Source organism: Telmatherina bonti (genome assembly GCF_933228915.1).
Source record: "Telmatherina bonti genome assembly, chromosome: 12".
NCBI lineage: Eukaryota > Metazoa > Chordata > Actinopteri > Atheriniformes > Telmatherinidae > Telmatherina > Telmatherina bonti.
This window is the reverse complement of record NC_136610.1, coordinates 24,848,754-24,920,842: the sequence shown is the minus strand read 5'-3', so window position 1 is coordinate 24,920,842 and position 72,089 is coordinate 24,848,754. Positions and strand designations below refer to the sequence as shown.

General features: G+C 37.8%; 4 protein-coding genes across 4 annotated transcripts; 3 read left to right on the top strand and 1 right to left on the bottom strand.

The window, feature by feature from the left end:
- Window positions 1-869: 869 nt before the first annotated feature.
- On the bottom strand, window positions 870-5,348 carry LOC306763326 (signal-transducing adaptor protein 1-like; the record flags this gene model as incomplete). Its single annotated transcript, XM_079250112.1, has 10 exons — window positions 870-1,027; window positions 1,118-1,306; window positions 1,381-1,483; window positions 2,792-2,861; window positions 3,167-3,298; window positions 3,386-3,567; window positions 4,296-4,352; window positions 4,551-4,667; window positions 4,842-4,913; window positions 5,247-5,348. The coding sequence occupies 10 exons, from the start codon at window positions 5,346-5,348 to the stop codon at window positions 870-872; spliced, it is 1,182 nt and encodes a 393-aa protein (XP_079106238.1).
- An 8,729-nt stretch (window positions 5,349-14,077) lies between these two features.
- LOC306763325 (uncharacterized protein) lies at window positions 14,078-18,858 on the top strand (the record flags this gene model as incomplete). The annotated part of the gene is made up of 8 exons (XM_079250111.1): window positions 14,078-14,441; window positions 16,378-16,439; window positions 16,968-17,078; window positions 17,182-17,355; window positions 17,538-17,573; window positions 17,890-17,994; window positions 18,095-18,212; window positions 18,395-18,858. 8 exons carry the CDS (start codon window positions 14,078-14,080, stop codon window positions 18,856-18,858), a joined length of 1,434 nt encoding a protein of 477 aa, XP_079106237.1.
- A 1,011-nt stretch (window positions 18,859-19,869) lies between these two features.
- LOC306763108 (E3 ubiquitin-protein ligase RNF38-like) lies at window positions 19,870-33,312 on the top strand. The gene is made up of 12 exons (XM_079249809.1): window positions 19,870-21,209; window positions 23,368-23,420; window positions 23,591-23,772; window positions 26,147-26,573; window positions 27,472-27,612; window positions 27,769-27,957; window positions 30,198-30,359; window positions 30,458-30,558; window positions 30,937-31,018; window positions 31,111-31,232; window positions 31,604-31,703; window positions 32,367-33,312. Exons 1-12 carry the CDS (start codon window positions 20,915-20,917, stop codon window positions 32,427-32,429), a joined length of 1,917 nt encoding a protein of 638 aa, XP_079105935.1. The 5' UTR covers window positions 19,870-20,914; the 3' UTR covers window positions 32,430-33,312.
- A 14,806-nt stretch (window positions 33,313-48,118) lies between these two features.
- On the top strand, window positions 48,119-66,723 carry chrnb5b (cholinergic receptor, nicotinic, beta 5b; the record flags this gene model as incomplete). The annotated part of the gene is made up of 6 exons (XM_079250110.1): window positions 48,119-48,170; window positions 60,421-60,566; window positions 60,702-60,746; window positions 61,155-61,264; window positions 64,453-65,443; window positions 66,568-66,723. 6 exons carry the CDS (start codon window positions 48,119-48,121, stop codon window positions 66,721-66,723), a joined length of 1,500 nt encoding a protein of 499 aa, XP_079106236.1.
- Window positions 66,724-72,089: the final 5,366 nt, after the last annotated feature.

Sequence of the window (72,089 nt, the reverse complement as noted above, 5' to 3'; positions counted from 1 at the left end):
GCGTTTCAGAGTCAGTAAAAAAGTAATCTTATCTGTGATACCATTTAGATAACAAAACGCCCTCCTCCAAGGAGAATGATCTGATGCAGTGATACACAAACAATGCTATGTACTATAGGAAAGAATGCAGATATGAAGAGTTAGCATGGCACTGAAAAGCTTCTGTCCAACTTGTTCAAATAATGTTTAGTAAAGACTCAAGACACATCAGTAAATATTTAGTTGAACTACAATAAGACACTTGGAGGATGAGTTTTCATGAAATGTGGGACAAATATTTAGGGTCCACAGAGGATAAAGTCAGATTACACTAGTTAAACCTTAATGTGTCCTCTCATTTTTGTTCAGATCCATGGACTTGGTTTTCTGATTCCTATTAGCTTATGCCAGTGAACACAACAGGATTACAGATAAAGCAACATTTACAGTCACTGTCGAATTTTATAAAATCACTTAATCCCCAACTTGTCATCATTTTACACTTCAGTGTCAGACTGAGTTGGATTCAGTGATAAATGATTCACAACCCAAACCTATATATATATATATATATACATATACATATATATATATATGTATATATATATATATATATATATATATATATATATATATATATATACACATATACATACATACATATACATATATATATATATATATATATATATATATATATATATATATATATATATATATATATATATATATATATACATACTTATATATACATAACTTTTCTTGTTTCAGCACATTTCAGTTTTGTGTAGAGCAGCATTTGAGGCGGCAGAAGCCAGTGTACACGGGAAAGGTGAAATGTCTTAGCTGCATGTACAAGTTTAACATTAGATTTGATGAGGTTGTGAGGTTCAGGCAACAGAACTGTTTGTATTCCACTGTGCTGTGCTGATTTGGGATTTTATACGGGTTTGATTCTCGTAGGTGGCGACTGCGTCCTCTCCAGTTTCACTGTAGATGTTTTCTCTCCGCAGTTTTAAAACTTCTTGAAGCTCATCGTCCATCTCAGCTATCAAAACATAGAGTGTTATTCATGAACTTGACACATTCATACAAACCTAGTGAAGCATTCACCACTAATTCACTAATAAATTTTCACCTTGTTTTTTGTTGTAATCATCAGGACTGTCATCATCAGGAATCACATATTCACTTTCTGCAGGGTTGGGTGGAGGTGGAAGAAGCTGCTCTTTGGTTCTGGACCGCAGCATAGGTGCCACTTGGGCCTTGGGTACTGCTTTAGATGTAGATGAGTTGATACTGATGCACTCCGGACGAGGTGACATTTCTGTTGGACACAAACAGTTGTTAAAAGCTGTGTGTTTGCTCTCAATCCTCTGTGAAAGACGTGCTCAGCCTCACCAATACGGGTGTCGTAGGGCTGGGATATAATGTAGGGATGGAGACGGTACTCTGTCTTCTCAAGAAAGTATTTAAGAACATTATTCAAGGAGGAGACTGTTACCTGTGAAGTACAAACATGTTTGTGACAGTTTCTGGATAAAATTGGCATTATTATTATTATTATTATTATTATTATTATTATTATTAATAATAATAATAATAATAATAATAATAATAATAACTAATTAATTAAATAATTTTTATTTAACGTTTCATTAACCCATAACAGCCCATTGTGACATATAAACATACAGTTTCTGAGACATTTGGCATCTCTCTATGGTTGAATTACAGTTTATTAACAGCAATCAGCTTATCTACAAATAGGATAGTATGAATTGAGGCAGTAGCTGATGCTTGTCTGGTGTTTTCTACTGGTGTTGAACTGACTGCCCTCAACTGACAAGATTTATTTACATTTGATTCAGCTAGACATAAAATAAATCCTGTTGAGCCATACACGCATCAAAAAGAGATTTAGATTACATCAGCTTAAGAGAATAAATTGAAATAGTCTTTTGAAATAGTTATAAAATTTATTTTTCAACATACATTATCTTTATTTTATGTAAAACCATATGATAAATGCTTTTTGATTTATGTGCTATCAATACAAACACGGTCAAATGTTTCAACTTCTCCCTCCCAATAGCAAAACTTCAAACAGATTTGGTCATGAGAACTTTTTTTCTCCTTTTTCCTCACATGTTAATGATCTATCTGATACCCCGTCTTATAAAAGTGCCTACAAAGTATTTCAAATGAGCCCAACCTCCCGCAGTTACAACACTAACATGTCATTTGCACTGCTGATGTATTATGTAATATTACATCAGTCACATAGACCAACATGAAACTTTCACTCAACTTTTGCTTATGCTTGTCTATTTTAACTAAAAGTAAGGAGGAAAGGAGGAAAATATGATGATTGCTGTACTTTGTGAAATTCATTCATTCATTCATTCATTTTCTGAACCGCTTATCCCAATTCAGGGTCGCGGGGAAGCTGGAGCCTATCCCAGCCGGCTTTGGGCAACAGGCAGGGCACACCCTGGACAGCTCGCCAGTCCATCGCAGGGCACTTTGTGAAATGTTATTTTATTTTTTTTTATGTGGTTATACATTCTATTTCTTGCCTGTTTCACATATCTACGGCTGCAGGTTCAGTACTTCTATCTAAGTAAAAACTCTGAACACTTGTTTTGTCACTGATCCTGTTTGTCCTCCATGTGTCATTCTCTCACAATCTAGCACATGCAGCACCGTCTAGATGATTTTGGAAGATTATTGATCCTCAAGTGGGTTAAAATTTAAATAGCACAGTTGAAAAGTGTTCAGTAAGTTAAACATTGTGCCTTGATATACTTACAGGAGTTTCCAGCTCAATGACAAAGACTGAGTTCACGGCAGTCACCCTGTAGTTCTTCATGACAACTCCACTGAAACACAATGAAAGTAATGATTATTGTACAACACTGAATGTATGTATGTAATAGTTGATTCCAATTGTTTTTGTGTTGAGAATTGCCTTTCTGAATGTATATTTTCGTGTTTGCAGCACATCATTTGGATTTTTGTAGCATTGTTAAATTTAACTACTGGCTGAAACTGTTTTGTTGGTGAACATTGGACAGTTGTGCCAAAAGTGCTCATAAGCTAACAAATGTCATAAAACTGGAAACAAATATTGAAACTACAAATTCCTGAGTTTCTACATGTATGTTACAGAGTTGTATGGACTGACCTGCATGTCTGCTGTCTGAGAGTTACGGCATAGTTGTTGGTCAAGGTGGAGGGGCGAAGGATGATGCCTCCATTCTCCGGGTTTTCCTCCAGCATCCGCTCTGCCTCCTGTCGAGTCACATCAAAGAAACATCTGCAGGATTAAAAAAAATAAAGAAAGGTGAGAAGTTTACCGTGCTGTGTTTAAATCTAAAGATGATCACAGACACAGTAAACTCACTCAGGCATCACAGAGGCCGTTGGAGAGGAGCTGGCAGCTGAACTTGTGGACTGTAGGAATGGTGGTCGAGGTGGGAGGGCTGGGCGGGTTGTTTGAGGGTTTCTTATCTTCTCTTGACGCAGAACCTCCTTCAGCTTATACAACTGGCCTGGCATCAGATGCAGCTTACTGGGAATCTCCTTCTGCAGGGACATTAGATTAATAACCATCTCCATGATCAAATTTAGATAACATGTAATTTGTTGGAGGACATGAAATATCAGGCTGCAAATTCTATCTCAAGAAATTTTGATGAATGTTCCAAAATCAATAAAAAACATAGAAATATTCCTTTGTTTGTTCCTTTGAAGTGTTATTACACCGATACAAGTGGAAATTGAATTTAATGTCTTCACTAAACGACTTCCTTACAATTACAAAAAAGGTAAACAAATGCAGAATTTGATGTCAGAAAACAAAAATTTGGTGAAGAGTGTAAGGAGTGTAAAACACAAAAATCAAAGTCCATGTCTATTTAAATAGGATTACTTTTTTTTCAGTCATAAACATTTGGTTTTCAGGAAGATTGTTCTTTGAAGCACCATGAGCCAAAGTACCATTTAATTATTAACCAGGAGATATTTGTTTCCTTCTCTTGCTCGACATAGAGTCAATAATTTATTCCACAGAAAAGCAAAATAGACAGAGAAATGTGCTGTAAGAACCTCATGACTGCGTTGGATCATATTATCTGCATGCTGCTACTTGGAGCATCTTTGACCTCAGCGTGTTAGAAGTATCATATCCAATCAAATTTATTTGTACAGCAAATTTAAAAAGATTAAAGTTGACAAAGTGCTGAATAGCTGCAAGTCCAGACTTTCATGTTGACCCTTTAATGTGTGTATGTAAGCTTATTTTGTTTGCTTACTTTGACCACAGTAAGGATGTAGCCCCTCCACTCCTCTCCTGTGTCAGCATTGTCCATCTGCATAACCACGCAAACAAACACATAGACAAAGAAAGTGTAAAAAGGGATTGATGAAGGGATTTCAATAAATACAAAGGCTTAGGTAAATTTTGAAGTCTTTGTTGGTGTAAACTCAGTGTTTAGTTTATATTTGTAATTAAGTATTATCTGAATTCTTAATAAAAAGGGCAAAATGACATCGAAACTGCAGCAGACCTTTAATTGCACCTCCTCTGTGTCCAGGGTGAGGGTGAAGATGGTTGGTGCCTTCCTTTGATAAGGAGACTCTAACTCCATGGATTTCAGGTGCTCCAGGTCAAACCTTTCTGTGTACTTGCAAACAATTACAGACACACACAATTACTTGCAATATCAGCTGAGGCGTAGCTCCTTATTGCCTTTCAGTTTGATTGGTTTTGCTTTCAATTTTTTGCTACTGTACCCCCCAAAAATGCAAATGTTTTCATAATTTGTGATTAAAGTTCTTAAAGGCAGTGGTTTGCTTACTGTGTCCTGGGTGTCATCTTTGTACAGAAACAGTGCTGCTCCTCTGAGCTCTCCATAATACCTCTTGAAATCCTACAAGTCAGAAATGCTTTGTTGACTCGTTGCTCTGATAAAGCTTTTATTTGCACTGATATCTGTATATTTAACTTTATTGCTCATGCTCTGCTACTCTGAACATTTCATTTATTGTTTCCTACACAATAGTTTATGAGTGACTTTGCCTAAAGATTTTACAGGAAAACATGTAATATATTTATGACAAGTTGCAAATTATTATTAACTGTACAACATTATGAAGGATTGTTTACCCACCAGTGTTAAAAGATGACTACATTTCCATCTCAGTCTCAATCTACAAGTCTCCATTTATACTTTCTTTCTTTTTCCAATTAATTTTTAACTTACCGTTTCTTTGGTATTTTTTTTCATCAGGTGTCCGGAGAAGTAGAGAGGTAAAGCCGTGATTGTCTGCCTCCTCTTGTAAACAACCCTAGGAGGTACCGACATTGTCCTGTACTGTGTAAAATCTTTACCCTTCTTCTGGTTTGCCTTGATTCTGCTTTGGCTGTTTTCTCCAGTCCAGTAGTGCAGAAATAAAAAGTTAAACTGAGTCCTGGGAAAATTTTGTTCCTTTCTGCTTCCTTGTGAGAGGAGATAGATCGATATGTTTGTCTTGATATAGTGATTGGACTGTAAACCTTTGGTGATTAGCTTATCTTCCACCCCCTTCTCTTGCAGAGCAGTAATGGCAAAGAATGAGGAACCACTACACTGATTTATGAAGAAGGAAGTAGTTGGTATAAAAAAAAAAGATCCCAAATAAAATCAGATTTTGTACTTTGAACTCAACATGAACTAATTTGCACCGCCTTCTCTGGAACAATAAAGCATGGTTAACGTGTGTGTCTTCACACATTCACACAGATGAGTTTGAGAGCATGTAAATAATATTGTAAATTTCATTTGTAGAGATTGCCCTGACTGCCTCATGCCTTACTGTATGTCAACCTTTAGTATAAACTGCAGTTTAAATTTACATGATGAAACATGCTTTTTCTCAACATGTCGCACCACTCATAGAAAGTTCAAACTCACTCCTATTGTGCAGGATGGATTAATTATTTGCATTACACACATGGAGTGGGTAAAACAATAACTATATGTCACAGTAGTTCAGATTCCCACAGGAGAATCAGGTCAGTATTTTAAATCACAGTTTAGACTGTTTAATTTTAAGTCTTGCACTCTGCTCCTGCCGACAGCCAAGGGTCTGGTACCGTCCTGATGGGTGACAGTCAGAAAATGTGCATATAAGAGTTTCTCCATGCAATATTTCTCCATGATAAGTCAGTACAGAAAAAAAATGTGTTAAAAGTCAGCAGTTTACAATATATGTCTTCAGAACAATTCTTGATTTATGAATAATTAACAAAAAAGCCTTCTTAAGTGTTCTCTGCAGGCTGCAGACTAACTATTATGATACAAGTGCTGCAAATCACTGATAATAAGAGAGTTCTGCACACTATCCAGTTTTTTTTAATCTCGCCCATACCTTCTGATTATATGCAAACACTTGCTGAAATTTGTAAATTATATAAATATGAACATCACACAGTCTTAAAATTGTAAATATAAAGTTGAATCTGTTCATGCCCTTCTGGTTTCTTTTGCAGCTCCCACCATCTCCATTAATACCCCATCCTTGAGGAGAGGCCAGGGAGACACAAAGGAGAGAAAACAGTCTCTGCCCTCTGTCATGGGTCTCCTAATGCTGTCCCTCCTTAACCACTAACTGAGAAGAAAATTACCTCAGGGACAGGCAACGACATGTTAAACTGATGAAGCTCCATTAGCTCTCTGAGATAGCAGCGTGTGTTTGTTCTTTGCTCCAAATTATGTAAATAAATCAAGACATGTGAGGCATGCCATTTTAATTTATTTCAAACTGTTCATCTTGATGTCAGAGATGATACAGATTTTTTTCTTCAGCTCTACTAACATGGTGCCTCTAAATGAGATGACAAATGAGAAAAAAAATACGTGAGCTGAAAGCTTATCAGTGATATGTCACCATTTATTAATGACAACATTAACAGGTGTGATTTACAATTTGCTAGCAGCGAAGACACAGGTCAGGCACAACGCCGACTGACCCCAGGTGCCGCAACAGGAACACTGATGGCTGCGGACCTCCTTGTTGGAAACGTCTGCTCCTGGAAAACAAAACAGCTTCTCTGAATGTTAACTTTCCCACCTCAACTTTTTTTAATAAGAAGGATGATGAAACAGCCCCCATACATGGATGCATTACTGGAGGTGTAAACGGGCCTGTAATGAGAGACTGAGGTAAGGGGGTGGGGAGGGATGAGCCTGTCTGCTGAGAGGATGGAAGCCTGGGGAGGCGAGGTGGGCCTCCTGCTGCTGCTGAGGCTGTCTCAGTCAGTCAGACTAATGCTAACATAGGAATGCCAGTGTTAAGCATCAGTCTGATAAGTGGCTTGAAGAATCCACTGCAATCTCAGGGTCTGCTTTTAACACACACAGCCTAAGAAACATGTTTCACAATGACGGAAATCTGCTCCAGATGCACAAAGATGCGGTTGGGAGGAAAGTAATTTATCTAAAACAATTATCATCAGAAAATCCTAAAGTGTTTGCTGAATATGATTGAGATGTTTTCTGTCGGAGGAGAGACGACCACAACGCCTGAACAAAGAGAAAGCTGGTATCAAAACCAGCAGTAAGGATGGAAGAATGAATGAAGATCTGGGAATGGATTAATAAAACCGGGAAGAACAAACGCAGCAGAGAAAAATGATTAACCTTACAAAGCTAATCAGCAAACAGAAGCCACACAGAACAAAATTACGTCGTTTTTTTCCCCCCCTTGAGAACAAGGTCTCTCTGTGATCCTTTTCCAAGCTCAGTTCCTTGGCTTAATTGGAAAATATCACAAGGTTAAGGAAATATAGAGATTTTTTTTATGCACTAGTTGTTTTGATTTTTAAAAATAACTTATTAGAAAATGAGTTAATAAGTAATTTGGCGGGGAGAGAGGGACATTATGCAGTTAAGGGTTGCATACTCAGCAAGTTGAGCAACACAACCAGTTTCTATTATGGCTACTGAGATAGCCTCTGGTTGTTTTAACCAGAAAGGAATTTTCTAAAAACAAACAAACAAACAAAAAAAACAACAACTATTGAACCTGACTTTTTTTTTCCATTGATAATGCCAAACAAGCTTCTTAAGTGAAAAGTCCACTTCTATTTTAACTAACAATAATAATAATAATGCATTTTATTTAAAAGCACCTTTCAAGTTGCTCAAGGACACTATACAGTACAAACATGCATTTTATACGACAAAAAACAATAAAAACAACATAGAACTGTGGGACAGGGTGATTACAGGGAGTATGCTTTCGTGAACAGGTGTGTTTTGAGGATGGATTTGATCAGCTGTAAACAGTCAGTGTTACGGATGTCTGGTGGGAGGGCATTCCAGAGGTGGGGAGCTGAGCGACTGAATGCTCCCCTCCCCATGGTGCTGAGACGGCAGGAGGGAACAGTGAGGTGGATGGAGGAGGATGACCTGAGGGAGTGGGAGGGGGTGACAATATGAATGAGGTCTGACAAATAAAGGGGGGCGAGGTTGTGGATGGCCTTGAAAGTGTGCAGAAGAATTTTGGATTCTATTCTTGATTTCAGCGGTAGTCAGTGCATCTGCTGTAGAATAGGGGTGATGGGGTGAAAAGAGGGAGTTTTGGTGATAATGCATGCGGCTGAATTTTGAACTGATGATTAAATATGATGAAGTTTCTGTTTAAAAAAGAAATATTAGAAAAGTGTAGTTTTCTTGTGACTGTGTTTAAGGATAAACTTAGTCTGCAGAAAATCCACCAGTTTCTCATCTAATGCACTAATGCAACACAGTAATTTATGACACAACTCAATAACTTATGACACTTGCCTTCCCCATGTTTGCTGCTGTATTTTCTGAGTCCCAGAATCCCACGCATGGAAAACCTTGTCTGAGAAGAACTGCATGTTCCCATGGACAATGCTGATGCTGATGGCATAGAGGTCATGATGCTTTAGTAAGAAGACAAATGTACTAGAAGGCTGGTATGAAGATTTAAAAAAAAAAAACAAAAAAAAAAACTTACCAACTTCACAAGACTTAGACTTGACTTTGTTCCTGATTATCCTGGAGCGACAGTAGGGACTCATCACTACATTTCTGTTGTGAGGAACAAAGACATTTTGTTGACCTGATGTCATGTGTACCTGTTGATGGAGCTGATGCTGGGCACTCCATTTTGGCTGCACACTTGCTCCATCACCAGCACGTCTCTGATTTCCCAGGCAAACATGGTAGGCTTGTTGTGTTTCAGCTGTAGGATCCTTTGCACAACTGTGGGAGTGGCCACTTTGGGCTTAGAACCCCCAATCGATCCTGGCTTGATGCTTCCTGTCTCATTGTACCTAAATAAACAAATCTGAGATCTGTCAGGAGGGTTAACTTTTTAACATGGTGTTTTACAACACAGGGAAGAGCTGGGGCTGCAATTGCTGTTTACCCTTTATGGGGCAAGTGACTATTTTTGATCACTTCATTTTCTTTCATATTCAGCATGAAACTATTTTTTTGTTAATGTGACAACAGAATGGAGGTCTTGGTACATATCAGAAGGACAATTTTAGGATAAAATTTCTCATTTCAAGGTATTTCATTGAGTGCCCTGTAAAGTGTTAAAGTCATACGTCTATGTATTAAATTATTTGCAGTTGCTGACAGATGCTCTACTTTGTGATTATGAATATCAAGCTCATTTGTTGTCAATGTGTCCATCTCATTTACCTGATCCATTTTAAGGTTGTGAGCTACTTTTAGAAATCTTCAGGTAATTGTTGGTCACTGAAAATGTATGATATGATATCATGCCCATTCACAAATAGGAAGACCAATAAAATTCGTTTTTTTTTTAGTTTTTTTTTTAAGTCCAGCAAATTGTGACAAATCATTAAACAAATCTGGAATGCCCCACTTGAATTTCTTTAATCTTGTTTTGCCAAAAGAACATTCAATTTGTCTTTATCATGAAAACTATGTAAGCTCGAAAATATTCTCATGTTTGGATGGATGGCGGCACATAAGCTCACATAAAATGAGCGCTTCACGGACACAGACAAGTATTAATCATTAAATGAATAACCCAGATCGATTGAGTAAAAGTCCGCTTACCTGGTGAGTATTTTGCTGACACAGCCATGACTGACACGCAGGCGGCGGGAGATCTCAGAAGGACGCACGCCGTGCCGCGAGAGTTCCACGATCCGCTGTCTCACCGCGTGCGGTAACGGGCGCCCGTTAATGAAGACCCCACCGAGCTGATTCACGCCGCCGTGGAAAGAACACCGGAGCGGATCAAAGACTTTCCAATCAAAAGGCATGGTCACCAATACCAACATCAATGATCCAGTGTAAGAGGCGCGCGCCAGAAACCTCGCAAATGATCTTATCAAGGAATAACGTTATTGCGAGGGAAACTTTACTCCCATGGATGCAAAGGGTTGTGTTCTGCTCAAACTGCTCAAACATACAAACTTGGTTTTAAAAAGAAAGAAAGAAACAAGCGACCTGGATTTATTTCCCTCAAAAGTTAAATGTTTTCATGCAAAGGCGTCCATTTATTTCTCACCCCGTTAGCTTCATTAACTGACCACACCAAAACTCCACATTGTGGGGAAAGTAGTGAGAAGAATATGAGGAAGAAGTAAAAGAAGAAGGGGAAATGAAGTTGGGTTCCTGGTGGCTCCTGCCTCTGAACTTTCAGCACCCGAGCAGTGGACAGCGACACGAGCCCCTGAACTCACGCGCACAGCTGGAGACCAGTTGGATGCGTTCACGTCCGAAGGTGCAGTCGGAATTTTATAAACTCTGAAACCACGAGACCGAGGCTGTGTCTCAATCAGCGCACTAACACTACTTCGCGCACTATGTTTCAGTGTGTAGTGCGTTTACACTGACTTTTGTGCAAAAAACTCAGTGCACTGAAAGTACCCGGATGCTGCCCTAAACCCGCCCATAAATGCAGTGTGGAACGATGGACACTTCACGCACTAAATCGACGCCATTTTGCTGACGTAGCCGAAGAGGATGGACTTTCCATCAGTTTACCAGGTAAATAATGGCGGAGTTTAACGCCGGTCCAGGCGGGGATTCATTTGTATAAATGTAAGTATTAAATTATTCCGTTATGATTGTGATGTATACTGCAACCTGCTAATCTATCCCTGACGACAGTTATGGATCTGACCATTTGTCAGACTCGGTAGTTAGCACCGTAGGTTAGCACACTGTTAGCAGTTTTTATCCGCTGTAGTGGACGTATACAGGATATATGTGTTATAAATGATGAATGTTATAGGTTCTGTATGTTCATTCATCCTTGTTGAACATCCAGAGGAAGCATTGTGGTGTTTATAACGTAAACTATTAATACCGATATAGCGCCAGTTTTTAGAGCGCGGTCCGTTACTATGGTTACCACTGATGCCATAAATCTGCATCGTATCGTCAGATCTGAACTGCTGAGACTGAACGAGAAAATATAGATATAAAATAAACATAGTAGTGAATTTAGTTGGTATGATTATTAGAGTGCAAAGTGTGAGGTGTGTAACTTTCTTCTGCATGGCTCCACCTCGTCTGTCCCTGATTGAAAATCGATCGAGTGTGTGTGTGTGTGTTTACGTTGTAGTTGGTGTCATGTAATATTTACTGAATGTTTCGTGTGTTTTGTGTATGGTAATAAATTAATCATTACAAAATATTTAATTATATTAGAAAAATGTAAAGAGAAGTTCATTGTACATCTTCATTATATAGAGACACACAATTTGTTTCCCATTCGCCAAATTATTTATTGTTTAGATATAAATGCAATCATGATCTGGGGAGTAACACATCATTGTCATCCTCTGCCTCTCATCAGCCTCACAGACGGTTCCTGGAGATGCTGCTGGTTCTCCTTCTGGTGGTTTCCCAGCTGCCCTCCTGACATCTTCATCATCATCTGGCTCCAGAAGGTCACCGCTGCTCATGCAGATGTTGTGGAGGACGGTGGATGTTCTTCACCTCCTTCCAGAACCCTTTAGGAAGACGGACCTCCACCTGGTCTCTAGGATCCTGAAAGACCTCTCCACACACACCTGGCTTCTGACAGGTAGCATATGAAGCGAGCTTGCAGGTGGATTCAGACAGGCTGCCTGAGGAGCATCATGAGGAAGATGGACTGCTACAAGCAGGGGGAGATTCAATAAAGGATTCAATAAAATGTTTCTGTAACAACTTTGCTGCATCCCTGTGTCCGAGCATCTTCTTTACAGCATTACATTCCCTACATTATCATTTATAATCCTAATCCTAATGTGCACAGCATCAGAGTAAACACCAGTTAAAACAGATGTGCTTAATGTAAAGGACATTTTTTCCACTGACAATATCTTTGCATATTTAAAAGCTGTTTTATTAGTGTTTTGATTTGCACTTTATTATATTAATAAGCCTGTGGGAGACATGCAAAGACACATGACAGTCTGATGTTGCTTTGTATTGTTAACAACTGAGATAGATCACTCTAGTGTAGGCCATAATATATGATGACATGATACATAAAGTTATGTTTGCTGGATTTGTTCATGTCTTTATTACAACTTCCTATAAAGAATTTAGTGGGACGAACCGTCCCTGAAACGATAAGCCAACAATGATGCGAGACTGGCAACAGGTACGCACTCTGGGCACGTATGCAGGCGGGTCATACACGTTAGAAATAAATAAATATACGTACCAACTCATGTTCAGCCAATCGGAGGAGGATCCTTTGTCATCTTTAATGCGATGTAGTTTCATGAGAGAAGCAAATTCATTCTCCTAATTTAGCGCTTTGTTTTACTTTTGGCGGCAGAATAATTGTGGTCAAATGCGAGTTCGTCACTACCGGTTAGCGCACTACGTCCAGTGTTCCATTTGGGACAGTACTTACCCATCGTAGTGCACACTATGCACTATACACTATGCACTAACGAATTGAGACACAGCTTCCTCACTCCTGCTGTTGATCACATTTATATTTCAACACTGTCGGAACTCTATTAAACACGTTCTTTTGTAATTGGTTTAAACAGCAGCCATGAATACTTCTCCAGGCTTTTTGAAGGATATAAAAACTATGTATGTTGCTTTTTGTAAAGTTCTTTGTCAAAATGTTCCCACTTTAAAAGTGTTGACAGCTTGACTCTGGTGATGATCATCTGTTGCCATTGATTTTTAGTCTGTTTTCTTGTCATTTGGCATACCTTAGCCTTTATTCCCTGTTTCTCTTGCTTTCAAAAATGCCTGACTGTCACCCTGTTATGGAGACCAATTCTGACGAGGCTCCAGTAAACGGTTCAGGTTATGGACTGAAGTGTCAGATGCATTTACTAGTTCCTGTCAGTTGTTAGATGATCTGTTTTTCTACTTCTTATTGACATCACAAAACTGAGACTTTCAGAAAGATTATATACATACATACATATACATTATATATATATATATATATATATATATATATATATATATATATATATATATATATATATATATATATATATATATATATAATTTTCCTATTCCATTCCTAGCTGCGAGTGAAGAAGGAAAAAAAAAACAAAAAAAAAAAAACAACGCAAAACAGAGCCTTAACTCTTAGATCCGTTCTTGTCAGCCAACATTTTCCGGAAACACTCAATCAACATGCAATCAAGCATAAAGTGTCCGTTGAGCCGATGGGACGTTTTTATCGTCATAATGATAAAGCTACTGAAATGTAGCGACTAAAACAGTAAGAAATAGAAAGGTAAATATGTTTATACGATGAATGATTGTGTTTCACGTCTAATTGAGCTATATTGCTAACAATTTCTTCCACAACAAAGCTAGCAAACGCTGGAAGAACACCGTGTAACAAGAATCAAAATAACAGGAAATTTATCCAAACACGCACTATATTATCATGTTTTCTCAAAAGAAAAGCGGTAAAAAATACAGACTAATATCTCACCAGTACCTGTAAGTAATAATAATAATAAATTAAGAACTTGTATGAAAGAATCTGAAGTTACGTTTAAAGAATTGCCTACAGACAACACTGGGCAGCGCTGTTGTGTGAAATCATATGAACTACGATGGAAAATGAAGTTGATCGTGGTCAGGAAGAAGCCAAGGGGGATATTTTCTTTATCGAAGACTCCACAAGCTCGGAAAGTGGGGATGGAAATCACTGTGGTTACCTGAAGCGTCCAAAAGCCGGGAAGCAAGCTGAACAGCTCAGCAATGAGAGCTCGCCTCCGCTCGTCCTGGCCTTCTCCGGCGCAGGAAAGGCTTTTCACGTCCCCTGCGGGACTTCCAGCGCTGAAGAACAAGATGAGTTCAGTGACCAGTCCATTGAAGAATGGATGATTATGGGAGGAGAGGAGCAGGTGGGGGACTCAAACATCCAGCTCAACCTGAGCTACTGGAGCAGCTCTGAAGATGACTATAGACAGACAGGTTTGAATTCACGCTTACATCTGTGTTAATGCAACAGTGTGTGTCAGCTTATTCTATATAAAAAAAAAAAAAAAAAAATCAGGTCACAACACAATTTCAGAGTAGAAAAGTACAAGAGCAAAAGTTCTTAAAAGTTCGTGACTGTGTTACTAATAAGACACTAAACAGAACAGAGATTGTAAGAGTTTTTCTGGTGGTTAGATTTGCATTGATGAAGGGAAAACTGAGTGTGTGCCGATAAAATTTCTGATAAAATTTGTGTTTTAGAATTAAAAATACAAATCTTACAAAACAGACTTTGAAAAATTATTTCAGTCTGTTTATATGATGTGATTAAACTCAACAAATATAAACTTCAAACAAAGTAAGAGCATTTGAGTTGATTTGTTATTTCTCCTATTTGATAATATCAAATTGTGCTTTATTATACATCAGTGTAACGCCTCATTAGTCACTTTTACATTGAAGTACACCTTATAAGAATCGTGCTTCTGAGAAATGAGAAACACAGCGAAATGTTCTAAAAAGTACACAAAAATCCCTTAGCAGTGTTCTTCTGGTATTCTCCTCTATGCAGTTACCAAAATTTAAGACCAGTGTGGTCTTCAAAGATATTGGGGACTAGGCTGAGTAAGGATTGAGGTTGGGTTATAAAAGATAGAAAAAAATATGTACCAACATTTTTCAGAATACCATTGAAAAAAGTACAAGAAAACAGCTGAAGGAAACTGGTCTGGATTGGACAATTAAAATGGTTTTTGTTCTACATACAATCTGATTATTAAGAAAAACATGTCAGTCTAGAATGAGGACAAAAATTCTTCTTTAATCAACACCAACCCCTAACATACAGCTAAAGCAGGGCTACAGAGATTTAAGGGATAACATTTAAATGTGTTGGACTCACTGATTTCAAGCCCAGACTTGTATCTGATGTAGAATCTTGATCATGACAAAGATTGATAAACACCAGTTCATCCAGTTTAAAGGTGCTGGAGCAGCTCTGCTTTGAGCGAAAATCCTTGGGATTGTGTGTGACAAAGACATTCCTAAAGAGACTTGAAGCTGTCATTTTTGCAAAAGCGAACTCTGCAAAATTTGTGGGCTGAATACTTACACCTATTTTTCTAATTCTCACTTTTCTCTAATCTGATATCAGTAGCAAAATTAAGAACAAAAAAAAAAGGGGGGGGCGGGGGGTACATTTAGAAAGTAGTGTCTATGAATGAACAAGCATTTGCCACATTTTGTCCTAGGCTGAGTGTAAACAAGTGATCATGTTTAGAAAATGATCTAATAGTTTGAATCACACTTGTTTGTCATTTTGTAATTTTTTCAGTTGACTGGTAAACATGTTAAACACAAAGGGGTTGTCAAAGCACATGTGATATCTCTGTTGCTGCTGAAGAGAGTCTTGAATTTCACATCAGCTGTAAAGATTGTTCTATTTTTATATAAAAAAATTTTTTTAGCTGTCATTGTCTGTGGACAGAATAAAGTATGGATCCTATAAGAGAGATAAAAAAAGAAATAAAGTTTTGTGTCAATTAAGTTTCTGTAAATCCATTTCATGCATTATTGTGAGGAGACATGAAATTATTGTGAAATCTATAAATTAAGATGAGAGTTTAGTATGTATATTTCTTTTAGCTTGAATTATTTTTTTTAGGAAATGTTTTTAATATTTATCAAGACAGCAAATGATCACTTTGTCTAATTGTGCCAACTTAGGCTAATAATATTTAGGCTTACTTTACAATTAGGTGATTCTAAGTAACTTCAGCAATACCAGACAGTCTGTTTTTAAAAGAAAAAAAGGGACCCAACTTCTACAAGACTGAATAGTAAAAAGACAACTAGGCCTGGGAAAATTTGATTCAAGTGAAGTATATGTTTAAAACTAACAGTGTGTTTTTGATGTTTTTCTCCATCACAGATATAACAAATGAAAATAACAAAGCAATAGAAGATTCCTGGACTGTGTCAGACAAAGACAAGGTAAGTATTGATGAAACTAAAAGCTTAAAACAATCAGTTCTCTGTACTCGAGAACAGTGTTTTTCCAGTGGAGGTATATGGGCCCCTTGGGATACTTGGAGACACTAAACAGCCAAAAGGTCAAAAGTAAAATAAAGATGGGAAAACACTGCCAGTGCTGAGGTGAATATTATTAGGGTTCATGTCTGTCAACTGCAAGCCATCCATGTCATGTTTCTTATGTGGGTATAGAAGTAGCTTGCAGCAGCATGAATAAAGTGGATCTCTCGGTTATTGGGCATGTTGAAGCATGGAAACATTAAAAAGTTCTTTCTCGTGGATCAGGTTTCCCCTCCACCGATCTCTGCAGGACAGAGTTACTTCAAGACCAAGGTTGTGGATCCACAGTGTAGGGGGTACCTGGTTAAAAAATGATTGGGTACATTGATGAAAAAAGATTGAGAAAACTTCTCTGGAACTGCAGTGAATGTATGTTGTTTTGTTTTTTTTAAAATGTCTGTTATGTGTTTGTCCTCTGATCTTGTGTAGTATGGTGCTGATCAGTCTCTGGACAGTTGCCGTTTTGTGTCAAGTTGCTCTTCAATCTGTCAGAACTGCAACAGGATGGGGCATGTTGCAAGGAACTGCTACCTCTACAGAGTAAAAGCAGACACTCATCAATTTTTTTTTCCCAGTATGTAATTGCAGAAATTTCTGTAAAAAATGCATCCACGTTCCTCAACAAATCTTGTCTTTGTATCAGCAGAAAAGTCCCACATGTGTTCTTTGTGGGCTCCAGGGCCACATCCAGAGGGACTGTACAGGTCGTCCCTGCCACAACTGTGGACTTCCTTCACATGGTCTTGATCTGTGCAAAGTGCCTCCAGTATGGAACCAATACTGCCAGCGTTGTGGGATGACAGGTCACATATCAGATGTGAGGTTACTCTTCACCTCCCAATAACTATGTTTCCTGTTGGAATATCTGCACAAAGTATTTGTTAGTTTAGTGCCGACAGGTTTTGCAAGCCTCAGGCATGTGTGTGGAAATACATAAAGTTTTTTTTATCTGCATGTTGCTCAAAGGAAAATGTTCTTTGTTTTCTGCGTTTTCCACAGGCTTGTCCTGATATATGGAGACAATACCACCTGACAGTGAGTTACAGTTTTATTCAGTTGCACTTCTTTGCAATGCAGTTACAATTCATTCATAAAATCATGAGCACCTTCCAGATCAGTAAACAGAATGCTAGAACTACAGCAAAGATTGATTGGAGATCTAGGGAATGATACTGAGTGCAGAAGTAGCAGGAAAGAAATTTCCTTTGGCTGGCAGTTACTGAACAGACAGTAAGATTTATTTACGGGGTGGAATTTCAAGATAGGGCGTAAGTTAATGTGGAATTTAAGAAATCAACAAGTTTCAGGTCTAAAATTTTTTTTAACAAAAGCTTTTAACATTTCTTTCCAGATCCGGTTGGAGGTGCCTGTCAAGCCAAAGAACGTCTGTCGTCATAAACACAAGAGTCGCAGGGCTCATTGTTACAACTGCTCTAAAAGGGGGCATTATGGCCATGTAAGTATTACATACAAGGTTTGTGTCTTTTCCAGAACCTTTCGATATTTTTTCTGACCTTGATCTTAACATCATGTGTCTTCATATCTACTGGTGTCAGGAATGCATGGAAAGGAGGATGGTGAGTGGGACTTTTCCTTCATTGCCATATGTTTGCCACTATGACACGATGGAGGACATTCTACAGCGTCGGACGAGGGTACAGAAAGGAGTAACGGGTAACTAATTATATAGTTTCGTGAATACGACCGCACATTAAATGACGTTTTCCAGAAATAATCCGGGATTTAATTTTCAGCATTTTAAAATTCTGCTCAATAGGATTATTGTAAGATCAAGGGAGTCTTTTGTATCAGAGTTGTCTCTTTCAGAGGTTTCAAATGTTCTCTGCCTCTTTTAGACCAAGAACACTTGTGTGAAAGAACAGGAGGGAGTGGTGAGGAGAAAACTTCAATCCAGAGAAGAAGCAGGACAAAGCAGGAGGCAAACAGCCAAGCTGGCAGAAGGAAGACATGGCCTGAGAAGCGCAGAGAGAAGCGTCAAGTGAAGCAACTGAGGAGGGAGGCCCAGGCCATGCGTGAAGGAGGATTTCTGGGTAGGTCCTGCTGCAGCTCTGATGATGATGTTTGTCCAGCAGACCCCTTCAGACACCCCTTCAATGGTCACAAGCAGCCCATAAGTCCTTCAAAGAAGAAACGGACAGATGAGACATGTGGAAGAAAGAGCAGGGAGAACAGAGAGGCAGAGAGGTGGAAGAAAAGAGGGGGCGTAAAGCGTGGGGATTTGTATCCTCATGGTGACATAGACATCAGAAGCAAAAACCTTCTCTCTCCAAAACAAAGAGTACGTTACAGAAGAAGATAGTTATTTTATGATTATTTATAATGTTTCAACTTTTCCAAAAGTATCACTAAACAGCAAAAATGTAACATCATATTTTTTTATTTTTAACGTGTGAAAAAAAACTGAAGGATTCTCATTTTCATAGAATCTTGTGAATGTTTTTTACTTCAGTTTCTGAAATGACTTATTCTTTGACTACTTTTGTATTTATTTGTATATATTTATGGCTGTGTATATTTTTTAAAAATATATATTTTTCAAGAATGTATATACATATATATATATATATATATATATATATATATATATATATATATATATATATATATATATATATGTATATGTATATGTATTTTATTATTTTTTTTCTTTTTTTCCCCAGCAGTTTCCTGACCTGAATTGTATTATGTAAAGTGTGAGTGGTTATTCTCCCACACATGATGTACAGTAGCGGCTAATGATCTGTAATAAAATATTTGATATTTTACAACAAATGCAGACCTTCTTTCAATGAGCTTTAATTCCTGTTTAGAATTAATGTTCTAGATACAGGTTGGTCGCGTTTAATACGTGAAAACATACGAAGTTAGGATTGGGATAATGCAGTGTCTATCGGTGTATGTAGCACACATTCGCCTGAAAAGCCATATAAAGCCAGCAGGGTTTTTCAAAGCGTTGTCTCATAGTATTTCTGTTGTGAAGCTGCTGAATAATTAATGAGTGGAGCAGCTGCCTGAGGTTTGCCAGACTAAAGTAATTGATTTTGCATGCAGGAGGTGTAACATAAAGTCGTTTTCAGCTGTAATCCTTCGGTGAATTTCCCGTTAATACTCTTTAATAGTTATTGTATGAGTTTCTATACTTAATAATTCGGAATATTTATGTATGAATAAGTGAAATTCTATTGTAACCAGCTTAATTGCTTTCGTGTATCGATTGATCTTGACTTGACAGCGTCGCCAGACTCCCATTGATTGATCTCCACTCCACTCCCCGTTGACCAGAGAAAACACCCGATGGTGAATGCGAGAGGGGATTTAAATTAGACAAATACTGTCCGCTTTACTTGACGGACGAGGTAGCTATCTGCTTTCTCCTGGGGGTTGAGGATTGCCCGCTGGTATTTCTGACCCCAAACTAGCTTAACGCTGGCCCAGCGCGACGTTAGCTAGGTTGTAATGTCGGCACAGTTGGACTTGTTTCCCCCTGTAGACCTCTCTTCCTGTTAGCCTTCGGCTAGCTGGAAAATCGAAATTATGCTAATGAACGAGCAGGTATAGTTAGCCAGCGGAGAGGGGAGTAACTTTGCTGCCAACAGTAGCTAGGCTGAGCAGTGTAGTTTTATAATACTTAACAACCTATGCTAGTAACTTTATTTTACAGTCATTATCCAGACCGCTGGGTTCCTTTAGTTCGCTAGCGCTCGACAGCTAGCCATTTTGCGATTGTAAACGAATTGAAGTATTTAACTTGGTTGGGTTTTGGTGGCAACGCGTAAGCCACATTAAGTTGATGGTTAAGGCAGGGAGTGGTAATAGATACCAGGACCCAACTGCGTCTGACTAGTGCCTATAAAGTACTTTTAGCCGTGAGAGCTCGGTACTGTTCACTGTGAAAAGACAAAAGGGAAGCAAAGACTTGTTCAGCCTTTCTGCAAACGAGGACTCCAGTGATTATTAAGAAGGAAGAAATTTGCATTTTGGTTATTGTTCTTTTTGGTGACTGTATGCTCATATAATTGCATATTTTTTAAAGAACACTTATTTAAGTTTATTAATGTAATAATTAAAAGGCACTTTGACCCCATTGATAAAGCCAACGTGGATGGAGTCAATGCAGATGGTGTTTGTGGTGCATATTCGGGCTGTGCTTCCTTGAACCCGCTGCTTCCACGTTTGATCTCATCGAAAAATCTGCTTTAAATGCCTTAAAAACATACGTAGAAACCGATCATCGACAGCGGTAAATAGCTGGGTAGAGGGTCGCCGAGACGTAGTTGCGGACTGAGGCTCCTGGACGTCTATTCTTCATTCTACCTTTATATCACATCCTTCCACCACCGCCCTCTTCTCCAACCATGGACCCCCCGAGGACACGGTCGCGGTCTCGCTCTGGCTTCTACCATTTTGCCATGAACGGCAGCGCCGGTAGCAACGGCAGCGGCAACGCCATCGGTAACGGGGGCTTGTTGAACACCAGCGGGGGGGCGGTGAGCTACCCGCCGCAAAGCAACCCCGGCTGGGCGCCGCACCACGGAGGACGCAGCTACCCGGACAACCAGCAGCAGCAACAGCAACACACCCAGGGGAGCTACCTGTCCGCAGGGGTGCAGCGCCACTCCACTCACGGAGCTCACAGACACCCCGGGGCTGGTAAGCAGGCTTAAAGTACCGTAAACGGGGCCTGCTGCCCGGCTAGGTGCATCATTACCCACAGGATGCATCAAACCACTTGCAGCTTATCAGGCTTTGAGGCATTTAACTAAAAGACTTCTGCTTTCATTGCCAGCTGTTGCGCTGAATGCCAGCTGTTTGCTAAAGGTGTTGCACTGGAAGCTTTGATGTACGAGTTTAACTTGTCATTTATGTCCCTTTGGCATGACTAAATTTTTGGGCTAAAGGTCTATTGGTCAATAATGGGGATAAAGCATCCTAAATTATTAGTAAGGTGGCTTAGACCACTGTTGCCAAACATCCAAAATAAGAGTCAAGTTTGTGTGAATGGCTTTAAAAGTTTATTCCCATCTGTATAAGCGGTCTCCTCCTTCCTCTTAGATGCTTTTTGTGTACATATGTGTTCTGTGCATAAGCAAAATTAGTTGATGTATGTTTGGGCATTATCTTATTTGTATGCACTCACTCAACTCGCTCTGTTACACCTCAGTGTCTTAACATCAGTGTGTGCCATTGGTCAGTTTTTTCCTCTATCTGCCTTTTTGTCAAAATCATGTCTTTCCTAGATTTATTGAGTTTCAAGCTTTTCAAACAAAGTAGAGTAAAAATAATCCATTTTAATGTAATCAACAGCTATGTGTACACACACACACACACACACACACACACACACACACACATATATGTATATATGTGTATATATATATATATATATATATATATATACACACACACACACACACACACACACAAACCTTTTTAAAAAGACCTTTTTTAAAGTAAAACTACACCAGTTATGTCTAACCCTTCTATGAACAGATTGCTTCTTAATGCCAGCTTTCATTCAAGTTCACAACCCTGCCTAAGTCGATTGTCTGTTGGAAAAGAAATGGTGTCAATCTCCCCCAGCAGCAATGCTTGGAGGAAACCAGGTCATGTCTGCTCGCCAACAGGACCCATACTTACTATTTCACCATCCTCTCTTCACTTGCCCCAGGATGAATCAGCATTAACAGATTTAGTTCTCACTAAAACACATGAGTGTCTAAAACCAAATCCTATATAACTCTGGTGGTGGGGAACAAAAAAAGAAACAAGGAATTAAGAAGAAAACCAGCATGTTGGCGGCCTTACAGTTGAATTGTTAGTCAACTTCTTGCACTCTGTTGCCTGCTGTCACCATCGTCTGATTTCACATGGTTTTAGATTGGCATTGTAAGACAATGAGGCAGAAAGACCATTCTGGATGAGAGAAGAATTCGAGCAGGGATAACAAGAAGAGTTATTTGGCCTGTTTATTGTGATTTAAGTTTTAAGGACTAGGTGTTTGCATGAAACTCTTGTCAGTTCAGGGACATCCCTAAGCTAATGAAATGTCTGTGTGCACATGTTGCATTCAGGCTGCACATGTGGACTCTCAGATAAACAGATGAGGAAGTCCTGTGTTTTTGTTTTTTTTAAGATTGTATTAATGGCATCAATGCTTTACTCAGAGATGTAATTTTTCTCATTTTGATACTTGATTTTAATGATGTAGTAATAACCCCCAACCCCAGCAAATTGTCACATGTGATAAGCTGATATAACCAAATGAAAGTATTTCTACTTGATAAGTTTGACACTCATTTTTCCACACTGCTGTTAATTTTCTATTGTCAGTTTGACTTTTGGCAAATGTTATGGTAACCCTGAACTGATAACTGCGGAGAATTCAAAGGGAACATTGTTTTGTCCTTTGTTGTACGAGTTTCTTAGTTGTCTATTGATTGTAATGTCATGGAGACATTTTATTGTCTGCTTGTTTAAAGCAAAAAAATTAAAAAGTTTTCTTGCAAGACAACCTCTTGTTGTGGATCAGGGTCTGTTCATAGTCTGAATTGTCAGAAACACATTTTTAGTTATCATTGTCAAGACTTTTAGAATGATTTAAACAGATCAGCTTGTCAGGATCAAAGTAATGTGTGGTTTTGGGCATCCACCTATTTTTTCATTTAGTGGAAGATAAAAGGAAAGCTTACCAGCTGTTTGTGTCTGGTGTGTTTTGTTGGCTAATCAAGCATATGTCCATGTCTTGTGATGTTGATGTTTTTCTCAGCCCTGTTTTAATCAGATTTAAATTTTTTTCTCTGATTTGCAGGAGGAGTCCTACATTTTCATCCAGATAATGTGTGCAGCGAGGATTGGGACAAAGTAAGAAAGCTGACCATTCTGTTGTCTCTGCTCTGTTCCTGGTTTGAATAGAATTTGTTTTTCATTGTTTATTCTATCTTATGCAATCTCCCCTTTTGTCTGCCTTCTTTTTTTCCCTCTCTTTTTTTCCTGACCAATTGTTGCCGTGGTTGCCTCTCCTCCATGTGCAGATGGAGGACAGCCCAAGCCCAAAAAGGCAGCGTCTTTCCCAGCAGTCCATGTTAGACCTAAGCTCCGCCCCTCCCTCTACTCCTTCTTCTCCCATTCGCCCATGGGAGTTGCCTCCTAGTCGCAGACCACACCCCCACTACATGCCAGAAAGATGCCACACACCTGTCCGAAACCGTCGAAGGTATGTCACTGAAAAAATAAAGGACTCGTCTTTTTTATTGTTATTATTAATGACCTGGTAATTGTTTTGCTCATAAATGACCTACACTGAATATGATTGTCAAGATTACACATTATTTTCAGTTCTTTATTGCAACGAAAAAAGGTGAGGGTGTGCTTATAATAGCATTTGGAACCCATACCTGCTGCTTTCATTTGGTTGCTCTTTCAGTATATTTGGTTTTGTGACTGCTGGATTCAGTGATGTTACAACCGGATTCCAAAAAAGTTGGGACACTTTAGAAATTGTGAATAAAAACTGAATGCAATGATGTGGAGGTGCCAACTTCTAATATTTTATTCAGAATACAACATAAATCACAGGTCAATAGTTTAAACTGAGAAATTGTATGATATTAAAGAAAAATATGCTCATTCAAAATTTCATGGTGTCAACAAATCCCAAAAAAGTTGGGACAAGGCCATTTTCACCACTGTGTGACACCCCCCCTTCTTCTTACAACACTCTGGGCATTGAGGAGACCAGCTTCTCAAGTGTAGACATAGGAATGTTCTCCCATTCTTGTCTAATACAGGCCTCTAAGTGTTCAATCGTCTTGGGTCTTCTTTGTCTGACCTTCCTCTTAATGATGCGCCAAATGTTTTCTATAGGTGAACTATAGAAAGATCTGGACTGTTGGCTGGCCAGGTCAGTACCCGAATCCTTCTCCCACGCAGCCATGATGTTGTGATTGATGCAGAATGTGGTCTGGCATTATCTTGTTGAAAAATGCAGGGTCTTCCATGAAAGAGACGACGTTTGGATGGGAGCATATGTTGCTCTAGAACCTGAATATATTTTTCTGCATTGATGGTGCCTTTCCAGATGTGCAAGCTGCCCATGCCACACGCATTCATGCAACCCCATACCATCAGAGATGCAGGCTTCTGAACAGAGCGTTGATAGCAACTTGGGTTGTCACTGTCCTCTTTGGTCCTGATGACCTGGCGCCCCAGATTTCCAAAAAGAACCTCAAAACGTGATTCGTCTGACCACAGAACAGTCTTCCATTTTGCCACACTCCATTTTAAATGACTCCTGGCCCAGTGTAAACGTCTTCGCTTGTGGATCTTTGTTAGAAATGGCTTCTTCTTTGCAGAATAGAGTTTCAGCTGGCAACGGCGGATGGCACGGTGGATTGTGTTCACTGACAATGGTTTCTGGAAGTACTCCTGAGCCCATGCTGTGATTTCCTTCACAGTAGCACTCCTGTTTTTGATGCAGTCTCGTTTAAGGGCCCGGAGATCACGGGCATTCAGTATGGTTCTCCAGCCTTGACCTTTACGCACAGAGATTTTTCCAGATTCTCTGAATCTTCTGATGATATTATTCACAGTTGATGACAACTGCAAACTCTTTGCAATTTTTCGCTGGGTAACACCTCTCTGATACTGTTCCACTATCTTTTTACGCAACATTGTGGGAGTTGGTGATCCTCTACCCATCTTGGCTTCTGAGGGACACTGCCAATCTGAGAAGCACTTTTTATACCCAATCATATTGCCAATTGACCTGATTAGTGCTGATTGGTCTTCCAGGTGTTTGCTGTATGCTCAAATGACTTTTTCCAGCCTCTAATACAGGGGTGTCCAAAGTCGGTCCTCGAGGGCTGCTGTCCTGCAGGTTTCCCATGTATTCCTGTTCCAACACATCTAGCTTCCACTAAATGGATCAAACAGCCAATGACGTGCACAACTGATTAAGCTCTACTACTAATTAATTTGAATCAGGTGTGTCTGAGCAGAGATACATAGAAAACCTGCAGGATTCTGGCCCTCGAGGACCGGAGCTGGACACCTCTGCTCTAATAGGTTCTTGTCCCAACTTTTTTGGGATTTGTTGACACCATGAAATTTTGAATGAGCATATTTTTCCTTAATATCATACAATTTCTCAGTTTAAACTATTGACCTGTGATTTATGTTGTATTCTGAATAAAATATTAGAAGTTGGCACCTCCACATCATTGCATTCAGTTTTTATTCACAATTTCTAAAGTGTCCCAACTTTTTTGGAATCCGGTTTGTACTTTAAACACATTTTTTTTAAAAACATTTTATTTTTACATTTTATAGTTAAATTCCTTTGTCAAAAAATTTTCATACATTTTGCGTAATTTGTAAAAAATTTCCCTTTTAGTTATATTAGAAACCATTTTGTTATGATATAATTTAACTGAAAGGTTGAAATAAAATTAAATATGAAAGTAGTTCATTTTTTTAAAAAACACATTCAAGGATTACCATTTTTGCCAGATTCTGAAGATGGATGTTCCAGTGATGGAGATATCAATGTAACCCCACCTGTTCATTTTCTCTCTTTTCTCCCCCCTCAGTCCTCCAATGAGACGTCAGCGTGGTCGTAGAGACCGTCTGACCCGCCATCATCATCACAACAATAATAACCACCACCATTACAACAACAACAACAACAACAACAACAATCACCACCACCACCACCCCAACGCTCACAATCATCACCATCACCCACATGCCCATCATGGCCCATCACTGGGCCATCAGGATGAAAATTACCGTCACCCACCTCCTCCTCAGGGTTACGTACCCTACAGCCAACAGCCTTCACGGGGACCGGGGTCTGGACCTGAAGAGCGCCCAGGTTATCATCCCCCTAACCTCTCCCCAAGGCCTCTTCACCAGTCGCCAAACCTTTCTCCCAGGCTGCTGCACCATGGGACCCATCCACAGCACTCACACCCATCCCAGCAACAAAGCAGTGTGGTGCTGGACCTCCATGAGCAGGTGGGCTTAATGTAGGAACTGTTGATTTGTTTCAGAAAGGTGTTTGAGAAAACATGGATAGGACATGGCCTCTGGTCCAGCTGAGCCTGAAAGATTGACCACTCGCATGGGAAATGATGGTGAGACCTGTAGGCGTGACTGGGTGGAACAACCCCCGATCTGACCCTGAGTGGTTTTTTTTGTTGGTTTTTTTTTTTTTTTTGGGCTTCAGTGTTTGTCATGCATTGTTCATAATGAAGAGGCTGTTCGAGCATAAGAGTGTCCACATGTACATGTGACTCTAGGAAAAGCTAGACTGCAGTTCAGTGATTGAAACATCTTTGGTTAATTCGTGGTTGTAGAATATTTTCAGTCTTTTCAATGATCTGAAAACATTTAAAGTACAAATCCCAAATGAACAATGTATAGCTGCTGCTAATGGTGGTCTTGTATTATGTATTTTGTATGACAAATGGAGCACAAAGTAGTATTATTAAATCTGGTTGACACTATCAAGGTAAGTAGATAAAATGTGATAATATACTTGGCATCAATAATGCAGGTTTGTTCTAGGTTAAAAATTAATGAAATTTCAGATTCTATTCAGTGAAAATTGATAGGGAAATGAGTATTTCAGATGATTGCCAGACTTCATATCTATACATTCATGTAAGTTGCTATTTTAATTGAAAAGCTGCAGTTGCATGCACTGCCATGAAAATGTATCTGGTTTTGGAAAACACTGCTGGACTTGTCTTCAACATGAGTATAAACCAATGATTTCAGATCATCATGTGTTCCTGAATCGGTTTAATTTACAGCATAATATGAATACGTTCTTGAAATCCCAGCGGTCAGCTTTAGGTGAGTTTGTTCTTATAAAAATTTGAACGTTACTCCTTTTGGTTTCTATATTCAGGGTTCAGCTCCAGTGTCCTATCCTGTTTCTCCTCCGGGAGCACCACCAGGCCTTCCCCCTCGCTCTGCCCCACAGCAGATCCCAGCATGCTCAGTGGTCTTCAGTGGACAGCATTATCCTGTCTGCAGTGTCCCTCCTCCGGTGAGTGTTTCTGTTTATTGAGGAGATTCTTACCAGATGTAGTTTGGTGAAAATATTTCCCCAAACAGCTGCTTTTCTTTAATGTTTTTGAAATCCTTAATTCAGCATTTTTTTTTTTTTAAATCAATCTTGCTCTCATTGTGTCTTTCTACAAAGGTCCTCCAGACTTGCTCTGTTCAGCACCTACCCATGCCTTATCCATTCCCATCATTGCTGTCAAGTGACCCAGCCTTCTTGATTCCCCCTCCTCATCTCACCCATCCCCCTACACACCTTTCCCATCATCCACCTCACCTGCCACAGCCTGGACAGTTTGGACCCTATCCAGCACAGCAGGCACGATCAGTGAGTTGAAATTCACAAGCTATGAATGTTTCAGTGTTTTTGCCGATCAGATATTGAATACACTTGACTTGGGGGGTTTTAGCATGAGCGAAATATACATGATCTATCGGAGTTGTAACAATATTGTTGTTGTTAACGTAAATATTATTCAATATTAATTCAGAAATAAGTCTCATTAAAGTAAAACATCTGTTTTGCAACAGGGTTCTTGGTACAGCAAAGTTGACACAGTTGCAACAAACTGCAAATAGACGTTTTTCAAAACCATCTGAATTATACCGATTTAAAATAAAAAGTGAAAAAAGCAACGGCCTAACAATTAATGAAACCACAAGATAAATATGACAAGACAAACTGTCAAGATAAAAAGATAAATAAAAACTTAATTTTGAAATTTTAAAACTGCAGATTTATCTATATCAGTTAATCTTAGTTAAAAAAAAGAAAGAAAATTCTCTCCTTTTTATGCTCTACTGTAATATTTTAGGATTGTGTTCAGCATTTGTCTGTTTTAGAAGAAAAAAAACAATAAGTGTGTTTCTTGTTTTGGAAACTGGTTTCAACATTTGTTCTTTTCTTCTTTGGAGTTCAGCATTTTAGAAAAGAATGTTTACTAAGTAATAAAAACGGGCATAACAGCAGTGGAAATGCATTTCAAGTCAGTTAGCTTGACCTTTTAAAGAAAAGAAAACCGAGCAAAGTACGTATAAAATTTACTGTTTTGGGTTAGGCTGTTCATCAATATCAATAATGTAATCATTTTAGATTTTAAAAAGGCTGGAAGACATCTTGATTGCTTTCAATCTTGATAGATGGATAAAGGATTTCTCATCTCTTAAAGAAATGGAACGCGTCCACAGGCTCCCATGATCTCAGGCTGAAAGTTTGAACAGATTTCAATTATGTGTCATTCTGCTGAGTGTCTTATTGGTTTCTTTTCTTTGAGTTTGATGCTTTATTTATTTATTTTCTATATTTTTCAATACAGTTCACTGTTAACATGTGCACTTTAATGCAAAGTGTGTTCTACTGGGGATAGAAAAACTTTTTACTGCACAGTGCTTCCTGTTCTATCAGCTGCTGACGTCCTATTTTTGGTCCCACAGTATTATCAGCTCTGACTTTGTTTTTTCTGTGTGAGAAAATAGACATGTGGTGTGAGAGTGTGAAGACTGTGTCAGCAGCATGAGTGTTGGGCTTAATTTCTGAGTTTTCAGATCTGTTGCATATGTTTTCCCCACCAGTCTGTTCATACAGCTTGGAAACAGAAGCAACCTTCGCCTGTCACATTTTGATGCTATATCTGGCTCTGCACATTTACAAGACAGCAAAATTCTTTAAATATTCAGGATTGTCAATTTTGATGTGGTTTAAAATGATTTTTAAATAGGTCTTTTTTTTGGTATACTTTTGCCATAAGATTTTCAATGATTGTATTAACTTAAAGTGCACTGTGGGGAATGAGAACTTGCCCCCTGCTCGTGCAGCACATCTCTGCAAATATGCTGTCAGATGCTGGTCGTTGGACCGGGAAAGGCTGGTAGGAACATTTTAATGGATCATCTAACAGAAATATACAGATTGTTGTTGCAGCAGAACATTGCTGAACTGTACTATATCTATTTTGCCCATGTCTGCCTTCTTTGTGTCTTTGAAGAACTGCTGCTGTGTCCTGAAAACAGCCAATCTCAGAATTTTGATTTCACACATCAGGTTTTTCAAGTACTTCATTAATAGGGAATTTTTTCAGCCTCTATTTTACCAGACATGTATGGAAGATAAAGTTATCTCTCTTCTGAGTGTGGCCTGGCAACAAAAGCTAAGAGGATGTTGTATAGGACAACACATTATACAATACCTAACGGTAGCAAAATATGCATGATCACAATATTACAATAAATAACATTCATCTGGTCAAAGCATATCATAGAGCAAAGTGCCTGTTTGATCTCACATCTCCCTTCAACATTACAGTGAAATGAAAAATACTGCACTGAGGGAAATTCTAAATTGAATTGCAATTTGAAACATGTCTGTGACTAATGTTTTAAAATAACAGAGGCTTTTTGTTCTTATTTTTTAGTCTTTTTTCTGGTTCTTTTTATTGCAGCTCACCTTTTATCAATTCCGCTGCAGTGAATTGCTTCTGCAGAAGACACGTAAAACTGAAAGAGCCTCACAGTTTTACTTTTATATTTACTTCAGATTATTTTTCACACTTTTCTCCCTCTCCTCCCCAGCCTCTACAAAGGATAGAAAATGATGTGGAGCTACTTGGAGAGCACCTGTCTTTGGGTGCTGGGCTCCACTATTCCCCTGCCTCACATCCAGCCCTCACCCCTCACTCCACGCAGCTTCACTTTCTTTCCCATGATCCTCTCCCACAGGAGTTCTTTGGAGTGGTGAGGACTGACAATAATTGGGTCAAAATACGCACCAACCAGTGGAGTCTTTGGTATAGTCGATCTAACATTCTATATGTCTTCCATTGTCCTTGTAGTCTTATCCAAACTTCATTCCTCGGCGTCTCCCGGGGCGACGGTATCGTTCGCAACAGCTCCCACCTTCACCTTACCACCCTAGCCTCCTGCCTTACTTCTTGTAAGTAGACTGGAATACGGACTCACTGAAACATGACCTCCGCATGGCTTTGTCCTGCTGTCTAAGGGAATAAAATTGTGCATCACAGAATTGATTTGGATTTGGAGTAATTATCAGATAAATTGGATAAAGGTAAAGATGGTGTACATTGGCTGAGGCTTCAACAGAGGGGACAAAGTGAAGAATGTAATTTAAAATGCTTTCCAAATGAAAATAGTTATAAGGAGTTTAAATTGCATTGCAAAATATTTTTCTGGATTGTCGTTCCTTTGCACATGAAAGCTGTCAAGGTATTATTTGTCTGACGTTTTTAGGTAGTTAGCTGCTACATATTAAATCCTAATTTGAATGGAAGTTCTGGTTAATGTTTCTCCATAGATCAATGCTGCCAGTCCAGCCCACAGGTCCTGCAATCAGCCTAGAGCTGGATGTAGATGATGGAGAAGTGGAGAATTATGAGGTTCAGTTTGGTTTTAGCTTTATTTGGTTTAAGCATATGGCGAAAGCAGAGTCTCTTCATTGTTTTGCTGTTGCTGACATCTCTTCCCATAGGCCCTCCTGAACCTTGCTGAGCGCTTGGGAGAAGCCAAACTCCGAGGACTGACCAAGGGAGACATTGAACAGCTTCCTTCCTATCGATTCAATCCAAATAACCATCAGTCTGAACAAACACTGTGAGTTTCACCTAATGAAGAGTATTTCATCTTGTATTGTTTTTTAGTTGTTAGTTTAAGGATTTTGATCAAGGATTTTTTGTGATGCAAGCTGCAGTTTATTAGGTTTGATTCACATATTTTGTACACTGTCTAAATCCCGATGGCGATTAAAATTTTCCTTCAGATAGTGCATGACAGATGGCATCGTTAGATTTCATTGTCTGCAGTTTTCTGCTGCTCCCTTCAAATCAGTGTTCCTCAATGCTGTTGTCAGTTAAAGGGCCCAGTCAGATCTGTATGAGCGCCCCTTTAGACGAGTTGAAGGGGTATTAAAACAACTGGTTTCTTGGGTTGCTAAACTGCACTTGCTATTATGTTTCTGGTTGCAGGTGTGTTGTATGTATGAGTGATTTTGAGTCCCGTCAACTGCTGCGAGTCCTGCCCTGCAGCCATGAGTTCCATGGAAAGTGTGTCGACAAGTGGCTGAGGGTGAGCCAACACAACATGCAGATCATTAAGTGATTGTGTGCTTAGATTCAAGCCTAAAACCTTCTAATCTTGTAACTATTTGATCGATTTGATTTGATCTAGTATTCTTTATTCACCACCAAATTTCATTTCTTAAAATTACATTTTTCAGTTTCTCTTACTTTTTTCTTTTTAAACTCATTTTCTCTTGTTTCTAAGCAAATCATTTGATCATGTACCTAAAATAAAATGTGCAAATATGCAGCTAAAATTCTAAGAATGCCAGTGGAATAAATGTTCCTAAACTTATCACAGCCACTAAAACATGACCCACTCTGCTGCCTGGAGAGGACCACTTTAAGATGTTGCACAGAGAAACTCGACCCGTGATCACTTCACTGAAAATGTTAAAAGTGCAACTTGAACGTTAAGTTCCTGTGTTAATCATAGCACAGTCTTATGATTTAGATTCAGGTGGCAATGCTCAGAGCTGTAGCCTTATGACCCCCGATCTGGGTTATAACTGCTGGAAATCATTACAAGCACTCTGCTGCTGTCTTCTTTTAAAGACTGAAGTTGTGAGGTGTTAACTCACAGATGTTTAGATGTAAGATTTGGTGTCATCACAGAAAATATGGTGACACAAAATCCACCAAAATTGTGATATCTTCTGTCTGTCTTCAGGCCAACAGGACATGTCCTATTTGTCGCGCTGATGCCTCAGAGGTCCAGAGAGACTCGGAGTGACCACAAGAGGGAGCCAAACACTCTTTAGTCTGTTAAACGCATCCAGCACTGCCTGCTTCTTATAAATTTATGCACATGTACGTGCTCACACACACACACACACACACACACACACACACACACACACACACACACACACACACACATACATCCTCACACACAGTTCTTACATGTTTGTGCAGCATTTTTCCCTCTTTTGTTGCTGTTTAGTTTGTTGGTTAAAGATTGCATTGTACATTTGATGTAATTGTCATCAGATGTCTTCCCTCTTTCCTGTACATGCACACAGGTCCTCACAATTTCAGTGAATGACCCACCTTTATACAGTGGGGTTTTGTGTGTTTGTGTGTGTAGATATACTTGTGCATAGACCACAACTGTACAAGCATTTCTCAGTCAGCCCAGTAATGCAGGGCTGTGGTACACAGCTGTATGTTTTCAGTATGTATGTGTGTGTGTCTGTGAGAAAGGGAGTGTGAGAGATTTTTAGATGTCCTGGAGCATGCCTGAGTTTTTGTTGTGTATCAGACAAAACTAACAACATGAGAGTTTTTGTTCTCATGAGTGACTTTACTTCTGTTTGTATGTTTATGCACTGATGGTATGCATACTGTGTGTGTGTATGTTGTAGACCTAATCTTTTTCTCTATTTTGACACTAAGGGTCCATGCTGCCACTGCCACTTGGTTGCTCATTTATTTAACTTGTTTGAATAGATTATTATTATTATTTAGCCAGTTTATTAGATTATTTTCCTGCCCAGCAGTTACCTCATCATTCCAGTCACTCATTACAAGCGCTTCACAGCACTACTTTGAAACTAAGCACATGTACTTTCTTCCTTTCCTTACTTTTCTGAGCAAAAATAAGTTTGTGATTTTGCAGTGGCACATGTTACATATATATCTATATACATACTGTATAAATCTATGAATATCTGTATACCAAATAAAAAGCTTGATATAAACTTTTTAAATTGAGTGTTTTGTGTATATATATATGTGTGTGTGTGTGTGTGGGGGGGGGGGGGGGGGTTGTGTTGTTGGTCAGGTTTTGGCTGTGCTGCACTCCTCTATGCCATATTGGAGTTTGTGGTATTATGAATGTGACATAGAGGAGTGCATGCTGTTGAGCCGTCCTTCCAGGTCTTGTTCAGAAAATGTAATGGCTTTAAGTGACCACTGGGGAGTACTAAAACCATTCACGATCAGCCCATCTGTGGTCTGAATTATCTTTTCATGCTCATATTATGTTATTGTATGATTTAAAAGTAGATTTTGTATAAAATAAGGACATGTCTGAAAAGTTTTTTTTATTTTAATGAAGTCAGACAGCTCTTGCTACTTATCGACAGTTGTGTTTTGTGTATTTTTTTTTCTCATAAGTCTGGGTTATGTGTAATAAATGCCTTTATTTAATCTTCTTGTGACTGGTCTGAACATGGAAAGACAAAACACTTGAAGTTCCCTTAACATCCTGATTTTGTACAGCTTCACTCAAAACTGTCAACATAACAGCCTTTAAAATAAACATTTTAATTGGGCAATTTAAAGCAATATCGTGGAGCAAATTTGTGAGTAAACAATAAAGCCAGAAGGTTTCAGAGCAGTAGATATGTACCTGAAACTTGGATCAAATCAAAGTGGACAAGGAAATTAAATGTGAATGTACAGTCAAACCTCTCGGTATGCAGTTGGTGTACATGTTTACCTTCCACAACAGTATACATCTGTTCACCTACCTTTGACATACATGTCTTGTCATGTGCCTTCACTTGATGAGCAGAACTGTGTTACTGTACACACTCGCAAAACATTTACAGTTGAAATTCAAAGGCCAGGTGTCACCTCTAGGCTTTGCCGCACAAATGGCTTAATTTCAGAAAGCAACTTGCATGCAGCTGCTCCAGGCGCACTAAACACAAATGTCACTGTTTTTCACTGGGTGAACTTACAGAGAACATCTAGAAGGAAAGTGACAAAGGGATGAAAACACATTGCTTATTTTAACTATAAATTAGGATTCTTAAACCCTGTTTTTAGTATTTGCTGCTGTTTGTAAGAGTTTGGAATTGTCATGTCACAGAGGTCATCAACTGGAAAAGCTTCATGTCAGGAAAAATCTAGTTTAAAGCATCCATATAGAAAGGAAATTGAGTTTAAAAGTTGAATTAAAACAAAGTTATTCAAACAAGACACAAACCTGTCAGTCATGCCCGAGCAGACATTTGGTCAGTTCTTACATCATTATATGTACTGTAGGCATCTTTCTAGTCTTTTTAAATTCAAAGTCTGAGCATGACCTACCCACTGTATTACTACCCATGTCAGCTTTTTGTATGTGAGCACAAAGTCAGCAGTCAAAACACGGGGCTTTATGCAATTTAAAAGCCAGAAAAAAAATTATGGATGATACAGTGGGAATGTGTAATTTTAAGTAATTAAGCACCACAGATTTTAAGATATTAAGCACTTAAAAGTTGAAATGGGATGTTTTCAGATTTAATGCCATTAATAATTTATTTGTTTGGGTAAGACCAAGATAAACTGATTGAACATGTACTTGGTGCAAGCAGCCTTTTCCATTAAAAACAGCAACATTTCTCTGTACTTGCAGGTTTGATTTGGCAGGTCACTACATATCTTGGAGAACTTTCACTCTGGATTTTGGCCGTCTCAGCTGGATCATGTAATCCTGAATTTGTGATGTAGAGATCAAGGCTCTGTGGGGGCCTTTCCCATCTGCTGCTGCTGCTGCTGGACTCCTTGTTCATAATGAGAGTCCAGTTGTTTTAGTCTCTAAATTTATATTTGGGGTTTAAAAAACTTCTGAACCATGTTTCACATAGAAGATTTGTTGTTAAACAAAATGAAAAGCCTTTTGACTTGGGTCTGATGAGTCATTCCTCTTGCTTAGTTTGTCCAAAGGGAAGCTTTTGCTCTCCTTTTTTTTTTTTTGTCTTTTTCAACCTTCTTCTTTCATGCATCTCTCACAATAGCATCTTCCGCTCTATCGCCTCCTCTTCTGTTCCGGTTTCACTCTGTTCTACCACTTCTGTCTTTTCCTTCAATAAATGTGTTCCCCCTGTCCTTTGTTTTTCCTTCTGTCCTTCAGCCATCTGCACTCAACACTGTCTTCCTCTCTACTGCCTCTTTACTTATGCATCTTCCCTTCCAGTCTATTCCTCTGCCTCTTAGCTGCGGCTGTGATCGCCACCCACTCCTTTAGCCTGGTTCTACTGCATTGAAGTGGAAGGGATGGGGAATTTCTGTCTGAAGCTATCAGCCCAGTTACTTCTGGGGAACACACAATTTGCCTAGTCTTTCTTTCTCTTTTCCGTACACCTCATTGAACCTTTCCTGACCAGAGTTGTGGTAAGTTCCACAAACTCTGATGGCAGGTAAGATCAATTGCATAAAATCCTCATCATCCAAAATTTAAACTAGTGGAGAAAAAGGAGTGTAAACTATGTAGCTCATGAATTAAATGTGTCTTCTTTCATTTGGAAGTTATTGCGACAGCATTTCCAAGACTGATCTCAGGATTTACTCGTTTTTTAATATGATGTTCCTGTGTACATCAAATGCCATTCACACATAGCGTAGATCTCCAAATATTCATCCCCATATCCAGGCTTCAGCTACCCAAGAGGGATCCCGCTGGTATATGTTCTGGATTGAATATCCTGTTTGGTTGGTTAGTCACACTCCGGTCACTCAAGTGTGATGCTGTCTGTTCTGTCTTGAGGCTGTGCCCAGACTGGTGACATGTTCCAGCCAGTTTGTCCCACGATGGCTGTGAAGAAGAAGAGCTTTCCCCATGTCTGTCAGTTTCAGGTCAAACCTAGACGAAGAACGAGAAAGAATTTCTGGACAAGAAGCCTCCGTGAACTTTCTGAAGACTATTCACATGCTACAGAAAAAAAGTAAACCCTGCAGTGGTTTACCTGTGACCTGGAAGTTGTAAAAATGTGTTTTGTTTATCTTTTGGGATTATATTTTTTTATTTGTATTTATGTTTGGTAACTATAACCGCATTGACTGAAAGTTTTATTTCCTTGCTCATTTCTGATTAGACATAAGAAGAAGCAATGAAACGGACAAGATGAATGGTACTTAGCTGAAGCAAATTGTTTGCTCCCTGACCCCTCCTAGCCACAGTCTTGTTTTAATTTTTGGAAGGAAGTTCTTCATCATAAGGACACTTTTTTATGACAGTGAGTAATGTTTTAAGTTGTTTGTGGTAAGATAAGATGAAGTTAGGTATTGAAACTAAGCTGGATCTCAAAAGCAAGGATGTGTATGAGTACATATACGTAGTGGTCCTTTAACAACAGCAATAGATAAGAATGAGAATCAATACTCTACAACAGGGTTGTCCAAGTCAGTCTTTGGGGGCCACTGTCCTACAGGTTTTTGGTGTAGCCAATTACTGTTCCTACACATCTGGCTTGGAAAGGATCCAACAGGGTATAAAGTTCTGGTCAATGACAGACTATATGAGTCAGGTGTGTTGAAGCAGGGATGCATGGAAAACCTGCAGAATTGTGACCCTCAAAGACCTTGCTCTACAACTATAAAGGGAATAGTTCTTTTCATGCTCTAATGACAAAAGGAGAAGCTTTTATGCAACAAATATCGCCACTTTCTTGTGTGCAAAAGCATAATTGAGTTTATATGTGTGTGTGTGTGACAGAGAGTATATTCTGCAAGCTGTCCCACCCTGACAGGGTACATGGATTATCCATCCGGCTGGTATATAAAAAGAAAGTGAGGACATCGAGGCCTGCCTGCTTCACTTCTATCCTCATACAAGCATGTACGTGCTGGCACACTCTGCTTCTGCCTTTCTCCAGATCTTCTGTTCTTATATTTATGCTCTCCAGACTCAGCAGTGTGAGAGTTAACTGTGAACACGTCAGCAAGGCAGGCTGCTCCCTGCCTATAACCCTGAGTGAAGTTTGTGTAATATTCATTTCATAGGGATTCCCCTTTCTCCATAGATAGCTGAACTGTCAGAGGACATCACTGTCACTTGTGGGACATGAGGTGTGTGTGCTACAGAGACAGAAAAGAAATTTATGAATGTCTGTAGATGTGTGGAGTAGAATATAATAAAATACTTGGGCCTCCATAAGAGATAGGGAGAGTTGGACAAAAACTTTCAATAGCACACTGTAAACTTGAGGAAAAGTAAGCTTCGAGGCAAAAAGCATCATCTGGTTTGCAACCTACTGTAAGTGCACACTATGTACTATACTATACACACACATACGGCACACTGGCATCAGGAGCTTCCAGTCATCTTTAGTCTGGATAATTCTGTCTCCAGGGAGCTGGTTTGAATCACAAAGAGAAGAGTAAAGTTTGATAAATCATTTGTCAAAATAGATAGCATTGTCTTCTGGCTTTTCCTTTGTACAGTTGTGTTTGGAAAAAGAAAAAAACTAAACCAATCTAAGGTTTAAGCAATTACAGAGTGAATAATCTTGACACTGAACAGAAAGTACTGAGTAATGTAACTTTAGATTTACCAACACTTAATTTTTTTTCTAAATGATTTTGTTTTTACATATGTTGCACTCAATATAAGTATTCTTGAATATCTTTTTTTCACAGATTCTTGCATGGTTATATAAAGATGCACACACACACGCAAATACAAAAAAAACCCAAAAACATTTATTGTATCATAGAATAAAAATGATGGTTCAACTTCAAAGATATGTTAAGGGACAAAAGTCACTTTTCCCATCTTTATATTCTTGTCATCATCTCCCTGTTGGTTATCACTTTAAAGTCTCCATGGCCTTGGTATTACATTACTTGTCTCACATGATCTGATGTTATATGAGGTAGAAAAGCATATTAGATGTCAGCTTATTTGATGATTTATTTGAGGTCTTTTCTAATTTTGATCTAGCCTGCTCAGAGGGTTATGTGAGGTCAGGCTATAGAAAATACAATTTATTACTATCTTTAAAAGCGGGTTTCAGGGCAAAGTTTGAGTCAATGAAAGTGAAAAACTATTGTCCTCTATTTCAAGGAGGGCTGAAAGATAGGTCAAGGTAGCAAATTGGCTGATATGAGTCACATAAGTTACCCTGTGAAGGTGATGTTAGCTACAGTTTATGTCAGGACCCAACAAATCAATGAGGACTTGGGTGTTTCAATGCATCAGAGGGAGCAAAATATGTTGCTAATTGTATTGTTTTATCATGGAGACACAAAATGTACTGCATACTGTCGAATGTATGGGTAAAAATTAAGCCATATTAGATAAAAGGGAGTTATAAATCTGACTGGCAATTTTTCTTTCACTAAATTGATGAATAAACCAGAAAATATTTAACAATAGATCCTAAAAAGAGATGCTGTTTGTTGCTGCTGCACAAAACAAAATGACAGTATTTTAATTTTCTAACAATGAAACGTTTGTCATTAAAGCCATCCCATAAGGTCCTTTTCAGGATGTGCCTCAGGTTTCTTTTACACAAAACACTGACGTTTGGGAGTCAAAGTTTGCCATCCACATAATGAGATACACTAACTTTGAACTCTGTACAGAGAAAGATGGTTTTCTGATTTTGTTCATGCCTCCTTTTCCTTTTCCTTTAAACCCTTTGGGAAATTTGTACATATGCCTCAATGTATGCATTTGTCCTTCTGGCTAAGCATTGCCTGGAGACAGGGTAGCAGCCTGAAGGTGCTCAGAGGTTGACTACAGTTTGAGTCACAATGACTGTACTGGACGCATGCCTGTCTGATAGAACTTACCGGTACCGTATGGTTATCCATAGGCTTAATGGGCATTACACTGGCATGCATTGTTTTCCTGCAAAAACTTACTTTTATTCAGTGTCTTTCATAACCCTGACATTAGTTGTCTGTGTTTTGGGTGTCTATATATACAGTATAGTTTTTTTTTACTTGCTCTGTCCAGCATTAAAGCAAGCAGAATAATAGTCTGGCTGCTGAGCTGTCCTGAGCTAATATGATTTTTCAAGAGGAGATTTATATAGATTTATATTCTCTATATGTTCAGAATAAAACGGGTGACAATGGTGGAAGTCTGGTAAAATCCTATGCTTGCGATAAACATGCTTTTGATGATTAGCTTGTTCAGTAATACAGTATCTTAATACTTTGCCTGATTTATTTAAAAGTTACTTAGCTAACTTACATCATGCTAACACTGGTCAGTTACAACAAGATCAAAACTTTCCTAAGTTTTTATTTATTTGCTTATTTTTATATGATTATTTATCAATCATTTTTTATAAGGCAATTTGTGCAACTGTGTTACAAAAATTTAAAGGACTTTAATGACTTCCTGGACAATCCTCAAACTTCAGTTTGCAGAGGATGGATATTATACTTGTAGAGGCATCTTCTAATCAGCTGTCATGACAGGATGATATAGAAGCAACAGCAGGTAATAATTATGCTTATGTTGAGTTAACTTCTTTATGTATCAACATTAGTGGAATACTGAAAGCCCTTAAACCCAGCACCATAAGGCTACGCTGCTGGTTTTCAGCTTGGACCTGGACTTCAGCTGTAACCTTTCATGCTCCAGCTTTGACCTATTCCAAGAGGCTCATGTGTTTGGCATCACACTTTATGTTCTGCCCCAGATAATTAAATCTCATCTTGTTCTTTACGCTGTTGTGCAAACTGGTCAATCCCATAAGAGCTGGACTGATGCAGCTGATGCCCATGACAGCTCCACTGATGCAGCTCCTATGTTGCTTCGAGACTTTATTCTCCTCCTTGTTGATCAATTTAGGAAGACAGACTTAATGGCACACCATCCAACACTGTGAGAACAATATTAAACTGTAATTTACTCTGATGATGATAAGTAGTTCATTGAAAGCATTTACATTAAAGTTTGCTGCTTCTTTAGTCACTTTTTTCTAAAAAAGCAAACATAGGAAAAACGCAAAAAATTTAATTGCCCACAATGCTCTGCACAAAAGCTGCTGTCATTGTTTTTAAGGTGGGTGGATTGTGGGGAGGGGCTTTCTGGTCACAGCTGTCAAAAGTATTCTGTCTTTATCTGTGGATCCATTACCTTTGGGACCAGTGTTACCCCTCTGCTGCTCAAATATGCACCGAGAATAGAAAATGAGAATGTTTATAAGCCATTTTCAGTGACTCCTCTTCTGTTTAATTCATTCTGAGTGAGTCACTAAACCAGTGGTAGGGACAGATCCACCCATGCTGCAGTGCTGAAAGATATCCAAGTCATTCCAGGAGAGGCAGTATGGAACATTTTATTATTCATGAGTGTTCACACTCATGTAAGGGCACCATGGGGTTACAAAATGTAAAGCCACACCTGCATGTCGACTAAACTGTGAGCATGAATAGTTCTCATTCCATACAGCTGTGGAAGTGTGCAAACAAACATACACACATGGGAGACTTAAACCTAAATGGTCTATTAGAAAACCAGTTTTAGATTTATTGGGATGTAACATCAGTTTGTCACAAGTGCACTGAAAGCAATCCATGGGAGAGATTATTTATAAATTAGATCAAGTGTTGGTCACTGTTAGCAATAAAGCTGATGTGTATTTTTGATTGAACTGTGATTTCTCATTAACAAAATAAAGGCCCACTGTGTGTTGATGGGTTCATTAGATCTTTGTGAACAACACAAAAACAGGCTATATAAACACCTTAAAACTTTTCAGAACTTTTGTACCTTTTGGGATTCAAATGATTATCTTCAGTCATTTGTCAACTACTTCTTCAAAGTATCCATCTCATCCTCACTTGTGTTTTGGCAGGATAATTTGTCTGTGTCACAGATGAATGCTGGATTGTGTAATCCTGTCACATTTCTGTATGCTCTGTCAGATTTCTGATGCCTCTGGATTATGTGCTGTTCCCCCTGGCCTACTGCGAAGATTGCATGAGAGGGATTACATGAAAGATGGCAGCCACAGACACACAATAGTGATGCATCCACATCACCTTCATCCAGAGCACCATAATGACATTTTATCAGCCTGCATGCTTGCAATTGCGTGGCTGCTATGATGCACTGAATGTGGTGAATTTTCACATCATCAAAGGCTGCACAGCATGTAAAGGATTGCGTGCTGACATCAACAGTATTTTAGTATTTAGATTTGAACAATGTGCATGGTGTGGAATGGCATGCAAATATCTAAGGGCTCACTGGTCAAAATCACATTTCCTCTAAACTGTTTTTTTTATGGATGTGTCTGTAAAGTGTCCTGAGACGACATTGTTGTGAAGTGGCGTTATACAAATAAAGCTGAATTGAATTAAAATGAATCGAATTAATATTAGACTACTCATTTCCAAATAAAAAATAAGTCTATAAGTTTTTATTCATACATTTACCCCAAAACTGTAATTTTTTAAACATTTTTTGTACAACTCATGAATACTATAAAGACAAAAGAAAACTCCTGATCTATTATCCACTCTGCAGCAATATCAGCACAAAACCCTTGCTCATTTTGCCATAAAATTCAGCATCATAAGCTTTAATGAACCACTCATCACAGCTTAAAAAAGGAGAATAAAATGTCACTTTTGGGCACAATGAGTTTGGGTTTTCAAGAAAAAATGGCGCAGAATTAAACAACATGAACATCCATCCAACTGTTCAGCATAAGGACAAATCAGCACCACCATAGTTTGCACTTGCAAGTAACTAAAAAAATGTTTGGTTGAGGAAAAAAAAAAAGGGATTCACTTAAATATCCACATATTCAGCTCTCTCAGTCTGTCTGACCCAAAATCAAAATAGGCCCTGACTTCAAAAGATGAAATTGGCACAAGAAGGTCATGAGACTACAGCCAAAACCTTTTACAGGATAGATGAGTGTGAAAAATGATCTAAATAAGAACCACTGGGTATTTATTTGCTACAAAACAGGGTTTCAGTCTGTTATTCTTCCTACAATGGTGGCACATTACTGCTGTGAAAGAGTGTTATTTTGACATATGCTGCTTAGAATATAAAGTAGAACTTAAAGAAATATCTAATATGATCTTTTCATATTTTCTGTAATCTTTTAGTTGTCTTTCAAACCTACTAACATATCTCATTTATGCACTTTGTAGACATTAAAAAGTGGCAAATTGAGTGTTATTCTAGAAAACCTTTCTTTTCCACTTCACAGAAACCCATATTGGCAGCATGGATGCTTGCAAGCAGTTCAGCAACATGCCCTGTAGCTGCAGGCCTCCTGAGAATTTTACAGTATTTCCGCAAATATTCCCCTTTTTTTGTAGTTGGAGCTCGGGAGGGTGTATCTATAATTGTTTTGGTTTATGAGAGGTGAGAGGAGAGAGACTGAGCATCAAAAGGATTCACTAAGAGCAAGTAAAAGTAAAAGAAAAGAAGGACGTGGAAAGAGAGGACACGTGCCGATGGAAAGGACAAAAGGAGCAAAGAGAAGACTGGTGGCTTTTGATGATGGCAAATAACAAAAAGCAGCATCAGGAAAATTGGATGATGAGATGTGACAAGATGAGCTCCCATCATACTGATTCTGTATCAGTAGGACAAGAAATTTAAAAACTGTGACATGTTACCGGACTGGATTTTAGAAAGCTTTGTATCATACTGTCAGAACAAGACAAAAATGTCTCCCAGTGATATGAATCCATGACAACATTAATGCAGCAGGGCAATCGGTCTCTTAACTGAAGAACACTGTTACTGACTGCTGCCTGGAGGTAAACAAATAATAAATGTCAGGGATGCTGGGGAAGACAAGAGGAACCTGATGTGATCGATTAATCAGAGACAAAACCTAATGCAGATGTTGAGAAATAGGTTGCTGGAACCATGAGGGAGATGTTGCACCAGCTGTGTACTCTATGTTTATGTGTATTAGACTTACAGAGATGTGTACTATAATTAATTTAATTACATTATCATAACCGTGAGGTGTCCAGTATATCAGAGGTGAAGGTGTGAATAACACAAACATGTCTTCCAAACTCAGTCAGGGGGAAATATTTGTTTTGGGCTGCACTGTGGTGTAGTGGTTAGTCCTGCAGCCTCACTACAGATGAGGCTGCAGGACTCGAGTCTTGGCTGGGGGGGGAGTTTTAACAGCTGCCTTTCTGTGCAGAGTTTGCATGTTTCTCCCATGTACATGTGGGTTTTCTCTGGGTTCTCCAGCTTCCTCCCACCATAGCTGATGAGTCTAAATTCTCCTGTGGGAATGAATGTAAGTGTGAAAGGTTGTTTGTGTTGGCCCTGCAATAGATTGGCAAATGATAAATGAATGAATTATATATATTTTTTATCTGAATTGTTTTTTCATTTTGGGCTGGCAAACATGAATCGAGCTTCCAAAAACATCAATATTTTCCATTTACAGTAGTGTATAAAAGTCTTGAGCCACCACTCAATTCTTAATATTTTGCTCAAAGCCAAGGAGTCAAACTTTCTAATAAACTTTTAAGATGGTTTTGAAAGATAGTTCTTCATGTTTCCTGAAAGCCTTTAAACATTTTTTGAACATTGCTTTTTTCATTTATTTTCATAGTCATTCAAATACTTTTTTCAATTTAGTTTTTTCACTTTTATCATGATGAAGAGCTTTTTAATGGGCAGGCCCTCCTCATATTGCCAGTCTCACTCTGATCAGCCTAGTTTATGTCTGAACTGATGTCTGTTGACATAAATCAACATAAATAATCATGTGTAATTGTATGTGTCAAAGGGTGGGATATTTTATGCAGTTCCAATCTTTTCCACTATCTCTGCCAGATCTGTTGAAACTCTAGCTGTGGTTGTGTGTCAAGTCACAAGTCATTTCTTGTCAATTTATCCTTTTATTATTTAAAAATCTGATGAATCCTGTCGTCTTTGACATAATTTGGAAAGGAAATGGTGAGTAATTTGGACAGCCCCAAAGAATCCAACCCATATCTTGGCATAAATGTGTAAAATGTTTAAGTCATGAAAGCTATATTTCTAATGACCTGTATGCCAGTTAGATGTGTGCCTAAAACATACAAGAAAAGAGCTTTTTCCTTATAACAGATGCCTATGTGTTTGTATTTACTGACTAGTTCCTCTGCAGATGGTGAGCTCTAAGTAGTTCTGATTATATCTGGCTTCCCTCTGCTCCTCTCCAGTGCTTTTAGGATATGGAGATAAGATTCATTAGGAAGGACGCGTGGGGAATGTGCCAAGCCGAAGCTTGCATGAGGCTGTAATGGGGTGTGATGGAAGGATAATATAATTTGGTTGAAACTTGATCTTTGACTGTTTTATGATGGGTGTGTTCATCAACATATGAGCCATGAAATGTTTCTTTTGTATAAATGGATTGAAGCTTAAGTTCATATAATTTTCTGCTGATTGTGCACGTTAGAGAGGCTATGCATCAAACAGCACCGGTTCATACATTGGTCGGTGTGTGACTCTGAAATATCTTATCAGAAGAGGTCATTTGAAGCTGGAATTACATGGTCAAAAGGTCAAACATAAAGATGGGGGTCACTTGAGTTTTTCTGCTCACTGTGTATAAAATCTGTCTACCGGCATTTCTTTACAAATGAAAAAGTGTCCATTACTGGGATGATGAAAATAATCTATTTTTTTGTTGTTAATATGATCTTGATAATAATTTTTTCAACCGTGAATTGTAACTGTTTGGGAGTTGATGGAAATCTCAATATGGGCATCATATCAGAAAATAGTTTTATATAAAGATTATACAGACAACATTTCTATGGAAAGTGTCAATAATACCACATTGCAAAGCTGCAAAGTTACTGGTATGTTCTATAATTTCATATAAATTTATATCTATGCCATGTGGAAGTACCTATGCCCTGTCTATCTGTCTGTTGGCAGGATACTCAAATAGTTATGGATGGATTTCTCAGAAATGGATTAAGGAACACGTAATTAAAGTTTAGGGGTGATCAGGATCACTGCCTGATCCAGGAATATTTTTAAAGGAGTCTTTACTGTGGGGAGATAGAGATAATTTTGCCAAATAATGCCCACAGTCACAATAAATAAATAAATAAAACAACAACAACAACAACACATAAACAAACAAACAAACAAACAAACAAACAAACAAATAAATATTTAAATAAATAAATAAATAAATAAAATGGCCTGGAGGAGGTCCATACTCTGGCTGCTTCCAGTGCCTTCAGTGTTTCTTTATCATTTGTGTCTGTTAGAGTAAAATGTTTTAAGGCAGATGGATTGAAAATGGTCCTTAAAAAGAAAAGTGTGCACTTGCTGTGTTTTGGCAACATTTTGCATCCACATCGATAGGTTAAATTGATTGTTGAATGGTAAATAGGGAACTATAGGCATCGCCATACACTGTAAAAACTAAGTTGGCTTTGCTAGAATGTACAAACTTGTTAGACTCAAGCAGAACATTGTTGATGGTTGAGTCAATATGATGACCAGAAAATGTTTTGCTTTGAGACTTGTTATATGTTTAATTGGAAAATGGACACGACATTCTCGTTTTTCTAATTCTTTGAACCTCTGACTGAAATCATTAAAAACAGCTATGTATCAGGTGAATTTTTGATAAACTAAATGAAAAGCAATCAAACAAACAAAACAAATAAAAAATTTTCAAAAGATACTGGGTTATTCCAAGTACTTCTAAGCTCCTGAAGTTGGGTGTAGGGTGTGGCCTCTGCCTTGGTGGAGGCTGGGGCCTTCCTCTGTCTTCTCGTCCCTGTGGTGGGCTAGTTGGGTCATGGAGACCCCCTGGTCTACACCTAATCATTGTGGCTGGTTTAGTTGTGTTTGCGCTATCACATTCTGTGAACTCGATTAATCACTTTCACTAACCTGCTTGTTGGTCACTGTGTTGTCTTAATCACCAGATTTTACTTTTCTCTATTTTGTGTTGCTGCTGATTTGGCTGTTGTTGTGATTCATGTTTTTTTTTTTTTTTTTTGGCTTGCCTGTCTTTTTGTAGGTGCTCTCAACGATGGTCAGCTTTATCTTCATGCAGAAGCTCTCCTGTTTCGTTGCAGGAGCAGCAGCTGATTGTCCAGTTGTTTCCAATTTGACAGAAGTTGATTTTGCTTTCTAACTGGTGTTTTTTTTGTCCTTCTTTTCTTCTCTTCATTTTTCGTTATTGTCATCTTTTTTCTGTTCACTCTTTCCTTTTCTTTTACCTCACTGCTTACCTTGTTTTTGGTTATGAAATAACCAGTAACAACAGTTGTGTACACACACATATGCATCATGACAAAGGTTGTTTAAGTTGTGATTTATGTTATCAGGCCCCATCAGAGAACTGAATATTTACATAGTTGCTCGCAGGATTTGAGTGCAGATTTGGGGAACACTTTGAGAGACTTTGTGTAGTGTAAAACTCAGTGTTTTGATGAATGTCAACAGATGATCTGACTTGCTGCTGCTTCATTTATCACTGCTGTTTGAAAGAAGCATTTTTTTTACAGGGTTATTATTTCTCCCTAAGCACCTGAATTAAGGGAAATTTGTTTATTTATTTATTTTATGGAATATCATCTCGTTTTCAAGGGGGTCCAATAACATAAAACATAACAGATATCTTTTGTACTTTTCTGGACTCTGGAATGACCTTTGATCTCTGATTTGGAAATAGTGGAAAACGATCTCCTGTCATCAACGTCACATTATCCAAATGATCGGTTTGTCATTTGAGAAGATTTAACAAATAAATAAATAAATAAATAGATAGATAAATAAATAAATAAAATAAGATAAAAAAAAAAAATCTAGTTTCCAAAACAATCCTAAGGATGCTGTTGAATTCCAAGGGTTTTATGCTGTCTGCTTAAAATGCTGTGATCCTCCACTCTCCAGACCTTATGGCAGAAACAGCTGGACTACAAACACAGCGAACAAGACCTTAACTTTGCTCCTGAGAACTTTGGTTTCAGAATGATCAACTGCATTTGCTCAAAACAATGGATTATAGAATCCAGTAAGATAAGATTGTATATTTGCAAAGCTCACTATTGAAAGTGAGCTTTCGAAATTAGCTTTTTGATTAACTTAAAAGGCAAATTTCAGTGAGCAAACGCTTATTTAACTTAAGGAGATTGGGTTGGCTTCTGTGGCTTCTGGGTGTAAAAGGTCATCCCTGAGGGATCTCTTTTATCGCTTCCTGTTTGGTGTCACACACGTCAAGTCGATCAAGACGACGGAGAGTGAAAGTGACGCCCGGTGGGGGAGCGCGCCGGTCAGGCTGGGCAATGAGGACCTGGGCGCTTAAATCTTTTATCTGAAGAATGGCAGCTTTGGTGATTATAAGATTGGCGTATCCCCTCTAGCTCCAATCATATTTCCCAGGAAAGTGTTATTCGTATCGGTCAAGAAGAATTAAGGCTACTGTGAACTCCGCTGCCGGTTTGTGCCGCGCGCAGCCACTGCACCAGGACCAGCGGTGGAGTCGGTGCGCTCTAGCAGAAGCGTCCATCCTCCTCTCCTCTCAGCTCAGTCAACAGTCTGTTCTCCTCTCCATGCCTCCAGCCTCCCACTATCGCCTCTCCTCTGCGGAGCCTCTCGCCATGGAGCTTCTGTAATTCATCCTTTATTTTTCTTTCTTCTTTTCGTTTCAATTCACACAAAACAAGAAAAGGCGACAGTTTCTCCATAGAAGTTCTCGTGTATGTGTGTGTCGCACTGGAAAGGAGGCAACGATGGCAGTCCCGGTGAAAACAGCGCTGGTTCTCCTGGTTCTCACCGTGGCAAGTGAGTGATCTTTTCAACTCATTTCGGGACAAGACAGAGAGGGGGGGGGGGCTTCTGCTTTTCGTGTGGGGCTTTCATTAACCTGTCTTTGACTGATGGCCCCATGCTTTCTAGTTCATTTATTAGGTCTGATAAATTACTCATTTTAAATAGCGCCAAAACCACAACTCCTTTAGAAAAAGTCTGAGGCAGAGTTTTTTTTTTCTGTTTCGCAGGGAAGAAATGTTTTAGCCATACTTTTGCATTACTTCTAGAAATACGGGACACCTGCAAACAGGCCGGGAATTAGCGCGTGCGTTTCTTGCGCGTCAGACAACAAAACGCGTGAGTCCTGATGGAGGACTTATAAAGTGTTTGTTCAAGTGTACTTTACAATCATTGAAGTTACGCACTAATTTAATAAGCCTGTTTGAGACTTTTCAAGTAGCTCATTAAGGAGGTTATTGCGTAAACAGCAGGCCTTTCTGGAGTCTGTATGGACTTGTTTTGCCTTATTGCCTTTGAAATGGAGCAATGACTCATTTATTTTACCTGCTGCACGTGTATCAGTAGCTACATGAGATGTGGGAATAATCAGAAACTCAGTCTTACGGAAGTTTTTTATGGTGCTGAGTAGGATCTGCACTCAATACTTCAGAGAACAGAGCAACCCTCTAACATCATTAACTACTAGACTTTATTGCTATTTTTCAGTTGATTGATGTGGCAAGTTGACTGTCTGAACCGAGGAGAGGAAAATGGAGATTGGTTATCTTTCTTATTCAATTAAAATAATTTTAATTCAGTTCAATACATTTTATTTCAATTCAATTCAGTTCAATTATTTACACTAAAAGTAATCTCAGGGCACTTTACAGACATGCAATATCTAATGTGATACGGTTCTTTTTAGTGTCATTACAAGCCTATTGAAGCTTATTTATATAACCCAGTTCATTACAACTGTATCAATATAACTGCTGAAAATAATAACTATGATAAAATAACGGTCTATTTTAGTCACACCATCAAAGTCAAGCAACTTTGCTGTAGCTCCCATAGTTTGATGATACAAAAGAAAACAAACAAAATACAAAACAACAACAACAAAAAACAACAAAAACAAACAACAACAACAACAAAAATAAAACAAAATAAAACTGTGTTATTTAAAGGCTTTATTGTTTAATTTGCATTCCTTTTCCACACCCACTTTATCCACTCCAGGTCTGGGTGCCAACTGCCACTGGGTAGGAAGTAGGCTCTACAGGTTTCCGTTTCACCACATGCTGACACTCATGCTCACACTTAAAGTCTATCTAGAATCAGCAGTTAACCCATCATATATTTTTGGACTGAAACTGGATTATCTGGAGAGAACCCATGCATCAACACATAGAAAAGTCCCAGTTTAGATTTCAACCTGGACTTTTTTGCTGTGAGAAAGTCAGACTTTCATGCTGCCTTTAGTTCATTTTGATCCTTTATAACAAGAAAATAAAGGTAATGTAAAGTGATCTGACTGATGTTGTGTCTTCTATGATATGGTCAGTGTCACCTCTGCTGTGTCTGCAGTTGAGGCACAATACGACTGCAGCTCTGACACTCAATTACACTTAGTCGTGAAGCTGCTTAAATGGACTAAATATATACTTACCACGTTTGTAGGGTTATATTCGCTCTATATTTCATTGTTTTGTTGGTTGACTCCCCTTTCACTTCATCTATTGCTCCACAGTATGTTTTCTGTTTCACACTATATTTTTCACCATACAGGTTTTAGAATTCTACATTAATGTTGCAAATTATCTATATTCATCTAAAATTCTATATTATGGTTTGTTTCTGTTGCTTGTGCTTTGTTTTAAATACTTGCAAAGTGTGTTGGAGGGCATGATAGTGTGTTTACATTTCATGACTTCATTTGTGACTAGACATAAATATGCAACACTTCGGTCCAAGTTGATTCTAAAGTTGTTCTTTTCTCAAAAGGTTAAAAAAGCAGAGCTCAACAGTGCCCGGCATCAGTGAGTCAACATTTCATAGTAAACTATTAGTCACTGCTTTGTTAAACTTGTTTGGATGTGGCTGTTCCAGGGAGAAAAAACAGTCAGATCATGTGAGGGATCAGTGCTCTTTGCAAACACGAGAAGCTGCAATAGTCAGTGCATACATGAGTAGCAGTAAAAAGTGACACATGCACAGCATAAATCCACTTTCCCTGCATCCATTGTCCCTCCTCCACTCCTGTCATTGCTCAGGAGAAAAAAGAAAAGGAGGACAGAGAGTGTCATGGGAGAGACTGTGACAAATAAAATAAAATCATTGTTGTCGGTTTTATCCCAACTAACAGAAGGACTCACAAACCAAAAGAAATCCTATCAGATCCCGAAAACCTCAAATCTGTTTGGCCGTAGATTCACTATGTGCAATGTTAAATGTCTCATTGGAATTTGCCCCATGTGGCTGTGGATACATGTGAATCGGACATGAGTGTCTTTGATCGCATGACCGATTAGGGCAGCGTACTGAGGAAAGCTGAAGACAGCTGAAGCCTGAATTGTTTTGGTCCACTACAGATGGTAATGCACTGAATAATTCAGCATCCTACGAAGAAACCTGCAGGATGAATAATCTGAACTTTTCTTTTTATTCTGTAATCTGCTCTGATTATATAGATCATCCATCATCTGGATTTCAGTTTGGTTCTGCGTTGTGAGTGTGCGTATGATATGATGGGTACCATGCTGATTTTTATGTGGGTGGGAAAGACTTGAAGAATAATCTCTGATTGTGTTTAAGTCTCTGTGCATCAAAGATGATGGTATTTTTATTTTAGCAAGCATGAATTATTGAGGTATGGAGAGTGCAGTGAGGCAGACAGGAGAGTGTATGTGTGTGTGTGTGTGTGTGTGTGCACACATGTGTGATGAGACCTGCTGGTAGACTCCCCAATGCTTCATCTTGGGTTACATCAACCTCATACACATCTGATTTTAGCCTTCTCTACTGTTTTTTATTTGCTTTCAAAGTTGGTGCGTTACATCATTCCATACAATCTACAGGCTTCTTAAGTGGTCCCGGTCCTTTTCACTGGTCCCATTGAGTCAACTGTCTTTCCCTGTTCATTAATTCTTTGTACTGGGTTTATTTTTATGCTGAACCTTTTACATTTTTAAGATAAAATTACTTCTGACAGAATGAAAAAGAGCTGTTTGGAAGAATAAAGGCTGAAGACACTAAACCTTAGCAGGACTGTAATCCAAGGTTGGACCAGTGATGTGTATATAAGATTCAACGCCTCCATTTAACAGTTTCATAGAAATGTTTTGTTGACTTGTCTCAACCTATGTTGAGTATTGTGACCTTCATGAACGAGAACCTTCCCAGACATCTTTACCCTCACCAGGTTGCTGCAGGATGTGTGGGAGTTTGCCCAACTAATCTTGTGGACCACTGAAAGAAAAAAGTGACCAAGGCATTCTTGAGCCTTTATTAAAAGTGGCTAATGAATGGAAATGGTTAAATTGCACCTGTGCAGTACGTCACACTGCCTTCACCAAAAGGACATCATTATGTCTGACAGTAAAAATAAAATTCTCAGCCATAATGATGCTTTGATCTTAGTGATTGTTTTGCTTTTATTGTATGTTTCTTTGCTTAAATCTGTCATTTGGGTTACATGCGTGTTCATGTACTCAGGAAGTAATTTCCTGGTATTACCTGTGCAGGTTCCACCTGTGTCCTTATGAATGATTTGTCACTGTGATGAACGGCAGTATGCTGCAATGCGTTAATGCTTTTGAATTGTTTCCAGGAATTAGCTACTTTTAATAAAGGCTTTTTAAATTTTGGACTTCAAAAGTGCCTTGGTCCCTTTTTTCGTTCTTTACTACATCATTACACCCACACTGAAGAGCTCCTTGCACCCATCAACCAAAAGGACGTACTTGTTTTTTTTTTTTCTATAATCTTGTGGACTTTTAGAAGATGTGTGATTGTGCTTCTTGCAGTATTTTTCATTAGGGACTTCAGAAAGAATTAGACCTGACTATTTGGTGGGGTCCATCCTGTCCTTGCATAGCCATGGTGAAAGTTCATCTTGCATCACTGCCCATTGTTGTATTTCTGGTGGGTATAAAACTTTAACAGAGTTGTCCTGTTGTTACATATTATCTTCATGACATTTATGGACAGTAATTCTCAGTGCAGCCAAGTGGTGGAGGGTTTCCATTACAGTCAGCATTTGGACTGCATTTTTGCCTTTTGAAGGCATTATCGTCCTGTTGGCTTTGTCATGCTGAGATCTTCAGCATGCACTTTTGGAGGACTTGACGTGTGAAACAACTGAGGTGAGGTGAGAACGAGCGCCTCAGGTCTGAGGCTGTGGTCCTCAACAGAAAAAGGCTGCCCTTTTCTGGGTTGGGAGTGTGTTGCTTTTCCTGATTTCATTGGCATCGGGTTTTCCTCTACACAGCAAAGCTGTTGAATCATTTTGAGCAAAAATCTAATTTAGGTAATAGATACTGACTGAAATGAAAGCGAGAAGTGGAAATAGACTTCAGTAGAAGGATGTTTGCTTCCCCCTTAAAGACTGTGCCAGGAACTCAGGTGTCTCATCTGAATATCTTCCAGGTTGGCATTTTTACACTAGGAGAAGCCTCAGGACAGACCCAGGACTTGCAAATCAGATTCAGGAGTATTGCAGAAAGTGTTTGATGGGGAAATGTCTGACCCTGTGATATGCTATGACTGTTGCCCTCCTTACCTGCAGGGTAAGTGGCAAAAAATGTCCTTTATATTTCAGAACATGTCATATTCATTACAGGACACATTAAAACTGAAGACTGAGATTCAAAGTTTTCTAAAATATGAAGAGAAAAGGTTTTCTAAAGTGGAATTTAGATCAAAAGAGTTCACATTTTTCTGATTTGTTTCTGTTTTAATTTAAACATTTATATGGTATTTGTTTTGCTAAATAAAGTCAAGTAAGAAATCACAAGGAATATATTTACTATGTGTAAGTTACATTTGTTTTTAAGTGATTTAATGTTAGTTTCACTTCTTTTCACTTAGATAAACTTAATCAACCCTGGGAATGGCATACAGATTTTAGTTCCTACTATTGAGCAAATTCCAAAACGGCAGCTTGCTAACGCCCCCAAACTGAGTCTTGTTTGACTACCCTGTCTCTAAATATTAAAATTTTATGTAGGTTCAGCCACAGAAAAATGTTTCACAACCTGATTAAAGTTACTGTGTTAGTACTGAATGTATAATAGCATTAGCCTGGCAAGCCAGACTCTCTCGCTGTACCAGTGTAGAGTCTGGGGACTCACTCACGTCAACGCATTTCCAGGGCGGGACAAAGCAGCGTGGAGTAAACCAATCAGAAAAATGGCATATATGACATCAGTAAAGTAGTATCCTTCTGGTATTCTACAATTCAATAGAGAGAACGCAACAGAAGAAAATAAACATGGCGTGCAGTACAGAAGACGTAAATGACTGGTTTGGTTTTTGCTGTAAAAACCTGAGCCTACATGGCGTTACTGGCAACTCTGTGTTGCTTTTTGAACCTAATCCTAAGTCAGAAGCTACGGCAAAAAGAAACATACTCCCGCTACGTCCGTGCGCGATCTTTAATGTTTTGAGGAATAAGTGGTGACGCAAGGCAAGAGTCTCCTAAGATTACCCAATCAGAGTGGCAGGTTTGTTTAAGACTGATGCAAATCTCTGTGAAGGGGAAGGACTACAGACTGAGTCGCTCATTATTGATTATATAGAGCACTTCAGCCTGGCGTACCAGGCTATAAAAATATTGGTGCAATCGGAGAGTCAAAGTTTGACAGAAGCATGTTGTTTCATTTTGTGTTTTATTTTATATAGCCTTGGTACTAATTACAGAACCATAGAAGAGCAATCCCCAAATCCTGGTCTGTTGTTTGTCATCTGTTTCTGATTGTTTTAGGTTTTGATGTCGCTTGCTTTTTGAAAAGGGCTTAATCCATTTGACCAAAATACATTTACAAATTAAGAAAATTCTTTTTAGAAAAAACAAAACAAAACAAATAAACAAACAAAAACAACAACAAGCTCAACCAAAAAAAGATTTATTGAAGGTGTAGTTTTAATTCCCCAGCCGCCAAAATCCTAAAAGCAGTCACTGTAAACGAGAACAAGCATAAAGCATATCATCATTCAGCCGTTTCATTGTTATTACATATAAATAATTTATTTTGGCCAAGATGAAATCCCATTAAACAAACTTATGAATCATGTCATTCCTCAAAACTCATAATCATAATGTGACACAATCTTATTTTATTTCATCAGATGCTTATGCTAATCTTGGAAACTTATCTTACATTCTGATATTGTCACTATATATTGTGTTGTTTTTGTCTGTTTGAATCATATCCTCGTACGCAACTCTTTCTAATGCTGACAGACAGACCTTTGTGCATCTGAAGACGTTTACGCCTCAGGGTATAATGTCATGTCACAGTTGCTCAGACACTGGACACCTCTCGTGTCTCCTCTTCAGACAGAGGCTTGCTGGAGGATAATGTGCTGTGACCATGTCTTGGGTCTACCTCTGCCCTTTTAAAGCTTAGCACCTCTCCTTCTGGCTTTACTCCTGACGTGTCTTAGAGCTATCATGAATCGATTAGAAATCTGGATAGATGGCTTCATATTGATGCATGTGCCAATCCAGAACAACAGTATTCAAGTTGGCTTAATTCAATCTGTCAGCTAAGAACTGTTTGTATAACTGTGGAACCCTTTAATACATCAGGCATGCAAGGATCTTCTGCAGAGAATGTTTTCTATATAGCTCGCATTAATAAAATACTCAGCTCCAAAGTGCCATTTTCTAAAGTTTATCTTTTTATTTGTTATTTATAAGGGCTTACATTTAATTTGTAAGTTTGCTAAGAGGAACACATTTATCTCTCTGCCCATTCTGGTCTGGCAAATCGATGGATGACTCACTATAATCTCTAAGCCCACAGTATGGGTCATGTTTTTCCTGACCTTTGTTTATGGTTCAGAAATGAATATGTTTAGTTTAATTATAAATATTGAAATCAAATTGTAATTTAGATAAAGATTAATATCTTATTGAATCTACCACTGCTTTTATAAATAATTCACAATATCTTGCAAACAGGAAAACCACTAAGTTAAAACACAGGAACCCAAAATACTAAGCTCTGCAAACACACACAGTATAAAGAAACAAGACAGAAGTTTGTGTTACACAAATAACTAAACATCTACTTGCAAAAGAACAAAAGAGACTAAATAGATTGCATTTTTCTATAAAAAAAGCAAAAACTAGCAAAACAGCTCACCTAAGACAAACTTTTCCTCTCCTCCTCTGATAGAGTCTTCTTGTGTTTCTTTGCTGAATCTGCCGTTATGTGTGTGTTGATATCCGGTTGTTGGCATTTTACATGGTGCATAAAGAAACTCAGCTGCAATGTCACATAATGTCCCAGAGGTAAAAATTGTTTGGAGAACAAGCACTGAGGTCCCCACGCACAAGACTGAGGAATTGATTTGTTATTTTATGGGAACCTGTGTTTTGTTTTCACCAGTACAGCTGTGGCTGTCATATTTTTAATCCCCATCTTATTTATAATTTCTGATGTGAAATTCATATTTTCTCTGAGGGGTGTACTCGGCTGCTACAGCAACCCTAATGATCAGCTCCCAATAAGGAGAGGAACAGATTTTCATCCTACGTCTCTGTCTGGGCAGCAATGCATTGATGAACACATCCCAGAGAACAGCAAACGTCTGCAGAAACCTTTCCAGGTGATGTGCTTGTGGCTGACTGTGGTTTGGATAAAGGACAGGTTGCATTTACAACGTGGCAACTTAATGACTGTGATGATGTGAAAAACACCTGCAACTCCATGTAGAAAAGGTTACTGGCTGCAGGATTTTAAAGGAATCTGTACCTATCTTGATGAAGCTTTCATTTGCGGATGAAAAAAATAATTTTCTTTATCAGATAGTAATGTTTATTGTTCTTTGATCGACACTAGTCCCAGTATTGTTCTCAGATATTCAGGACTGGTCACTCTTTGTTTTAGAGTAGATGCCATCAATTTCAATAGAGTTTTTTTATTTTATTTTATTTTTTATTTATTTATATATATATATATATATATATATATATATATATATATATATATATATATATATATATATATATATATATATATGTATATATATATATATATATATATATATATATATATATATATATATATATATATATATATATATATATAATTTTGCTTGCTTTCATATCTTCACAACTCCCTTTACTGAAAATAGATTTAGCCATTAAATTAATTAGTTGATCCAGTAATTTTTAAACATGTGTTTTTACTTGTAGAAAATATATATATATTTACCAGAAGTTACTGACACAGATGAACAGATAATGCATTTAATGTAAGAATAATATCTGAACAATAAATATTTAAGTAACATAAAAGAGTCCACAATATATCAGTCAGTCCTTATTTATGTAGCATTTTTCATACAGTGTGTTGCTCAAATTGCTGTAAAAAAAAAAATTTTAAAAAATTATCTTTTGTCAATAAGTTCCAACAACCCAGTTATAGTACACCAATAAAAATATCAAATCAATCCACACAGTAAAAATCAAGATAAGTACAATTTATAAGTTAAATAAAGTAAATAAATAATAAAATTAATAAAAATGAACAATAAAACCATCTAAAACACATGTTAAAAAGTCCAAAAATAACTTCATGAAAGAATATTAAATTAAATAAATGCCAGGCTGAAAAGGCTTATTTAAAATCTGGATTTAAAAACATCAAGACTCTCTGCTGACATGAGGTGTTTTGTGTGCGTGGACCATACACCCTCTCCAAACATTTTAGTTCTTACTCTGAGTATAATTAAAAAGTCACAACCTGAATACCTGAGTGGGCGACACAGCACATAATGTGAGCTACTCCAATTTGTTCCATGTCATGAGGCTAAAATATCATCTGGCTATTATGTAATTTCATCCTGTTGATATCTCGCCAAAAATGTCAGACTGCAGGCTTCAGAACAGCCTAATGGGCTAATGTTTCCAGCCACTGCTGCACCTTTGCAAATGCAGTCAAAATGAGAAATGGGACGAGAGAAGCACAAAGTCACACCCACACCCCAGCCTCTAAATGCTCTTAAAAAAAGAGACAGATTAAATTAATTGCATCAATTGGTAACTAAATGCATTTGCCTATCCAATAGGACACATTGTAATTTTCAACTTCACTAAATCCACAAAAGTGCACCACAAAACCAGAAAACGACTCTGCACTGGTAAAACAATATCAAAATCTCGTGTGGCATAGTCATTATGTCATAATTAAGCATGCTGAATATGTTCAGCTGAAATGAGTACACAATGAGAGTAATGTACTTAGCGACAGTCCAACTCACATTAACATGCAAGCTTTTTATACACCATTTACTTTCTGTGCATTTCTGTCCATGCAGTATGCAGTTTATATTGGCTGCACGTTAAAAAACAAACATGCTAGAGACAGTTCGTCCACAGGGCTGATTTTCCTCTACTGACTCGGCACACTATGGTCTTTGACTGGGACAGCTAGTTGTTTAATCAGTAACACTGCCATATTTCAATACATTTTGCACAGTTTAAAAACCTAGAACCTCACATTTTTATTTAAAATAAATAAACATCAGCTTTGCTAATGCAATATGCAACTTTCTAATCTTAGAACTCTATGTTCTGGACTTATTTGATGGCCCATTGTGCATTTCTGGAGTCAGAAATGCACAATTGGTGTATGGTCTGGGTGTATGGTCCAAGCACCTCATGTCAGCAGAGAGTCTTGATGTTTTTAAATCCAGATTTTAAATAAGCCTTTTCAGCCTGGCATTTATTTAATTTAATATTCTTTCATGAAGTTATTTTTGGTCTTTTTAACATGTGTTTTAGATGGTTTTATTGTTCATTTTTATTATTTTATTATTTATTTACTTTATTTAACTTATAAATTGTACCTATCTTGATTTTTACTGTGTGGATTTGATATTTTTATTGGTGTACTATAACTGGGTTGTTGGAACTTATTGACAAAAGATAATTTAAAAAAAAAATTTTTTTTTTTACAGCAATTTGAGCAACACACTGTATGAAAAATGCTACACAAATAAAGACTGACTGATATATTGTGGACTCTTTTATGTTACTTAAATATTTATTGTTCAAATATTATTCTTACATTAAATGCATTATCTGTTCATCTGCCTGTCAGCATCTTGGGACTAAGATGCTTCACTATAGAGAATGTGCACATGAGGTCATCGTGGGTTTGTTCGTCATATTGGGGAACACAGCTACAGTTCCCATTAGTTCACGTTCTGATGCGTTTCCACCTGCTTCATGCTCAGTCTACCTGGTATGGTGTAAGTTTATACACATATGGATTTAAAAACCACTGGTCATTTATACAACCAGATGGATGAAGATGTCTACAAACTGGCTGCAACTAAACTGTCATACTGATAGGCTGCAGTTTTTAATTATGTAATAATCAATTATTCAGGCATTCTAATCAATCGATTGATCAGATAATCATTTCCCTTTTCCTTAAAGGTATTGTGACTGATTTGCAACAGAGCAGTAATTATAAAAATCAGTAACAGTTACATATTTTTATACTGCAGTAAACACGATTGCATTAATTTATTTCACTGTATTCTGACTTTAAACAACATCAAAGAAAAATAGATGACATTACATAGTAATCTGATTACAGGATAAAATATAACAAGCTAAATATTTTTTAATTAAATATGATGAGCAAATCAAATTACAGTTACAATAAAATTACCATGTGCTTAATAAATAAATACAATTGGAAATTTAAAACATTGTTGGACATTTCTGTGACTTCACGATAAAACATCTTGTTTCTTCTTTTGCTTTACAGATTTTGCGGTTTAGCTTTGTCTCTGTTCATTAGTTCACCGGAGTTCATTTACTTCATCCATTTCTCCTGTTTCTTGTTGTGTTCTTGTGTGTATTCATACCTCTCTGTTGCAGTGTTTAAGTTACTGGTTCATTGTGTAGGTTAGCATTTTTTGTGTGCATTTCCAGTTATTGAAAATTATTTTCAGAACCACCTGTGTTTTCCTGCCTTTCATCTTTGCGATTGGGTCCAGAAATCAACAGTTAAACGGTCAACACGACACATTTTTGTTCCATATAATTTATGTATTTACATTCTCTTTAAAGGGAGTCTCCACCACCTGTATTTAATTCAAATAGCCATGTCCCAAAAACACATTTGTTTTAGATTGGATCCTTTAGCATGATCCTGCTGTCCTTTATGCAACACAACAGCTGATCAATGTTTTATCCATTATATACTGACATCAGACAAACAAGTGTGCTTCTTATTTACCAGTAGGTAATACTGCAATAGGTTATACAAGCCAGAAGGGATGGTATAAATGAAAAATTAATTTAAATACATTTTTTTCTTATTAAACAAAGCTTCAATTACAAGAATTTAAATAAATCATTTTTAGTTATCAATTAAGTCAAATAATTTGATTTAAGGTTTCAGTCCTAACTGCTGTATATTAACTGATATTGTGTTTTAACTGATATTGTATATTAACTGATATTGTATATTAACTGAAGGTTAAACTTCAAGTGGAGTAAATTTGGTCTCAGAATCTGTTCTAAACCATGTTGAGTTTAATTTTGGATTGTGCTGACACCTGTCTGAGACGTCATTTGTTCATTATCTATAATGCTTAGTCTGATTAAGGGAAGCTGGAACCCTTTCCCGCAATCATCAGGTGGAGGTGGGGTGGTACACCCTGGACAGTTCGCCAGTCCCTCATAGACAGACAAACAACCGTTCACACTAACAATCATTCCTCAGAAGAATTTAGAGTGATCAGTTAACCTAACATGGATCCAAATTCCAGGTTGAAAGGCCCCCAGCCGAGGCTGCAGCACTACGCCACCATGCATCTAACATCATAATCATCTTCAATTCCTGGCACTTTGGACCAATGACAACATCTTGAAGACTGACTTGAGTGGATTTTATGTCCTTTAAACTCACTACAACAAATATGCATTTTTGATTCACATTGGGTTAGACTCATGTCTAGATATTTACAGGACATGGCCATAAAACATCAGCTTTGTTTTTGTGTCATTTTCTTCATTGTTGTGCGTGTGCAGCTGCCTTGTGTGCGGAGGTGGAGGAGCGGCTAGTGAGTCACCTGTTGTCGCCGGAGCGTTACAACAAGCTGATCAGACCAGCTGTCAACAACAGTCAGCAGGTGACTGTTTACATCCAGGTGTCTCTGGCCCAGCTGATCAATGTGGTGAGAAAGCAAATAAACACATTTAAAAAGTTTCATCATATTCTAATTTAAAACAATTTGTGATCATAAATGATGATAATGACACAAGTTAAGTTACTTTCTAAATTCTGCAGTAATTTCTTTTTATCTTTACAGAATGAGAGGGAGCAGATCATGACCACCAATTGTTGGCTCACACAGGTTTGTGTTCATACCATTCTCTTTAACTTCATAACAGCATGATTATGCATGTGTGCAGTATCTTTGAGATGCACAGAAAATGTCTCAGCTGGTTTAGTCCCTGCCATGCGCACACATATGTGCACAATGTTTATTTAGTTTTGTGGCAGTGCAGCAGTTTATGAAGAAATGTGCAAAGACGTGCAGCCGGTTCGCTGGTGTGCCCAGCTCAATGCATGTTAGGCAAAGACATTAGTGTGCTGCTGTTTTATAATGCATTTTGACAGATGAGTCAACCGTTGTTTGTATGGATGAACTGGCATGTTTACTGAATTCATGTATTCTTTTTGTATATTTTTCTCATATGTTTTTAAAATCTTCACTGACTGGCGCCTTTCAGTGATGTGTATACTTGTACTTTCACATCAGGGATGGAATGATTACAGATTAATGTGGGATCCCGATGAATATGAGGGAATCAAGAAAATTCGACTTCCATCACAACACATCTGGCTGCCAGACATCGTCCTCTATAACAAGTATGGCAACTTTTTGACAGATGGAGTTAGTGTGTGTGTGCGCTTGTGTGAATGTAAGAGTGTTGCATGAGCAGATAGAGGTTAAATAATTTTATTGAAATAGTTACAGTAGTGTCATTCTCTAAAAGGCCAGTGATGCAGTCTTCTTATTTTACCTGTCCTCTTTCTCTCTTTTTACCATTTTATCTCAGTTGCCACTCATTTGTAATCATAAATTCCAAAAATGTTTTAATACTGTTTTAGTGTCTGAAGTCAGTCTTATGAGTTTGTTTTCTGTAACATTTAATCTGGATCACAATGAGCTGGAAATCTTTGACCCTCAAAAAGCACACAACTAAAGCACTCTTGTGTTGCTGGATTGTTGTCCAGTTTACATGATGATAAGTACTTTAAAATAAGTACCTAAAATATTTTGATTTAGTAGACATTTAAAAATCATCTTGCAGCTGTGTGAAATGTCTGCAGGTGAAAATCAATACAGAGTATCAAAAAAATCTCAGGGCTATAGTAAGAGAAGTCAAGGAGAAAAGCTGTACTGCATGTTTGTGGAAGCGTTAGCAAACAGACATGAAGGCTTTTGGACCTCATCTCATCTCTCAGCCATATAGGTCAACACCTGGGTCTCTTCCATCTGTTAGCTTCTTGTGTAACATTTACTTCTAATTTGCCTCATGAAAATGTAGTTAGAACAGGAGACCATGCTTCAATCATGCAAATAGTACATATACATTTTTGTAAGAGTTACAAATGTGATTATCTGTGTAGTAAACACACTTCAACCACTTTTGTGTCATTGATATCGTGGTAAGTTATAGCAGACATGAGAAGTTTGGCTAAATTGATAGAAGGAAATGTTGTTTTTCATTCATGCTCAGTTCCTTTCTGACACTGCAATAATAGTAGTAATGGGCGATGAGAAATTCACTTCTTTTTATGCTTTTTATGCTCTTTGCTCAGATTTAAAAGACTAAAGTTCTGTTTGAATCAATAGACTGCTTCAAGTCAAACCAATTTGCTGCAAGGACACATACAAAGCTTTCTAAAGCAATGACATTTCTTCTCAAGTGTTCGTAAAAATCCTTTACAAAAACTTAGAACACCATCAGCTGTTAAAGGCCAGGAACCCAAGAACATTATTTTCTGTCTTAATTGTTGAACGTCAGAAATGGAAACCTATGTTGAAGTTGATAAACTCACAAACACTTTCTGGTTCTCGTGCTTGTATGTTTTCACAAACAAGGATCCTAGTCAATTAAATAACATCTGATAAGCTAAATAACTTAACAAGAAAACTGATGATAGATGATCAGTACTACCTTTTGACTTTAGGTTGACATGTCGGACTAAAACTGGGAGACCAAAATTCACCGTAAGCAGGTGGAACCACTGCATTTTTAATTAGTCCGTGTATACAAAGCAACCCCAAAGCATTAGAGACTAAGTGTGATTCCTGGCCCACTTTATAATTGATAGGAGACTGATTTATAATACATCACCTGCAGCCTTAGACAGGTAAAGAAGAAGAAGAAGAAAAAAAAGTCCCTCTCAGCACATTTGAAGTGTCATAGTAGTTGTTGCCAAATTTCCTGTTGTGTGTCTCAGGTCAAGCTTTTTTCTTGAGATGATAAAAAGTGTTGCTTGTCTCTCCCCAATAAACACATGGTAACAGCCATGAAATATAGTTATGTAAAAGAAGATAGAGAAAACCTGGATAGAGACATATGTTTTGTAACTTGTATCCCCATATTTTTTACTTGTACACATGTTTTGTGACACAAGTACATAATAATTCTGCAGGTGAAAAAATACGAGTACATATCAGAAAATATAAACCAGAACTAAGTACAAATTAAAAGATAAATGTACAAATAAAAAATACGAGTACAAGTGGTTTTGTACCACATTTAAGGTGCTACACCAGAACCAATCAGTTTTTTGATCTCCAACCAATCACAAAGAGGAGGTGGGAGCTGTGTGGAAGTTGCAAATACTGAGATACAAGTTACAAAAGTATGTCTTCATCATAGTTCTGTAGAAACTCTCTGTCATTTCTAAAGTTTTATCTTTCAAAACATTAACAATTAGATAGATTTAATACTTCATAAAAAATCATCTCCACACTGTTTCCACAGGAATTAAGAAGGTTAATTGCAGCTAATAAGATTTACTTGATTAATTGATCATCAGTAAGTTTAAGCATGATAATAATTATAAAAAAAGATCCATCAGTTTACCTGTCTAAAACCTTCAGGAAGACCACGGCAGGAAGTAATCAGCAATGATCTAACCTATCCAAGAGATGAAGTTTTGACAGAATTTTGGTTGCAGCAGGACAACGATCCTAAACATAGTAGTAAATCTACAACAGAATGGCCACATCCTTCAGGAAATTTATGTGGATTTTAAATTTATCTCAGCAAAAGGTACTTCTACAAACTGCTGAATCTTGGAAGACGGTTTGCGTTTTCACATGTTTCTGCATTTTTTTCCCCTAAAGGAACTCTATTATGCCTTTTCTTGTTTTCTGAGCGTTCTACAATGTAATACTCATCAGGCATATGAGCGGCGCTGTTTTTTATCACCTAAACGCATGTTTGAGTTTTCCAGCATGCTCTACGTTCAGTTTCCATGTCACTGGAAACAATTGGTTTTAGAGAGCTTTTTCTACTTCGAGAAGAAATCCACACCCACCTTCACTGCTCAGTAGAAGTACTCCTAGCAGTTGACCAATCAGACACAGCCCAAGGCAGGACATAGGGTGGAGCTTTCGCTGTTTACTTGGCAGAGGCTGATCTGAGAGGATCAATACAAAACAGAATGAAGGGGTTTGTGAAAAATGCTTCATTATTTCTTGCCCTTCTGGACTTGCATATTAAAATAAGTTAGACTAAAAGGTTCATAATAGAGACACTTTAATTTTGATTTAACTGATAGTGACATGGTGTAATATGTCATGTGCTTTTGATCTCATGAGATTGTATTTACCAGTTAATAGTTGTTTTATGCTTTCTTGTGATGAATAATATGTAAGCTAATTTGATGAACCTTTAATGTACAGTTCTCAACATGGATTTAGGGTTTTAAACTTCTGAACAGTGAATCCATTTGATGTGTTTTACATATTGAAATATTTGAATGTCAAGACGTGATTGAGTTTTCCTTTTTCTTGATCTCCCAATTTTCTTCAGCGCTGACGGGACCTATGAAGTTTCCTTCTACTCAAATGCAGTAGTTTCCAACAATGGAGAGGTAGCCTGGCTCCCACCAGCAATCTACAAGTCGGCCTGCAAAATAGAAGTCCGTGATTTCCCCTTTGACCAGCAGAACTGCACCCTCAAGTTTCGTTCTTGGACCTATGATCACACAGAGATTGATCTAATCCTTCTCAGTGATTATGCCTCACGTGATGACTTCAAACCCAGTGGTGAGTGGGATATTGTTTCATTGCCTGGACGCAAGAATGAAGACCCGAATGATATCAGATACCTGGATATTACTTATGACTTTATTATCAAGAGAAAACCATTGTTCTACACAATCAACCTGATCATTCCCTGCATCCTCATCACATCTCTGGCTATTCTGGTGTTTTACCTCCCATCAGACTGTGGTGAGAAGATGACTCTTTGCATTTCTGTTCTCCTGGCCCTGACTGTGTTTTTACTCCTGATCTCAAAGATAGTGCCACCCACATCGTTAGCAGTGCCTCTAATTGGGAAGTACCTAATGTTTACAATGGTGCTGGTCACATTCTCCATTGTCACAAGTGTTTGTGTGCTCAACGTGCACCATCGGTCTCCTAGTACTCACACCATGCCACCATGGGTTAAGCGTGTCTTCCTGTACCGACTCCCTTCTTTTCTTTTCATGCGACGACCTGGTAGCTCCAATATTCGTGAAAAATTTAGGAAAAAACACCAGAAGCAAAAGTATTCAGACCAGAGGCTGTGTGGAGCAGAGGGTGGCACTGGGAGTCCTGCAGGAGTGGCAGATTCCTCCTCGTCCTTCTATGTCAATGAGGAGTCAGCCAAACGATACGGCTGGAGAATCAGTGACTTGTCAGAAAACACAGAGTTCAGGAGGAGGATGACACTGAAGAACAACATTAATGTAGAGGATGCTGTGGATGGAGTGCGGTATATTGCAGAAAAGATGAAGAGTGAAGATGATGATGAAGGGGTAAGTGTTGAGAAGCCTCTTTATTCACCTTCTTTGTCACATAAGTTTTCACCTTATTTAATATATTTTCATTATATACATATATATATATATATATATATATATATATATATATATATATATATATATATATATATATATATATATATATATATATATATATATATATATATATATATATATATATATATATATATATGTATCAGGCTACTGATACTTCAAATCTTCTTCCAAATATAACCTAAGATGAAACATTTGTGTGGGAATCCTCTTAGTTTTTATAACTTTTGAACCAGTTTTTAATTTTTTTAAATTTTTGGATAGTTGCTAGAACACTTCGAGACACTGTTGTCCTTCTGACCCTTTATTTGTTTTTTTGTAATGTCTTCTTGGTTTCTTTTCTGTTATTTGTGGAATTAGTGACAGTTTGCGTTCATGATGCCCAGTGTGTGTAAAACACAGCTGTAAAGTCATACTGTTTCTCAGCCTCTGGGTGCTTATGGGTAGCGATGGTTTCAGAAATGCACATAATAACTTATGTCACTTTGTCATCAAACAAATCTGGAACATAGAGTTTAAAGACACACTACATTTGCCATTTTCCCCATCACACGCCCTCCGATCAACGGCTAATTCAGCATTCATCTTACATTCTACCTGTCTTATTAGCTCTCTCCAGCCAGCAAAAGATGATTTTACGATGGATCTTGTTTTGTCCCTTTCTCTCTTTTAATCTTTCTTTGCTGAATCAGCGGCGTTGTGTGTTCAAAACAGCCAGTTCCTTATTATACTGTGATGAGAAATGTCACATTTTAAGGTAAAAAGGTTATATATTGTGTCTTCAAGGTTCTAAAGTTGTACAATATGTCTTTAAAAGATATATATAGAAAAGTGGACTTTCACACAATTTTACAGTAGTTAATTGTAGTGCAGTCATCCCTGCACCTGACACCACCGGAGAAACTCACAGAAGAAAATATCTTTTTAAGTCTGGAAGATTTTTGTCATCTGATGGCCACCATCCTTTCACAGTTGTACTTGACATTGGCAGTTTTACTTTAAATCCGGATGTAAACAATATGGTTGGCAGACTTTTTAACGTAAATGTTTATGTCTCTCTGCAGATCATTGAAGACTGGAAATATGTGGCAATGGTGATTGATCGTCTCTTCCTGTGGATCTTTGTGTTTGTGTGTGTGGTCGGTACAATGGGTCTCTTCATGCAACCTCTGTTCCAGAGTTACAACACCCCCATTGTTGATGACATGGAGCATGACTGAAACATGAACCCGAAAATTGGATTTGATATGACTCAGAAATGAACTCTCCCAGAAACAAGAGCTTTGGTAACAGTTTAACACATTAATCTCACACATCTACCACTCACCACACCCTGACTGGGAAGTCATAAAGATGCACTTGAGCCCCCCTCTGACACCTGCTCTTCTTTGATGTTCTGCTCTCGTCAACCTCTACGTGCCCTGACATCCTCTGCAGCTTTTCCATCAGGGACTCATTTTGCTTATTTCTTTTAAACTGAAACACAGATGTTAGTCCAACCTATTTCAAGGAGAGAGAAAAGGAGACAGTAAAAGTGCAGTCTGAAATGCCGATCGTATGATAGAATACAGTACATACTTGTTATTAGCTTGGTGTCATATAAAAAAAGAAGAAAGTGGAAAGGATTTGTTTTTACTCAACACAGTTCTTTGGAGACTAAAATGAGCAGTTTCTGTGATAAGAAGATACTTTTGGGAGTGTATTAATCCAGATCATTATTTATAAAAGCCTACTTTTCCAACAGCAACTCAGGACTGGATTTCTTTCTTTTCTTTTCTTTGTAAGTTTTTAGAAACTGAACTTGATTGATGTAGCCATCTCATGTTTCTGTGTCTAAATCAGGATCTAATGGTTGGGGGTTCATAGGTCTCACATTGCCAGTGTACCCCCCAAAAAAGATGAATTCCATGTCTTTAATGCACAGATCACTCCCCTTATGTCTGTTTACCAATAGCACATATACAGTATGAATTTATACATTTATTATGAGAATAATTTAAGAAGGCACATGGAACAGCTGGATTTCTTTGTGCCCAAGCTGTTTTTACTCTCACAACTCACTGTTCATACTTGAAAGACTGATAACTTATTGAAAAAATTATTGTCTTCCTTAACAGAAGCTTTGTTTTTAAATGAAAAGATGCTTCCACCATGCTTAAATAAAAAAAAGAGAAAAAAAGGTAAAGCCTTTGCAACTAAATGTGCTTGTTATAGAGATGTGGTAGAATGATTGTTGAAGCAGTTTGCATCCATCCATCTCATATCCATAACCAAGGAAACCAGCAGCATTAACAGAAAACTACATTTTATGCACACTCTTCCAAAAAACAAACAAACAACCAGTATCTTCACTTGAAGTGTTCTTTCATATTATATGCTTGACCATTAAAATCCTTCCCAAGACTTGAATCTGGATCCAGTAATAAAAGGGTACAACAACATGTCACCATCATACCGCGTCGCATCTGGGAAAAAGTTTGCTGTACTAAGCGGTTGTATACTTTGTTGTTGTTGTTGTTGCTGTTTTGCCAGTGGATGGTGGACTGAATCATGCCTTCTCTTTTTCCTCTTACTGGCCTGTCATGTCGCATCACTTGTTTAGTTTTGTCCTTCTGGCAGGAACTGTGATGGGACCTGATGTTTTGGATACATCGATCAATAAAGGGAAAAGAAAGCAAGAATGATGAATTGCCTGCTCATTAATCGGTCATTCGATTCTACAGCCTTTTATATGATGCCATAAACACTTTTACGTCTTTTTTTGAGGTACTTCACCCCAATTCATTGCCCCATCATCGCTCTCATTTAAAATAATGGCGTTACCAGGTTTGTTAGTGTATCACATTGTACAGAACATGACAGAGTGTAAATGTTGAATATTTTGAACAGAAACTTCTCGGGGGCTTGTGTATGTACTTATGTGCTTCCATGTGTGTACTATCCTGGTTCAGGGCTGAAAATTAGTCAGCTGACAACAAATTCATTGGACAGTCTTGTGTCCTCAGGACTTGCAGCCTCACCTTCTGTTAGCTTAAGATGGCAACGAGGCCATATGACTGAATGAATCCACTCATGAATACATCTACGATCATAACACTGGAAAGTCTGTGTTATGATGCTTTCCCCATGCTCTTCTTTTCATCATCAGCTTTTTCTTGAAATATGGCATAGGCCTAAAAAAAAAAAAAAAGACTCATGATAAGCTTCAGACGAACCTTGCTTGTTGGTAACATGCCACACATAATTATAATTCACATGATCTGACTTAAGCTCAAGTCTAAAGCTTATTCCATGTTATTATATTAATAATAGTCTTAATATAATAGTCTTAATTTTAGTATTTACTTAAAGGTACAGTATGTAAGATTTTTAATATTTTCAAAATATATTAACCAAAAAAAAATAACCACAATCATAATTAGATAGTTTTTTTAACATGTAGGTTCCAGTCTGTCCTTTTTTGAAGCGTTATTAAATTACAAGTTTAATTCATGACGACCCTTCTTAAATGTTTGTCTACCAGTAAAATAAAGTGCTTTTTGTCATTTGTCATTAATTAAACTTGTAATTTAATAACGCTTCAAAAATGGACAGACTGGAACCTACATGTTCAAAAAACTATCTAATTATGATTGTAGTTATTTTATTAGTTAATTTATTATGAAAATATTGAAAATCTTACATACTCCACCTTTAAAGGGAAAATATAATAAAACAAAACAGACAGAAATGTATGACCTTCTGAATTAGAAGTAATTACAGTATGCATACATGTTTGCATGGACATTTTAATATTTGCACAAAAAAAAAAGAAGAAAAACCAGACCATAAACAGTGTTTTCACTGCCAGCAGCTGCTATTGCTTCCAGCTGAGAGTTCTTCATATTTATCTTTCATCTACACACACTGTATATGCACACACAAATATACATCAACCATGTCTGTAACTTACTTATTTCCTGGACACTTGCTTAAAACCTACAACATGTAACATCTATTTCCTTAACCCCACTTGTGATTTGCAACTGAACAAAAACCAAGCATAGAGCCTAACACGCCTCTTTGAAGCTATGAAAACCAGCTACATCGGCTCATAACAGAGAGCAGTTGGTTAGAACAAGAAGTAGTCTAAGCATTGAAAAATATGCACATAAACACACACACAAGCACATTTATACACCCAGCGAAATAACCTGACATCATGTTGTGACAGCGGTAAGCAATTTTAGATCATGTTTATACAGCCATCTTTTTCCTTGTGTGACACATAAATCAGATTATTGGCATTTGCATCAATTTCCATTAAAAGAGTGGCTGCATGGGAGTGGAGAAGGAAGGATTGAAGTGTGACGCTGGTGCTCTAAGGGGCTGAAAAGCAGAACACATTTTCTTTAATTGCTTAACTAAAATGTAAATAAAACTTTTTTCTTATTTATCTGACAAAAAAAAAAAGAGAATGTAGACTTAAATTATCATTTACTTCGAGTATATATGTCTTTTAATCACATGTGCTTTATGGTCCTTTTGTGTTTCTTCTCTTTTTGGGTTTTGTTCCTTTCTCTTGTCTACATCCAGTTTACTGACTGACTGTTAGGAGAAGCTTGGCAACTAATTGCTCATTATAAGTGATCTTCTCCATCCTTCCTATTACCTTATAGCGTGTAAGCCACAACAGAGAACTTTGATTAAAGACAGCAATAAATAAATTATTAATAATTCAGAAATTGCATAGATACTTGTTATGAGGACAAACTTCAAACAGGCCAAAAAATGTTTTCTCCCCTAAAAGCAGGAACAATGAGTGCAGCTGGATTATTCTTCAGCATTAACAGTTTTATCCTGATTTACTTTAAAGTTGTTTTTGTTTATTTTGTGTTTTTGTCTTTCTCCCCTCTGTGTTCTCACATCATTTTAATAGCTTTTTCTTACCCGGATCAGTGTCCCCTGTGTCTTGTCACACTTTCAATGTTTGCATGCTTTCAGCTGCACTTGATTTTCACTCATTGATTTGCTTTCATTTGACAGTTCGGCCTGTTAGGTTTCTGGAGTCCCTCTGAGTGTTGAGATCACAATGCTCACAAAATGCCCTTTTAGGTGTTTCTCTTGTATGTCCTCACATATTATGTCTCTACAGCAAATATATATTTCACATATTATGTGTTTTTGTCAGCTCATTGGACAGTGAAACAGACATAAAGCAAAATTATTTTAGTTGTGCAAATGGACATGTTTCTTTTTATCACAAAGTAAAGATGCTCAGTAATTTCTGTGCCTGCACAATGTTTTTTTTTTTTTTTTTTTTTGCACATCGGAAAGGATTTTTTTTTACAAGTGGCAAAATAATGGTCTTAGAGGCTCTACTTAAGACATATTTTTCTAACTCCTGATTCATCTAACTCTATAGTAACTACAAGAGAAGACAGCAAGTGAAAAGAAAAACAAGGAATGCTATCTTTCAAATATTCTCATGTCAGTTTAGAGAATTTGAACTTATTTGTGTTCAGCTTGACAGTCACTGACAAGGAAAAAACATTAAATCTATCTCTTGATTTCATGTGTTTCTTGCCAGTTGGCAAGCTGGACATTTTTACCAATATGCATGTATTCATGTTGGCTTTAGTATTTGTAGCCAATAAAATTTCACAAAAATCTACTGTGAACAAACCTAAAAAGAAATGATGAGTCAAACAAGTCAAGTGAAATGATCTTATAGCTTGTCTTGAAACCAGCCAGTTTTTCTATCTGACCTGGGAATATGCTATCTTGGTTAACCTGTCTAAGCCACCACCACATATTTTTGCATTTCATTAGCGTTTTTGTAAAGCATCAGAACCCAACAATGTCTTAAAAACACCAAAGTTGTGTGTCTGTTTAGGGAATCATTTTTTAAAGATGGCACTGAAATACTGCTTACTGACCAACAATTCAGAAGCCCAACACAGACAATGTGAGGCAGAGAGTTGTTGTCACTGGGTTGTCTCCAGATGTGATCATGAAGTGTGACCAAAGAGAAACTAGATGAGTGGAAGGAGAGAGAGAGAAAGAGTGGAGAGTGATGCAGGATGACAGAAATGATAAAGGTTAGTCGTAAACAAGGGACACAAGACTTTTACAGTCTGCCATATTGGCAGGGGACCTGACATTAAAGACCATTTCAGTCTGTAGTCAGAGATCAATGAGCATTTTATCTTTTTTGTGAGACATACTGACATAAATGTATATTGGTATATGCCTGCATGGATGTACAAGAACACATGCTGGAAACAGAGGCACTTAATGCCTTCAAAATATGTTTTTATTGCCAAATAACATCTGACTAAAAAAAGAACAAAAAAACTGTTAGAAATCAGATTTATAGTGTTTTGACTCTCAGCTGCAAAAGACAATAGAACCAGATTGAAGTCAGAATTTTCAACGAATACAATAAAATACAGACGGAGAAACATCTGATCAGAAGTCATACAAATGTAAAAATGTGAACTTTTACATACTACAACCTGCTGTTTATTCTATTCTATTCTATTCTATTCTATTCTATTCTATTCTATTCTATTCTATTCTATTCTATTTACATGCTGTGATCGGT

Excerpts from the sequence above, each read along its gene's own strand:
- LOC306763108 (XM_079249809.1), top strand. The coding sequence starts at position 20,915 with ATGGACCCCCCGAGGACACGGTCGCGGTCTCGCTCTGGCTTCTACCAT. Across the intron at positions 27,958-30,197 it reads CAGCACAGCAGGCACGATCA|CCTCTACAAAGGATAGAAAA; the intron begins GTGAGTTGAAAT and ends TCTCCTCCCCAG. Across the intron at positions 30,360-30,457 it reads CACAGGAGTTCTTTGGAGTG|TCTTATCCAAACTTCATTCC; the intron begins GTGAGGACTGAC and ends TTGTCCTTGTAG.